A 72089-nucleotide genomic window follows, 5' to 3' on the forward strand; every position below is an offset into this window, starting at 1 on the left:
AGCGATTTACGCGTCCCCACTTATAATCGTGACGTAGCCCGACAGAAATCCGCTGTCTAGACATCACCTATGACAGCTGGATAAAGTTTCTTATAAACAAATCACACTTCTTCTATACGAAGTTTTGAATAATTTTACATCTTTCAATTGCATGTACTGATTTTGCTGTCAAAACATTTCGAAAGTTTTCGCTTTTGTACTGTTACTAAATGTACAAGGACTATGTAATAAAAATATAAAAATGAAAAACAGATGGCTCTATTTAAAACTAAAGTTGGAAAAAACTCAAAGTTTCACGATAAATTTATAATGTTATTTTTTAGAATTTACATAAAATGTTGCACATTTTATGTAAATTCTCTATTGCATCATCTCTTTACTCGCGCTAATTTTAAAGTAATTTGAAAGTTCAGTTGTATTGGAACACCTGTACTCATATAATGAAGTATTCTCATATATAGTACGTGGTATGCATCATATTTACCAGGGTTTTATACGGAGGTTGATTTAACACATAAATTAATTTAACATGAATGCTATGAGTCACTGAGGTCATGAGAATAATGTGCACCAGCAGCAAAATATATGATTCAAATTAAATAATTTCAACAACGCTCCACAATAATTAATTAGGACGGCAACACTAAGACAATTCCCTTTTGCGTCATGTATTAAACCATGAACTCTAATTTGTAAATTTTGGAAATGTGGAAGATATAAAACAGAAAAAATAAGTTGCGTGTACAAACTTACAACGAACCTGGGAAAATAAAAGACGCCAAATAATAGATCCCAAAATATTGACCTCAAATTTTTTGTGAAACATAATTCATTAGTTGATAGTAGGAAATCCATGTTTATACATATCTCTTTAAAATAGTTTGGCATAGTAATACAGAACGATTCTATCAAAATATATATACAAGACAAGGTTTTATCAAACAAAAAAAAAAAAAAATAGAGCTAACGTTGTCAATAGTCACCATTAAATCAATATAAAAATAAAATATTACTTTGTGTTATATAATAAGTATACCAATCCGTATTTAATTCATGTTCCTATCGATTTTTTGGCAAGGGTTAATATGGTGAAGTTGATGATTCTGAACAAGTTGAATCTTGTCTGTGACTTAGAGAGTGTTGCAACGCCATTGGCATCAACCATTCTTTTGGCAAACAACGTTCCAGAAATGGTACCCAACTACTAAAGTACGCTAATCGATTTACCCATGGTGGAATATCTTGACCACATAGGATCTAAAATATATTACTGTTCATCTTAACATCAATTGAAAATACGCTAACCTTGGTAAAAGCTCCAGAAAAATGATTACAATTGTTATTCATAAGGTGATAACGATCGCCACGAAATTCTTTTCCAAGTTCATTTTTTAGTCTTTTGATTTCGTCTTCTGTAAAATCGGTATAGCCTATGTGGATGGTTTGCCTAAAAAAAAATATCTTTATGACTATGAAATTGTTTACTAAATTATTATATTATACATGGCAGCTTAGTAAAAATTGAGAACGACTTTTCTGAAAATATACCGTTGATTAAGATAATTAGTTACGCAATAAACAATAAAAGTTAATTTTTTTTTTAATATGTAATTTACTTGTACATGCTTTATATTACCATTTAAATTTTACATTTAACATGTAAATTTGGTTTATGATTGAATTCTAATGTTCCATTATTATCATATTACCTACGTAAAGCTGCATTTGAAAAACCAACTGAATCCTAGATGAAGGTGATATACAGGGTGTTATGGAATTGATTGCAAAAAATTTAACTGGTTTAGAGTTCATCATTACCATACATTTTTCTATATAACATTTTCTTCAAAACTCTATTATTCAAGAATTAAAACTGAAAATACAGGGACTATGAAAATGGATATTCGCCTGTGTTATTAATTACCGTTTTCGATGCAACAAAAACGCACGCTTACATGAGGTGATAAGGTCGTCGCCCACATATGTTTATGAAGGAAGCAATAAATAATAAATACAAGAAAACCCAATTTATTCCCCAAAGGGCTTATTTATTAACAACAAAATAAATACATGTTGATGACTGTAGTAAAAAATTGCTTAAAATGTCGCACTTCTCTGCTACTGAATTCTTCAATTCACCGGGCCATTGAACTCTGTACTGTATCCTCTACTCAGCCGGATTTTGACGAATTGTTCCAGCCACAGCATTCACACGTGCAGTTAGTTCTTCCACATAATACACGGGTTCGCGTACACTAACTCCTTCATATGTCCCCACAAAAAAAATACAGGGAGTTAAGTCCGAGGAATGAGGAGGTCACAGCACTGGTATATGTCAAGTAATCCACTTGCTTTCGAAATGACATTTAACCACTGGGTAACATAAATTTTTAGCGCTTGCAGACGTTGAAGGTGGTATGGGTGCAATCCTTGAAATACCCATACAAAGTGTCAGTCGACAAAGGCTGAAATGGGGTTCTTCGGCAACAACATCCAAAATTTTGGGTTTCAGCCCCAGAACCCGATTTGTGCGCTGATGCCCCCGATTGTGATCGGGGGTTTGAAATTTTCTGAAATCACGTAGGTGTTAAACTGTTGCAGTAAACATGTGTCCAGCGTCGGTTTGGGAAGCGGACACTGTACAGACGTCTCGCCTTCTGGGCGTTGTTGTTGTCGTCGAAAGCCTCATCGAACCAAAGTATCATATCCTTGTTTTCTACGTTGATATAAACCATTATACCACCTTTTACCCTGGAAAAACTATCCTAACACTGCAAGAATTCACTGCCAATTGCACGTTGTAATCAAGTTACAACGCACTCGGTCGTTTTTGCGGCAAAAATTTGCGCAAAAACCTCTCTGTCAACGAAAATGAGTTTGTTTTGATACATTGACCGGCTCGTTAAAACGAAGGGGGAAAAAGGCCTAAAACAATGAGTTTTCGAAAAAATGTTACATAACCAAGTTACATATATTGATGAGTTCTACCGCCAGATATTTCTTTTGCATTCAATTCCGTAACAGATTGTATTAAAACTTTTTATTAATTAATGTAGTTTATCTATGTATGTAAGATTGTTATAAAAGTGTACATCACAAAAAAAGTAACTATGAGCTGATTTTGTACAATTTATCAAGTGTTGTAAACATCGTGAGTGAAACGTCTACTGTTGAGTTTAAAATATATGAATTTGTAAAAAATGTAACATATGAGTTCATACGCTTAACGAAGGGTGACGAAGGTATTGCTCACTGAAACACATACATGCAGCATTGTTGGACCAAATAAAGTATTTATTATTCGAATTCTAAAAATACAAAGAAGTAGATTGAAGTGCACATAAAATAGTACATATATTATTAACCAAGGTTGTGAAGACAATCATTCCAGAACGAGCGCAAATTAGGGCGCGAGACGTGCAGCGTCGAGGGCTCTAAGCACAAGATCTAGAACTGGCTTCACAAACGTCGTTAATATACTATTTTTTCCTTAGTAGAAACCAAAAGACAATTAAAGAATCTTCAATTTTTTTGGCGCAAAATGATTTTGCTTTGAGTTTTAATCAAACCTAACCTAAATCTTCAAGATAAAGAAAACCGTCTACACTAAACTTGTCGCTGAATTAATTTTATCTTCCACAGTCTACCAACTACAATGCTAGTTGTATACATTTATTCATTGTAGTATACAGGGTGTCCCAGAATTCGCGCCATTCCCGTGAATGACATGTTCCCTGTCCCGAACTGTGCCGTAATTCGCAAAAAGAATTGTCCAGGCTTTAACCGTGTGAGAACTGGAAGGCGATTAAGTTGACCAATAGAGAGGCTGCTTTTATATCCGAACGTTTCTATGTTCAAAGTTACCTATGCCAAGAACAAAAAATCGGGTAATACTAAAGTTGAATTAATTTTTTCCGAATCCCCCTCCGTCAACAAAAGGAAACAGAAGTGTGGTTATAAATTTAATCATTTTGACAATTGTTTGTCATAAACTGTCACGAAGTTCATCACTGACCTGAAGAGATGCTTCTGCGCCAAAGATGACTGATTAATGTACACAGAGACGTCAAGGTTTACTTTAAGGCAAGTAGCATGGGACAGAAGTTATTTCTGCTGCCATTCTAGTTAAATTGTGTTTAACTGGGCTGTACATGTCATAAGAGAAGCTGTTTCATTTCATCGTAGGCAAATAATACATTTATTACTATTCTACATAGTGTAGATACCGAAGAGCAGGTATTAGAAGTGATTTTCTTAGAGCCCCGTGAATAATGTGTTGTTCTTTTTAACGAAAATTAGTACATTTTCAGAATGCATCATATGCCTGATAGTAAGTTTATCGTTATTTCTAAAAAAGAGTACCACATGTCCATTCAAAGAACGTTATTAAGTGTACTAAAACATAAATATCGCTTTTGATTAATCGGTGCTTATGATTTTCAATAAACAGTATCAACTTTTACTGAACAGCTTTGTTGCTGATACCTAATCTAAGCAACAAAAAAAAAGACGAGACTACACTTCTCTGGTGTATTAAGATCATAGGTATCTGCTGTGGTGTCAATCATATGGGGGAGATACTGAAAACTGAGACTTATTCAAGAATAATATTGATGTTGCACATGATGATTTAAAACAGTTTCTTTAAAGTTGTGAGTACTTTCTAGAGATTGAAAAGATACGAATAAAAATTATAACAAAAATCGTTTAGTTGCAATTTTTTTTAAGAACAATACAAACTATAAACAAATCAGTACCAATACCACTAAGTTATTGATGTCTTATTCATACTAGTATAAAGAATATTTGAAAATGATGTTAATTTATGGAGAATGTACACGCTATGCAGCCACTGCTGTGCGTGCATAGCAGTGCAGGTCTTTTCCTCAATCATCGGCTCCTTGACCAGCATGTGTTTCGTCGTTTGTTGCATCTAGCAAAAGAAGATGAATCTTTTCAGCCTATTCGGAAAGGCGTGCTGAGGCTCCACGGATTATACGCATAGACGGTGAAGAACAAGTGGCACAAATGATTGGATGCTCAAGATCGATCATGCATCGTATCCTTACAGAGAAAAATCTGCATCCTTACTATTGACGAAAGTGCAGCATCTGCGACGAGCCGACTGCGCGACGAGTGCATGTTGCTAAATGGTTACTGCGACAAAATGAACTAAATCCTGATTTTTCACGGCACATTCTTTTCGCCGACGAATGTTGATTTTCCCGAAAAGGAATATTTAATGCGCACAATTGGCACTTCTTGGCAAACGAAAATCCACATTTCGCTAACGTGAGAGCATATCAAGAGCAATACTATTAATCTATGGGCTGGAATCGTTGTACTGTACCGTTATTAAACAATGTGCTCAAAATTACCACCATTAACTTCAATGCAAGTTCTAGCTCGTCGAATTATGTTGTGTTGTGTATTATTTAACATCTCAGGAGTAACTGTAGCGTAGGCTTCGTGCAGTCTCTCTTCCAGTTCTTCTAACAGTAACCATTGAGCAAAATGTACTCGTCGCGGGTAGTCGGTTGGTCGCAGATGCTGCACTCTCGTGTAATGGTAAGGATGCAGTCTTCTCTCTTGAAGGATACGATGAGTGGTCGATCTTGAGCATCCACTCATTTGCGCTACGTAGAGGACATTTCTCCTAGGATCCGCTTCCATGTTTTCTAACACTTGCTCTTCAGCACCTACACGTACATTCCGTGGAGCCCCAGCACCGCCTTTCCGACTAGGTTGAAAAGATCCATCTTCTCTTGCTCGATGTAACAATCGGTGAAACACATGTTGGTCTGGGTGCCGACGATTATTCACGGGGCTCTGAGAAAATGACTTCTAATACCTGCTCTTCGGTAGCTACTCTATGTAGAATAGTAATAAATGTATTATTTGCTTACGATGAAATGAAACAGCTTCTCTTATGACATGTACAGCCCAGTTAAACACAATTTAACTAGAATGGCAGCAGAAATAACTTCTGTCCCATGCTACTTGCCTTAAAGTAAACCTTGATGTCTCTGTGTACATTAATCAGTCATCTTTGGCGCAGAAGCGTCTCTTCAGGTCAGTGATAAACTTCGTGACAGTTTATGACAAACAATTGTCAAAATGATTAAATTTATAACCACACTTCTGTTTCCTTTTGTTGACGGAGGGGGATTCGGAAAAAATTAATTCAACTTTAGTATTACCCGATTTTTTGTTCTTGGCATAGGTAACTTTGAACATAGAAACGTTCGGATATAAAAGCAGCCTCTCTATTGGTCAACTTAATCGCCTTCCAGTTCTCACACGGTTAAAGCCTGGACAATTCTTTTTGCGAATTACGGCACAGTTCGGGACAGGGAACATGTCATTCACGGGAATGGCGCGAATTCTGGGACACCCTGTATAAGAAATAATTACGTCAAGTATTTCATACATAACCTATATCTTTTTTTCTAACTTTGATATTAAAGTTTAACTTCATTACCTCGAAACAAGTCGACAATTGCATGGCCACTAGTGAAAAAAAAATGTTTAGCACGTAGTAAATTTACAGTCACAAACATTACAAAACAAAAAAAGAGGTAAACTCTGAAAATAAAGATGATGGCATCTACTGCAGCAAATTCAACATGGGAATAAAGTAAACTCTACGTTTCAGGGACAAAGAAATTTTTAAGAAATATATAGAGTCATCAAAATTGATTGAGAGAGTTAGTAAACCTGAATTTGAATAATTTGGTTTATTAAGTTGTATAAAAATATTAGGTGTCAGATTTGAAGTTTCAAGTTTCAAATTTCAAAACTCAGTGGCTCTTTTTTCGATTTTTTTTTTGTAAAAAATATTGGTTGTCAGATTTGAAGTTTCGAATTTTAGATTCGTTCATTTCTGGAATTTGTTCGTAAAGATGCGAGTAGCAATAAGGTGTAGGGTGCACATCGACCAAGGCGATTCGTACAAACGTCAAATCGTCAAAACCGTTCGCAACTTTGCAAAAAGGTAACTTTCGTATTCACGACTGATTCAGGTGAGTTCGACAATCAACCCCCAGTTCTCTTGTCACGCCACTGAATTCATTGCCATATAACCTTAAACAAATCTGTCATAAGGCTGACAAACCTCACGGCAAAAACAGGGGGTACCAACTCTCTCAATCAATTTTGATGACTCTGTATATATCTTGAGAAGGAGTAGAAATACTGAAATGCTGTAAAAGCCATTGTTTTTAAATTGAAAGAGGAAACTTATTTTTGGTACATTGGCAAACCAACATTTTTTTAAATTGCAACGTATATATCGTTTAACGGATTTTGATAAATCATGAGATTGCATTATAGCCCGTAGAAAAGACATAGTATCGTCAGAGAACATAGAGAAGCATCATAGTCAAATGACGGTCAGGACTTCTCAATTTATGTTGGTATCAGTGTTTGTTTCAAACTAGGAATAAAAGTAACTAGAAGAAATGTCATAATATTTTTAACGACGCGTTTTAGTTTCGACAAATTGACACTAGATTTACCTGAATATTACAAGTGCTTACTGTTTCCTTCACTTTCATTCAGGTCACACGACTTGCAATTATATTGAAGCAAGGTCTTTATTGGCATCGACTATTTAAATTTGGCGCTTGCCTTGGGCGGTTGAGGACTCCAATGTCAATAAGGGTTGTTTTGCAAAATCAGCCTCTATGTCGCTTCTCTATGTTCTCTGGTATCGTCACAGTGGAGTAAACCTGACGTAAACTTAACAAAAACAAAAATTACTGACACCATTTGACAGACCGCGAAATTTAAAATGTGTTTTTGTTGGGTTTAAAGTTTGAAGATTATACACAAAATTCGGATTTTTAATTTAAATAAAATTCAAAAAATATGTTGATTAGATAAATATTAATAAAATGTAAAATTTAATCAATAAAATGTTATTTAATAATTATGAATTATATTAAATAATAATTTTAAATCTAACACATTTTTTTTTATACTGTGGTGACCAATTTGAATTAAAATTTAGCGCTGAAAAAAAATCAATCAAGAAAATCATTAAACATAGGCAACCATGTGCACGGTTAGTTCTTTTTCTGGTAGTGGGTAGTTCTGCTAGGGAATTTTATTCAGAGGGTTGGTAGTGAGAGGGGTGCTTGCTTTGTAGAGGGTGGGAAGAGGGTCACTTTTGATGTGTTTGTTGTGAGTGTAATCACGTGGTGAGTTAGCTAGGTTAAGTTTCGTTGGTTTGGTAGTTAATAAAAAGAGGGAAGCCTTTGTTTAACGATAAGTAATCGTAACGACGACGACGGCAGTTTCCCCAACACGCGTAGCTAATTCTTGCGGTTTTTCCAAGCGGAAGTAAGTGAATTTTCAACCGACGCCCATGCGGGGTGTAAATTTGTTTTATTGTTTGTAAATTCACAGTTCATGTTAAGAGTTTAATCGTTAACTAGTTCTAACGCAATCTAGCAATCAGGAATTTGTTTACATATACATACATGCTAGGAGATTTCATGAAATTCAGGACTCGTTCCTTGTTTATCAAATTATGAATAAGTTTCGGGATGCTTAAGTGTTACTCTGGGAAAAGACCGTGAAAAGTGCGATAGAATTCATATCGTGAACGAGGTATGGGGGAATTAAACATTTCTCCCCTTCAGCAGTTATTATCATCAGATCATCATCACATCACCGAGATATTTTCTCGCAACGAGGAAAGCTACATCACCGAGACATATTTTCTCGCAACGTGGAAAATCACATCACCGAGGAGTTTTTCTCGCAATGCCTGATGCATTTTGTGTTTATTTATCATGTGTTTTGTTTGGGATAAGCTGGGGAGAGTTCACGATATAAACTCTCAAAGCTAATTGTTTCAAGTAACCAGTCACTTGGATCAAGGCATCATTTAACATAATGTAAATTCTTTGTTTGAATCGTTGATAAAGTGTGGCATAATTTAACATCAGGTAAATTCTTTGTTCTGGCATTGGCCATGTTGAAAGAGTATCCTCAAACCGAGCACACAGAATAGGTAACAATCAGAATGGCAACTCGATCGTTCTTAACAGTTCGCGCATTTTTCAGCGCAGCATTGGCGGCCATGTTCACTGGTTAATTTTCGAATGGTGATGTTGTTATGTTGGTGTTAGCTGTTCGTGGTTAGTGCAGGCTGTACGTATTGACACATTGACTTAAGTATTTGAATTGCGGTGACACGTGTGAAGTGAAATTGAACAATTATGAACCAAAACGCCAAGGGTGGGCATATCTGTGCTGCAAAAGGTTGCAGAAACAATAGTATTAAATGTAAAATCAATTCTTTTCCTCTCCAAAAGACCCTGAAAGGTAATCTCCGTATTTAATTAATATAACCTAAGTGATTGCAATTATTTCTAGAGCTCAACAATGGCCTATGTTATGTGGCAGAGAGGATTTGCTAAAGAAAACTTCTGTTGCGGGACTTCACAGGCGTTACAGACTATGCGCTGCTCATTTTCAGAGTCGGGTGTTAGCAAATGACTTACGCAATCGACTTCATTCAAACGCTCTACCAAGCATATTTCCAGAACTGGAGGATTCTGCCATATATTTGGAACACAACTATAGTTGTGATTTTGTCCCATTACCTAGTCTGTCTCAAGAGGGAGAAATTTTTGATGGACGACACCATCATAATTTGCATCATGTTGAAGGTACTCAGGACGTAGCATCAGGTACATTACTAATTATAAAATAATATATTGATATAGTGATGAGGGCTATAGTAAAACGGCTTAATTATCAGAATACACTAATTTAATTTTAAAATGAATTTAACTTGAAATAAGGAATTTTTCTATTTAGGTGGAGAAATGGCTGTTGGGAAAGATGAGAGTGCAAGCTTTTTACACAAATCTAATTCAGATCTAGAAGCTCCAAGAACTCCCTCAAGATCATGTTCCCGCTCTAGGTTTCCAACAATTAGTTCGGTGACCCAAACACAACAATCTTTAACAGCAAATACCCCACGAAAGGACAGGCTTCGGCGAATATTGAAAACAGCTAGGAATGAAAATGCACGATTGAAGCAAAGAGTCCAGACTTTATGTTAAATTTCAGGAATATCAATAATTAACTTATAAATTTTTGCTTTCAAATGAACTGACAAATTTTGTAAATATGCAAGTTTCTCTGAAGAAACCTAGAGGACGCAGATTTACAGAAGAGTTTAAAGTAAAGTGCTTGACAATGTATTTTATGAGTCCCAAGCTGTATAAGAATTATCTGGTGAAGACGTTTTGTTTTCCAGGGCCACCAACTCTGCGTTCTTATCGCAGTAATACAAAACTGTTACCTGGTTTTAACGAAAATGTATTTCAGAGCTTGCAACTGAAAACACAGAATTTCAAAACTGACGATAAAATGGCATTGTGCATTGATGAAATGAGTATAAAGACAAGTTTGTCTTATCACTTTGGACAGCACAGTGTTATTGGATTCGAAGACTTTGGTGATGAAAAAAGTTTTACACCTGCTTTAAATGCAACTGTAATTATGGTCAAAGGGTTATTTAATAATTGGAAACAAGCTTTGACATATTATTTTGTCAATTTTACTTGTCCAGCCAGGAAGTTGAAATATTTACTAGAGCAGTTGATTTGTGCCTTGCAACATATAGGATTAAATGTTTGTGCAGTGACAAGTGATATGGGTTCGAACAATGTAGAATTAACAAATTAGGGGTTAGTTCTGACACGCCATATTTATTTATTGGGGAACAAAAAATTATTTATTTACTTGATGTACCTCATTTCTTTAAAGCCATAAGGAATAATATAATAAAACACAAACTTTTCCACGCGGGAAATCTCGTGGATGCATCTGAAAACTTTTTATAACCACGATAAAAGTTATATGAATAGAGCGGCACCCAAATTGACGGACTCTCATCTCATGCCAAGTGGTTTCGAGAAAATGTGAGTCAAACATGCCTCCCAAATTTTTAGTGCCTCAGTTGCCATGGGTATGACTTTATACCTGCGATTTGGTCAGCTTCCAAGTGCTGCAACAACCATTGAATTTGTGGGGAGAATGGACAAATTATTTGATTTACTAATTCGTCAGTTACAGCAAGTACCAAAAAAATCAATAGGGCATAATAAGGGTCTACCTTATCAAATTGACCTCGGGATTGCTTAAGTTTTTTTAAAAATGTGAAGGTTGTCAATAGTAAAAACCAAGACATAACAAGAAGGATTAAGTGTATTAAGGGTGGAAATTGACCGTGAATGGCATTTTTCATTTGTGGGATATTTTAAAGGAAGCTGGATTTGAATATCTATGTATATAGATTGATACCTATGCAATTTGAAAGGTTGTTCCGCAAACTTTTCTGCACAAATATGACTGTGGCACAGAAAATTGTGAGAATGATACTGGCAAAATATTGCTACAAATGAATGATATTACGAATTGTGAAAAAAATCCATTATTATTCACACAAGAGCGAAATGAAGAACACAAGGAGTTGGTCACTGACATAGATAACTGTGATGTTTTACAACAAAACTTTATACGCTACTTCTGTGGATATTTGATTAATAAATGTTTACATGTTCAACATTTGCGACGAATATGCAAAGGCGCACGAAGAACTCGATGACACATCTCTTTTGTGTTACTTTAGGGCATATGAAATGGCTTCATGTGAACTGTTCGGCAAGTTAAAAATACCTCATGACAATTTTGTCTATTATGTAGCTAGTATGGAAGTACTTTCAAAATAATTTTGAAAGCTTAGTGATAAGAAATAATGTCATTGACGAATTTGTAATTTTGTATAGTCAATTAATGTTTAAGCACCCGTGCAGTAGTTTTCCATATGAATTTTGAAAAACATTGTACAGTAGAGATAGAAATTTTAAACAGAAAACTAATTATATGGAAACATCAATAAAATATATACATGTTATACATATTATAGTATGATCAGTATTTGATTTTTTGTTGTATTTTATTTTTTTTACCGCTTAAATGATTTTAATTCTTGAATGCATTAACTTTTTTTAATTAAAAAAAATATACATTTTTTTAAATTTAAACCATTTATTTTTTCCTTAATTTTATTTTAAATGTTTTTTATCCAATTGTGTTTTATTTGATCTGCTTTAAAATAGACACCAAACATTCTATTGAACATAAACTTTATTACAATACTCCAAACAATTTATAGTAATTTTTTTTGTGTAATCCATGCATGTATAATTGAATAATTTCAAATACGAGACTTTTTTTATTAGAGCTTCTAGAGGCTAATGCATATTGAATTACTTTGGCACCCAAAGGCGGCATATCAAACGTGTGTGAATGTTTTGTTTACATGTCAGGAGGGGAAAAACATATTTTTGAAGCATTTTTTTAACGCATTCGTCCGACGCGATTTTGAACCTCCCGATTGCCTGCTATGTTTTTTTTTGTGTTTGGGGGAATGTAAACCGATGGCCCACAATGCAGCTGAATAACTTCACTTTTAAAAATTAACCAATGACTGAAATGGACATAAAATATTAAACCCATGTAATTTTGTTAGCTTTGCAATTATTCACCTCATACAATTTTCTCTATGTCACAATTTTAGCGCCAGTAATTTTCTGTATAATTTAAATGAACGTAAATTTTCATGCTCTACAATTTCTCCTCACGTTTTTTTTTGTCTGCACAAGTTTTACTTCACACCAGATCTTTTTTTTATATTTATATAAATCTTTGCTAGTTTTTTGTTTTGTAAATATTTTGTTGATTAATGCTGCCATCATAAAATTGTCTGCTGTCCAATTTTAATCTCGGATAAGAATTCTTTGTTGTTTCAAATTTCACAACAGTGTTTGACGAATTTAAATGTTGTTTATTGCTCTTTTTGAAACTTTAACACTTGTTCAGTTGTAGTTAGATGTCGGAGTTATAGAAATTGAACATTTAAATGGAATTGAGATTAAATAACGTAGAAACACGTACCGGAAGCGGAGTACGCGGTTCCTTGTCGAGCTGCCGGCCGCGTCATCTGCACAAAAGATGCAGGTCTTGAATAGAAGTCAGGGATGGTCGGGATGACATGACGCTGTCAACTTATTTATAGCCGTGATTTCCAACCACGAATTTGTGACCGTAACGGCCTGGGTAGCAGGGCACGTTTCTTCATTCGATAGAGAGGTGCTGGGCGGCACTGCTTGCCGATAGAATAGAATCACCGTCGCAGTGGAAGAACAGCCACAACCGGGAGCCTCATACTCCGCTCTACAACGCCCCCTGTGGGTAATTCGGCTGTGCTCTAGAAGGAAATTGAAATAGTTCGATCGCCACACTCTTACAGCGCTCTGGTGCCGCTGCCGCTGCATAGTTTTTAATTAAAATTTTGTTCTCTTGTTGACTGCCATAATTTTAAATTTGACGCCACACGTTACTTTATTTAAGATTTTTCTTAATTTGTATTAAATTTGTGATATTCAAATATTTGCATTGATTCAGAACGTTTAGTTTGATTTCATTAAAAGTTAGTCAAGTTTTTTTTTAGCTGAGCATTAAGAGTTGTCTTCAACCGGCACAACTTGTCAGTCGCAGCTTTTTTCTTTCTTTCTTTTTTGTCAGTGGAGGAATAAATGATTTTGTGTCCTCCATATATTTTGTGTTTTATTTAACGGTACTCTTCCAACCTTGCGGTCCACCATTTGCATCTGAACGCATTCGCGGGGCTTTATTTTTTTTCTCACATGTCAATTTAAGGCGAGATGTTTGGGTTATCATAATACATTTTTTACTTCCTGAGCGCAAGCAAAAATCTTAAATGTGCAAAATATGATGAGTGTATACTAGTGATTTCTCACTGCATTAATATTTTTTAGATTTGCTTATACAGGGTGTTTCAAAAAGATTAATGACCGAGTATGGTAAATTGTTAATTAAAATATATCTGATTAACATTGATGACGTCATCTCAAAATTTTGCCGAATAAATTCTACCCAAAATGTACAAAATATGATGAGTTCTTACTTGTGATTTATCACTGCATTCATATTTTTTAGATTGGTTTAAACAAATGGCTCAAACAAATTAATGAATGTGTCATTTTCTTTTATTGATTAAAGCAGGAACGGCTCACTCCATTTGCTCAGAAAATTTTGGGAATAAAATACTGTTATTTTTAAGTTGATATACGGGTCCTTATTTTTTCTTGCACTGGTTATACGCTGTGACTACTTTTCTTTTGTGTCGTGATTAGTAGTATCCATGTTGATCACGTTATCACAAATTTTTTGTTGGTCAAATTAAGAACGAGTTCCCCCATTTTCTCGAAAATGTGAAGAATACGCACGTCTTTATATAATAATGATAAAATAAGAATTATAATATTCAGAAAATTTTGTTCGATTGTGATTTAATTAATAATTTTAGTCCTGTGTTTTGAGAAGACAAACTCATTCAAATGAAACTAACTTCTACGTGACATTCTTGCCATGTATAAACATAAATAAACACTTGAGCGTCAGACTGCTATTATCTAGTGTTGAAGGACGCCTCTGAGGGTGCGCCCATTCGAAAATGCTGGATATGTTTCATTGTATTTCAGGAGCCAGGGAAGTTCATCCGAAACAACTTTCAAACAATTTTTTTACTCACTGAATAACTACGACATATATTTTTTGTAAACTTTTGCACCACTCGCGTTGATAGCAAAAAAACATTCTGGTACGTAAATACTTGTTTACAATGTTTTTCAAAATTCCGCTACACTGACATCTAGTTGTTCCAAGACCTAATCCTAATATTAAATTAAACCACTGTTGAACCACTAATACAAGGACTATAAACAAGCATAACGAGCACGCCACGACCACGTGCTGTCAACTCTACCAACAAAATTTGGTTCCAAACCAGGGGAATTTGTTGCGTTACCAACTGCATTTGCTCCATTCGTACAACAATGGATGATGATACTATGCATTTTTAGGGGCTATAGATTGCATTTTAAAAGTACATCGATGAGGAATGTTTGGAATGCGCGCAGACACGTTTATAAGATAAGGCGGAACTTCCAACCAGATTCAAATGTCAAGTGGCGTAATACCAGCCAGCTACTAAGAAAAATCAATTACTACAAATTAAATTAATAAACATTATCTCATGTATAACCACAATATTAATTTAAAAAAAATAAAAACATTCGACACATATTTTGGACGATCACTGGCTCTTCGCATACATAAATGAAAATGACGTTTCTGAAAATTAATACCAAGAAGTGGTTTCTGAAATCATTGCAACCCTTACCGAGTAGTGATTCCGACTAAATTTTGATATACTTAGATATTTTGTATTGTCTGTTCATGCAATAATTAAAAAATATATATTCAAAATAAAATGTAGACAATGTTGAAATATTGTAATAAAATATAATTTTGCGGAACATTCCGTTGTTTTAACAACCTCATTATGTTCGATAAAATAAAACACTTTAATTTTGTTAGCATTCATGATTTCTATTACTGTACCTTCTAACGACATAGCTACTTAATTAAGGAATACTTGAAAACGGTTTGAAAATAAATCGGTCGCTATGTTTTTATTGTCATGAATATGAATATTGTCATTACCCCACTTTAACGAAAATTTTAGCACGCCACTGCTTACATACGACTACCCATCAGCCGTTTCTGATGCGCATTACCCACCCCACTCTCGTCGTACTTTTGACGTGCAAAACACATACCTTTTGCATTAATTTAACTATAAATAATAGAAAGTTATTTACAAGAAACTCCTGGCCTAAAAGTTCAAAACGCAACCAGTAATACAATTACACATAGATAGTTCAAGATCTCCGGTAAGGCGATCGGTGGCAACACTGTTCTAGAAACATAGACCATCTTCTAAGAAAGCTGGGGTGTTGAAGTTTCAATATAAAATACTTTACCTGAGAAGGGTTGTTTGTACTGTGGTGCCCGAATTTGAATCAAAATCTCGCGCTGAAAAAAATTAACAGCGGCGCGAAATCACATTTGAATAATTTGAATTTGAAAAAAAAAATCAAGAAAATCGTTAAACATAGGCAACCATGTGCACGTTAGCCCTTTTGGGTAGTGGGCAGTGGTGGCTTGTCCATAAGGTCGTTGGGACAGTGCTCCCCCCCAAATCTTTTTACAAATAAAAAATATTAGGAGTATTTTTTTATTACATATTACTAGACAGCGGATTTCTGTCGGGCTACGTCACGATTATAGGTGGGGACGCGCTGGATCGCCGGGACTCAGTAGCGGGTGATAGATAATCACTAAATTTAATCGTCACTTATTCCATAAATACAATTAACAATTTATTAATCAAACGGCTACGTAAATGAGAACGGGAATTAACAGCAGAGTGCAACGAAGCAGCGTTATTCTAATCTCAAATAAACGAAGTGCAGCCTGTAACTGCAATGAATTCCCATCCCGTACGAGCCGTACCGAGTTTGGCCTTGCCTAGCCCGACAGAAATCCGCTCTCTACATATTACTCCATTTATTATTTGATAATTTATATTTGATGATTTTTACCCTGTGGATCCCGTCCACGTCGCGATATGTTAACTCCGAAAAGAGACCGAGGTTCCTGTGCAGTCGGATTTCACATTCGACTCTGCAGTCGCTTATGGAAGCTTATAGGCGGCGAGGGAATTTTTAAATAAGCGCCCCTTGCGAATGACAGCGAAACCATCGGCATAACAACAAGGTCAAACTTGTCATTTCACCTATGTATTTCTGCAGATACGAGCCGTAATTATTCTTTTACAATAGGTTTTAACGTGATTTGAGTTATTTTGTGTGTTGTGATGGAAATTGAACTGAATTTTGGGTTTGAATCGATTCATTTTAACCACAGAACTAGTGTAAGTGAACAAAAAGGTGAAGCATTAGTGCTTGGCGGGTACGTTTGAATGTCAAAGAACGAAAATTAGTAGACTTTTCCATCATAAAGGCAAACGTAATGCGGCAAACCAACGTTAATTCACCCCCCTATTCTGTGGAAATAGAAGTCTGGTTCGCGTTTCTTATAAGCTGTTGTTCAAATCGTTTAGATTTACTTTCACTATTAATGTTTTTTTTATACATCTGCAAACATGCACAAGATTATTTTACTAAATAAATTTTAATTTGCAAACACGAACCTCTGGTATATATTGTAGGGATAAATGCTGGATTATGTGGGTGGTTTAATTTCTTATTTCCATTATACTGACTGCAAATTCTAGAACATGGTTTTGGTTCCCAACTCTTTTTGCTATCAGACTTATAAGTAGTATTATCGGTATCAATTAACGGGTGTTTATAGCCATATTATTTGTATAATTTTTGCTATCCAGTTTTGTGACATTCGGACGGTCTACCTCAATTCTGGACAAACATTTTTGCGGAGACGGTTTATTTTGCTGTTTTATATGTGTATTCGTATGATGTTTGACATCTTGAATTTTATTAAACACATTTTAGTGGAATTGAATTTTGCCCTCCATTCGAAAAGACATTTCTATTTTTGAGGTTAACGCGCATAAGTCACAGAAATCGACTTGACTTTGGGATAGTTTACGTACTTTTGTCTCTTAACAGCATTTATCCATTGTGTACGTCGTTGTTTCTCGTGTGATAATGAAGGAAATCTACAAAAGCTGACACTTTTATCCGTATTCGTGTAATTGTTGTGACAACCGACGACGCAACAATTAGTGCAACTAACGCGAAAACTGGTGTTTAATTTTGCTGGTTCCATTTCGACTCAAACTACGCTAATAAAATTATCTTTTATCAACTTCTTCTGACACTAGTAACTAATAAATCCGTAAAAACACTGATTATAAACTATAAACACATATACAATCCTATACGCAACATTTAGCCGTCATTATGTCTGTGATTATGTCATTCGTTGAGCAATCGGCCGCGTGAGGGCGCTACCGTCATTTTTTCGCGCTTCCTAGAGGATAAGTAGAAACTGCATTTACGCAAGACAGAAATAGGCTTTAGCGCGATTCAACATATCGGACATGATACAGAATATGCTCGGCATACCTACAATAGTGTCGACGGCTCAAGACTGTCGTACGCTTCCGATTTCGTACCAACACCACTAACCGATTAATTACGAACTGGCAAAACAGCGTTTCCAGAAATGATCACATGCATTGTTTTTGTTTTTTGTTGTGCTGCAGTAGCAGTCTGTAGTTGAAACATTTTATAAGCAGTGCAGTGATTATTATTAGCAACGCCTGTTTTTGTGCAGTATATTTTAAATTTAAAATTCAACAATGGACTTAATTTTGATCCCTTACACCGAATTGCAAAGGCAATTAAAGACAGGTTTAACTTTACAGACCATCTAATAGTCGCACAACTGTTTTATCCAGAGAAATTTACTATTTATAGCAAAACATTTTCAGACTCACTTTTAAAATAAATTTTAAAGTTTGAATTACCCATGGATAAATACATTCAAGTTAAAAATCGAATTAGAGATTGTGTACCAACGAGACGAATTTAATGAAGCAGCTGGTGCTATTCCAATTCTTCAGTTATTTGTAAACATGAACCTTGTCGAAACATTTTCAAAAAGTGTAAAATTACTGAAAATTGTATGCACTTTACCCACGACGACGGTTGAGAGTGAAAGAACATTCTCAACTTGAAAAGATTTAAGACATTTTTACGTAGCACAATGGGGGAATCGAGGTTAAGTTCCCTAGCAATGTTGACTCTTAAAAAATCTTTTATTAGAGGCATTCTTAATTTTAATGAACAAGTGATTAACCAGTTTGCAAAAAAAAACAGACGAATTGAACTTAAATATAAGCAAATTTAATTAAATAAAATGTTTTATACTTATATAAAAATATTTTCTGGAAAAATAAAAACATCCGTAAAATAAACTTAGCATGAACTTTTTTAAATCTTATTTGATCACCCAATCTCTAGAATCACGAGCCATCACTGGTAGTGGGTACTTTTCTGCTTGGAATTTTAGTTAGAGGGTTGTTAGAAGAGGGCGGTTTGGTAGCGAGAAGTTGGTTTTGCTTGGTAGAGGGAGGGTGTCGCGACCCGGGCACTATTGTTGGTTTGGTAATTAATAAAAGGGAGGAAGCTTTTGTTGTTGAACGACAATTAATCGTAACGACAACGCCGCCACAATTTTCCCTAACACGCGCAGCTAATTCTTGTGGCTTTCTAATCGGCAAAAAGTGAATTTTTGACCGACGCTAACACGTGCAAATTTGATTAATTGTTTGTAAATTCACAGTTCATGTTAGGAGTTTGATCGTTAACTAGTTCTAACACAATTTAACCATCGGGAATTTGGTTAGATAAATATTTCTAGTAGATTTCATGAAATTCACTTAGTCAGGACTCGTTCGATTTTGTTTGGCTAATTATGAATGAGGTTTCTGGATGCTAATACTTAAGTGTTACATTATAACACTTCTTAATTTTTCATACAAGATTGCTAATAGTTCATTTACGGCAGTTAAATTAACTTAACGTTGCCCCACTGTGGAAAAAACCGTAGAAAAGTGCAGCAGAATTCATAATATAATATCGTGCACTGACGAGGGATTAAGATTTCTCTCCTTATGCAGTTATCATCGTTATTGTCATCGTATCATCATCACATCACCGAAACATTTATCTCGCAACGTGCACAGCTATATCACCGAGACATAATTTCTCACAACGCTAAAAATTACATCACCAAGGAGCTTTCCTCGTAACGCCTGACACATTTTGTGTTTTGTTTGGTATAAACAGTGCACGATATAAACCCTCAAAACAAATTGTTTTAAGTAACCAATCACTTGGATCATGGCATACTGTAACATCATATAAATTCTTTCTTTGAATCGTTGATAAAGTGTGTAATAATGTAAACTCTTTGTCTGAATCGTTGATAAAGTGATTAATCTCATATAAATTTGTTAGCTTTCAAATTTTCAACTCATACAATTACATTTTTCTATCTCACAATTTTAACTTCAGTAATTTTCTTTGTTGTATAATTTAAATTGAACGTAAACTTTCATGCTTTGCAGTTTCTAACCTCACGTAATATTTTATCTTCACAAGTTTATTTCACGCCAGATCTTTTGTTTTTATAAATCTTTGCTAGTTTTTTTTTGTTATGTAAATATTTTGATGATGGATGCTTCCATCATAAAATTATCTGTAGTCCAATCTTAATCTCAGATAAGAATTCTTTGCTGTTTCATATTTCACGAGAGTGTATGGCGAATTTAAATGTTGTTTATTGACACTTGTTCAGTTGTAGTTAATGTCAGAGTTATAGAAATTGAACACTTAAATGGAATTAAGGTTAAATAACACAGAAACACGTAGCGGAAGCGGAGTGCATGGTTCCTGGCGGCCGCACAAAAGATGCAGGTCTTGAAAGAAGTCAGGGATGGTCGGGATGACGTAACGCTGTCGGCTTCTCTCCATAGCCGGGACCCAACCACGAGTTTGCGACTGTAACGGTCTGCTCGTATGGCATGTCCGTAATAGAGAAGTGCTTTGCGGCAGCGCTTGCGATAGATAGAATCACCGTCGTGGGTAGGAGAACAGCCACGACCAGGAGCCCCAAACTCCGCTCGAGCCACAACGCCCCCTATGCGTATTTTTGTTGTGTTCTAGAATGAAATTGTCATAGTTCGATCGCCACACTCTTATGACGATCTGGTGCCGCTGCATAGTTTTTTATAAAAATTTTGTGCTCTTGTTGACTGCCATAATTTAAATTTGCCGCCACATCTCCGTAATAACTTGTGTATTTGCATCCAGTTACTTTACTTCAGATTTTTGCTTTGTTTTATTAAATTTGTGATATTCAAATATTTGCATTGATTCAGTACGTTTAATTTGATTTCATTTAAAATTCATTCCAACTTTTTTTTTGGAGTTGAGCATTAAAGGGTGCCCTCACTCGACACAACTTAGTCGCAGCTTTTTTTTTCTTTTGTCAGTGGAGGAATAAATAATATTGTGTCCTCCATAAATTTTGTGTTTTATTTTGCGGTACTTTTCTAAACTTGGGGTCCACACATTTGCATCTGAATTCATCCCGCCATTTTTCAAAATACAATGTAGGGTTCCATTTTGTTAGAAGATCACAGCCAAGGCCAAATTTTTGAATTTTTCACCGGCTTGCATTTTTTTTTTCACATGTCAATTTAAGCGGGATGTTTGGGTTATCACAGTACATAAAATATAAAGGGAGGGTGTTTCAGAGGCAGGATAAAAATGAAATTTTCATCAATTTTTTTTTATAAAACGTGTATTGCATGAAACATTTTCTCATAAAATGTGACACTGGCCGATACACCTCATTGGTTGATAATGGATGCTACATCCCGCCTACCCCTCGCTTGAGAGCGGCAGAGGGTAGACTGTTACAATGCTGGTCGGCGGTAAAGTATGAAATCAATTAAATTAATCACGTTTTTTATTTTCAGAATTTTAAATAGGAATTTGTTTTTAAAAATAAACATGAATTATTTTGTGATATTTATACGCGGATATTTTCAGGATATTTTGTAACGAATCTTCCTCTAGAAAGTTTATAATATTAGCAGTGCCATTAATAATACCTTTTATAACATGGAATAATTGTTAATACACATGGAATGGTCATAATAATGTTACTATAACTCAAAATATTTCCTAAAATGGCATAATTTAGATATGCCACAACGTCAACGTTTCGCCAAAAATTATACATAGATACATATTGCTAGGAAATAAACCCATACGCCACCTCGGTACAACGCCTGTGGGCCGTCGAGACCTTTCTAGTATGTATGGTAGTGATGGATGACTCATCGTCGGTGACGGCGGCGGAACGGTGTTCGCTAAAGAAAAACCAAGAAGCGGAAGTCGCGATGGGTATTCCAGAAAGACCTCGATTACGAAGCCTCTACAAGGAGAGTATGGGTTTAAATAGAGCCCTGCTTCGGAAACGATTATTATTATTCAACCAGTTCAATAAAGACGGGGTCCGGTCAAGTTGCGCCGGAATTATTTTGTATATAATCGCTGTACAGTTAGTCGGTAAATTTGAGTTAGTACGAAAAAAATCGTTGAGTTTTACCTACGCCAATTTTAAATACCTGATAATCGTACCTACAGTGCCTTTTTTTAACGCTGGCCGTCGAAATTTACGTACTAAAACTTTGGTCGTGTTATTGAGTTTTCTAGCAGAGATTTTCAAGTGAAATTTGGTAGAATATTAGATTAATATTTTTTAAATCAATTTCAGTTCGGTTTATCGCAGATAATAGAATACGAAACTACAACAATAGTTATTTAGATAAAAGTCAGAAAAATGGATGAATGGGAGGAACCCTATTGAAATACGAGGCACTTTGTACCGAGTCTTTTAAAGCTCCAAATCAAGTACGGAAATTTTACTGACGAGTCATGCATTACATTTTTTCTGAAACCGTTAATTACAATAATAATTAATATTAAATTTAATATTTAAATCTGTTTGTCGAAAAATATCTAGTGGTATATTTTGTTGGTTTCTAAGGCCACAGAAAAAAAAAATAGTAAATAAGCAAAAACCGTCATTTTTGTAGTTTTTGGGTTAAAGTTTTTTGCAATGGAAATATTTGGGACGAGGTTCCTTTAGGCATCTAAGAAGCGAGAACAAGGGCCGTGACGAACCTGCTACTAAAAAATCAAAAATGAGGTACAATAGGGTTTAAGAAGAATTTAGTGAACATAAAAAAATGGTTGAATGTTACAGAAAGTGAATTTCCCTCGCCTTTGAAGTACAATAAAAAAGTCCTGTTTCTTAACCAAATTATAAAAGTTTATTTATCTGCATTTTAATTTTTGTTTTTTATGATGACATCTATAGAATTTTGAAAACAATAGATAAAATTATTTTTGATTTAATAAATAAAAATAATCAATTTAGTCATTATTTTTTTAAATATACTGTTTTTTTGAAAACATTTATTCACAAATTTTAAATATAACGTTATTAACTTTCTAGAGGGAATGAATAAATCAGTTTTAATCCTTATTCTATAATCATCAAATTAACGTTAGTGTCCTGTCAAAGTTCCAAGAAAAAAATCGTCTCAGACATGCTAAAATTAGCATTTACAAATTTTATTCTTTTACGTTAACTCATATACGTGTTATTAAAAATGAGGCTAGAATGTTAAATCACATGTAAAATAACATTTCAAACAAAAATATGTAAAACTTATAATCCCGTTGCGTGGTTTTAGAGTTGCAAAACAATTTAAATAAAGTTTATCCGAACGCAATAATAAATAACGTAATGACCAGTAACATAAAAGATTGTAAATTATAAATGGCTCATTATTATATTTTTAATTCGTTTTAAACATAAAAGGACGTCATAAATATTTTATAAAAGTTATAAAATAATTTCCATCTTGGCCAATAAAAACTGCAATAAAAGAACATCTTTTTTGAAAACTATAAAAATAAGTATTTTTTTAATCTTTGAGTTATCGTTAGTAATACAAGTTCTACAAGTTTCTCAGTCGTCAGGATCATTAAATTAAATAATTCAGGTGTGATTTGCCGCATTAATTTTGTGATGGGGACACTATTTACCCAAAGCATAAATTGCAGTGTTCATAGTATTTTTTTAATACTTTGTTGAATTTTTTTGTACATCTATTTAGCTTAAACACTCAAAAGAAATGTATCGTGTCTTGCAGTATAGAAAATGGACTGAATTTATTTGTTTTTTGTTTGGTAATTATGTCAAATTCACACGAGTCTTTATAAATATCTGCCATGTGGTTAACTCATAATGTGACTTTTATTATTTCATTATTTCTAATAAGCGAAAATTTCCACGAAAGGTAGTACATATTGTGACAATACACAAGCACTATGGTTGCCTTTCGATATTTTGATGACATTATCAGGGGGGGGGGGGGCTTTATGGGGGCCAATTAGTTATCTTATGACATGAAAGCATGTAATAGGTATAGTGGTCCAACTCTGACTTCGTTTTTATGACACTGCAATCTCAATTACCGCAAGTATTAGGAACTCTATTGAAAATGTAATTAACCGTGTCATAAATCATCTTAAAGGTTTACGGGCGCATACGGCCCTGTGTAGTGTAGACACTTGGTCCCTTGATAATTTATGACCGCTAGATTACTTGCGGCAGAGGCGTATTGTGGAACACTTAACTCCTTCACAATAGAATACAGTCATAAAACCGAACCAGCAGTTGCAGCACTATACTTACGCAATTCATACAGGTTGCCTACTTATCCAATGCAGATTTCTTAAGTAGCCGTATGTGCATATTAACATACTACTCTACGACCTCTACAATTTGATACCAACTAGATACTTTCATGTCTTGAGTTAAGTGGACATAACGAATTTGCTCTGCCGCCTTACCAAGATAGAGACCGTGCGTTTACAGATAAGCACAGTGAGTCATCATCATCTGACAAGTAGAATTCCACCAGTGGCGGAACTTAGTTTCAAACGTTAAACTATAAACATAGTAGTTGTGAAAAGAACTGTTTTCTAAATCGCAACTTATAGCAGAAGAACACAACACAAAAATATAAACACAACTGAACACTACTTAAAACATTTAACGAATGACGTGTTGACAATGATTTATTTACTGAAGCTGATGCACGCCAATGGGGGATGCGACCACCCCTTAAATTTAAAAATAGACTTGGGCCGACTCATTTTCGTTTGCTGCGCAAATTTGTAGGTATGCTTATCTGAAAACGCATAGACTCTACTCAATGACAACCTTAGTGCGTATGTGTTGTTGCAATATTTACTACCTTTCTTAAAAATTTCAGCTTATCAGACATGAGCATCGTAATTTTCCTATCGCCGCTTGGACTATAACCCTGTATAAATTATCTAAATTAAGAGGTATAACTAGTTGCCCTTGTCACGGAAACAGGTGTGCGAAGATAATAATTTTACTGCTACTGTTAAATTTTAATGTCAGAAATCTTGGATTAGTACAATATTTCTTTGCTATCTGTCGAAAATGAACCAATTTTTTAATCCTGAAAAACATAATTCTGAAAATTAGGTCGGCAATTGAGGCCCAACTCGAGGACCAATTCGCAGCCCAGATTTAACGCCTTCAGATTTATGTTTGTGGCGATACATAAAAAAATTGGCGTATTTGCGACCCTTACGTAATTTAGAAGATTAAAAAAAAATGAATTAGGAATGTTTGTGCGTTTAAACATGTGATACTTTATTTACCGTCCCAAATAGCGAACTATAAATAAATACATATAATAACTATAATAAGAATAAGTTTTGGGTTCAGTTCGAACATATGCCTAAATAACTGCTTTTGAAACATATCGTGCTAATTGTTCGTAAAATAAAGTACTAGTACTTTATTTCATTCAACTACATTTTTTTTTCCTATTGAAAATGAAATAAACACAAGTATTTCATATCATCGTAATTGAAATTGAATGATCTATTAAAATCTGTTAAAAATATATACGCTGCAACTAAGCGAGAATGGTTTAGGTATCGGTTAGATGAGAGGTTGAAAGAAACAAAAATTATGCAGAGGGGAAAAAGGAGGGAAAATTAAGAATATAAAAAATTTTGGTTTATGTGTGGTACAAAATTATGTTTACGTTTCTTATTATTATTATAAATTATTTTAAGCCCGTGGGTAAAAATAAACGGTATCTATCTGCAATTTAAAAAAATATAGGTTTGTGTCGCGGCACCGACGCCATATTTGCAATATACTAAATTAAGCCCCCCTTCAAACTAAAAACAACGCAGTTTACTGAATTTCAATACCTGTACACCTTTTCAAGACAAGGCCGCGGAATTTTATCTGGGATATCTGTATACACGGTGAGTCATTAAGTGAGCGGTTTTCAATACCTCATTAATTATTAGTAGAAATACAAAAAAAAAGTCGGAGACCAGTTGTACAAATTTTTGAGTAGCGTACATTAAAACTCGATTATACAAAATGTTTGTTTTTGTGGCACAGCATAAAATTTAGAGCCGTTTTACTCACAGAGTGAAAATTAGTACCAAAATTAATATTAGAAATTTTGCAAAATAAATTTTAATGTGCATCGATATTTCAATTTTTTTTTTTTTCAAATAGAACGTCCCGTAGTTTACTTCAACAGCAATATATTGCCAACATTCCAAAAAAGTTCTTTTAACAGATTTCAAAATTTTATTTCTTTTGCAATAATCCGTATCCGTTGGGTTACCAATAGAGGTAGTAGGTACATACATACTTCGATTCATTCAGGTAAATTCTATTTATAATATATAGTGCATCATTTTTAAAAGTGGCCATAGAGATTCCCATGTTAAATTTTAGACCCCATGTTAACTTTTGTTAGGGTGAAAACTCAGAGATGATTTTTGAAGTGAAAATAGCTTTAGGGTTCTACCTTAATTACCACTACCACTTTTTGCAGTAAATTGTTAATTTGTGCTTTAAAAAATAAAAATTATGTTCATGAAAAAATTTTGGTACATCATAGGTTTCGACTTATCATTTTAATTTGTCATTTTTGACAACATTATTTTAATTTGATCATTAAATACCTTCATTGCAGTTTTTAGAAAAGAAACAGAATGATGGAATTCAAACACAAATAAAGAAAATAAATGATAATTTGACTAAAATTGCGTTTTTAATGTCCACGATCGAGAAAACTTGTGTTTATAAATTTGCCATAAAATTCTTAAATTATCCTCTTGCCACCTAAGGGACGATGTGGGAATGGCAGCAAAATTTTGCGTAATTTCTCTGTTGTCGATAAGCCTTTAATGTATTCATTAGTGACAATTTCTACTTTTTCTTTAATTCTGTACTGTGGCAAGTTGACGGTCACGAAAAACCGGTAATCGAACGAGTATCAAATTTTAGAAAAGTCAGGTAAATGTCTGTTTTTACATGGCTGGCTACAATGTTACCGACAAAAACATCCAAATATTTTAATTTTTTTAAAGAAATATCCTTTAATTCAAAGCATAACCACAGTATAGATATCAATCAGTAGAGACGGCTCGCCGTTTTTCGTGACCCGTTTTCGTGGGTGGTCGTTCGCATTATGACCGAATGAGGGCGCCCAACTGACGTCTAAAATATTTGAAATTTGGCAGTTTTGTTACAATATTTTTGCCGGTTTTGCTTGTTTAAGACTGCTTTTCCGGTAGAATTGTACAAATAGTATAAAAAATTTTCACACTAAAAGGTAAAATCTTTGTCCGATGAATTTTCATACAGGATCCCTGTTGTGCGCCGTATTCTCTCCTTCGTGTTTGGAATTCTTGGAAAAGATAGTAAACATAACACACTTTTTGTTTAAAAAGTCGTCGCAAACGGACAACGGTGGTTATGAAATAAAAAATAAAAATTTATTATACAGGGTTAGTCACGAGAGAATTACTTCTGAAAATTATTTTTACGCAACCCAAAATACTAATACCCTGTACCACTTGATATTATCTACATTTAAAATGAAATGCCTAATCCATGATTGCTTTGACTTTGGCGGTGTCACTTTGACGTTAAATAATTTTTAACATTTTTTTTCATTGTTGACTCGCCTCTAGAGCCCCATTGGATCGACGACATACAGTCAGATCAATCTGGGCTATACTGAAGCCGTAAGTGCTCTACCAATGTTGTTCGCCGCTAATGTGCATGTGTTAATTCGCCATCTCTCCGTCACCTAGAGCCTCTTCGAAGTGCAAATCTGCAACCTCTGGACTTCTTCGGCCATCCATTTACAAAAAAGCCGTAGCATCGTAAAAGGAATTTTTAGAAATAATTTTCTCGTGATTAATCGGTTGCAAAAGATCAAGAGGCACACTGACAAATTTATTAGCGGCGCCGGAGGAGATTTCCGAATGGCTGCGGTACCACCATGGACACTCGCGTAACCTCCTTTTCCACAATTGTCAAAATGAGATTGCCAAACTCAAAGCAATCATGGATTAAGCATTTCATTTTAAATTCAGTTAGTATCAAGTGGTACATGGTATTCGTATTTTGGGTTGCGTAAAAATAATTTTCAGAAGTAATTCTCTCGTGACTAACCCTGTATATGATTCCGTTGTTGTGGTGAAATTAAATATAAAAATAATAAGAAACAAACTACACGTAACAAAAAATTATATAAGCAGACCTTCTGTCAATAAACAATTTTTTTATTCATCATGTATATATATATATATTTTTTGACCTACAAAATTTTGAGTTTTATTTTGAGACGTTGCTTAACCCATAAGCAGTCGCGCGTGGGTAAAAATGACCCAAGCCGTACATTTTGTCAAATATCCTTTTTCGCTTAATCCCTATGGACTTCCGGTTTCATGAATTCCTTAATTATTCTTACCTGCGTCGACCCATACCAATTACCTGCACTTTATGTGAGCCGACAAATATGCCCTTTTTTTGTAATATTTTTTTTTAAATAAAAATTTTACTTTATATGATATTACGCTTACGGGTTAAGTTGTTAGGTAAAATGGGTTTGACTATACAGCCTGTTATTGAAAGGTACGTACAAAATAAAATCGGCAATTGGTCTCGAAGTATGGATGCTAAAACTCAAAAAAAGTTCAGGTAAAAGTCTTGTCCTTTTAGAGATAAACATTACTAAAATTTATGCCCAAGTTCGTTGTACGCCTCTGATAAAAAGATCATCTTTCGTTTCTATAGCAACATTTAGTCTTGACAAAAGTTTTATTGTTACAGTTGCTAGGATTTACTAAAATAAATTAATTTTACCTATTTATCCTTCAGTAACGTCTAAAAAGGTTGGATAAGGGTTAATTTTCCCCTTGAAATTTTGATAACACAAAATAAGTATATCAGACTTCTTAGACTTCGCGAAGAACTGTCCATTTTGTTGTACGTACCTTTCAATAACACCCTGTATATTAATAAGACGCCTTTGCCAAGACAGACGCACTAGAAAACTGTTTTGGATGGATTAGGAAACAAAATGGAAATTCTATTAACCCCACATCTAATCAATTTCAAATGGCTTTTAGAAAATTAATCATACAAGATTATTTTGATGAAACGAACACAGGTAATCAAAACTGCGAGCCTGATATGGAAGAAATTTTAAAGTTAAATGTAGGTCGTCGTTTTAATGAAAAAGAATCAGTCACCACGATGCAGAAGACCACCTTAAAAGATTGTGATTATCACTTTCACACAGCTGAACAAAACGCAATTAGATATATCTGTGGCTACCTAATTCGGAATGTTTATTAGTACACAATTGTAGTGAATGTGAAAAATATGCAAATGAACATAAAAGTTTAGACAACACAAGCATATATTCACATTTCAGAGCCTACCAAACGAAGAATTGCGAGTTATTTGGTAAATTATATATGCCAAACGATAGTCTCTTTTTTTTTACATTTGTGAATTAGAGCAAATTTTTAGTGAAAATTTTGAAAATATAATTTTACAAACAACTACTTTGTTGAAATTTTTAAATTTATATAAGCAAGCTACATTTGTTCATTCATGCCAAAACTTTCCATACGATTATTTGCTTGCTTTGTATGCTAGGATGAGATTATTTTATGCACTAAAATTTGTAAATGCTAGCTTTAAATTTACAAATGCCAAAGGTGAAAAAATTAATAGAAAGAAAATAATTTGGCAGCATTAACTTTTTTCCTTTTTGTAATTTAATTTTTATTTTATTTATTTTTTCTTAAATAAACCTCTTTCTTTTTAGATGAATTTATTACATTATTTTTACAATGATAATTAAACCTCAAGTATTCGGGGAAAGAATGTGCAAATTGTCAAATTGTGTAAGTAATAAAATAAAAACTGTAACAAATCATCGTGTTTATAAATTAAATATCGACTTTTCTTTTTTCTTATTGCGATTCACGATTATACGATTTGAGCAAACTACACAGTTTGCAATAAATTGCGTACACGAATCAATTTTTGAAATTGTAAATGAAGTAATACTTTTTAAATTGGGTGGCGACATCTAGGAATAGTTTAGGCAACGACCACCCATGACGGCTTAAAATTCGGGTCAGAAAGAACAAAGGCGCCGACACGAGCTGTCTCTACTGATTGTTATCTCTACTGTGGCATAACCTTTAACAAAAACGATAGAAGACGACCCAAATTACATCCAGTAAAAATTTCAACTTTGAATTTTTACTCAAACATAAGTTAACATGGGGTATAAAATTTAACATGGGAATCCCTATGGCCACTTTTAAAAAAGATGCACTGTATATAATGTACACTTAACATTTCACAACAATCCGTCGCGTAGTTGCAGACTATTTAATAAAATTACAATAGATAGACGACAGACAAGAGCGGGAGATAGACGTCGACAAAACTTGAAGTAACACATTCATCAACATGGCCCTATTGCAATACTTCCCTAGCTTACACTCAGAAAATAACATAGTAAACTGCCGTTTGTTCACATATCAACCACTTTTATACACCATGCTTCAAGTTGCATCTTGCATCTTGTGTTTCATTTTTTATGTATTCGTGAGGCATAGATGCGTTTTCTCAAATGTCCCAATGATCTAATAAATATGATCAATTAATCAATGTAAATAGTCGTACTACGCACGTGATGCATTTGTGTTTTGTAGGAAATTTGCATGTACAACGATTTGGTGGGATACCTTTCCATAAAATGCATTTAGCATGTGGTTAATTTAAACAAGTTACCATGACTTAACTACATTCCAGTAGAACTGCTGCCAAGTTCTAAGACTTTGACCACAACTGCAACTTTGGAATGAAATGACTCTGAATGCAAAGACTACAAATCGAATTCAGCCAAAATAATATAGAAGCTGGTCACTTTCACATAAAAAAAGTAATTATATCCAGTAACAATATGCAATGCTGAGTAAAATTTAACAATCATTGCAGTTACAAAAAAGTTAGTGTGTGTGTTTCATGTTATGTGACAAATAACCAGAGCAACAGTATTTATTAAATACGTTAGACAATAATTTTAATCTCATTCCAAAATAATAGTACATTACGTGCCAAGTATAGAAAAGTGAAGTTTTACCAAACGAGTATGGTTCGTTTGAGTACGAGTGAGCGAAGCGAACTTAAAGACCATACGAGTTGTGAAAACACTTTTCTATCGAGGCGCGTATACTATTTTTTCACATTTCATAACCAGATATTATTTGCGTTAATAATTTTAAATATTATGTAAAAGTCAAGTACGAATAAAAAATAATAGTAGGTAACGCTTTTCAATAACGTAGCAACCAAGCAGAACTTGTTTTTCGCATACAACAACAGTCAAACAATTTTAAACTAAATCAGAAATGGATTCACGGAATATTCCCGTTAAGTGAGGATATTTTGAATGCTGCCCGCGAAGCTTGCACGAGTCTGCTCCCTGCGAAATCAAAGGAAAAATACGAGAAGACGTATGGAGTATTTTGCCAGTGGCGGGAAGCGAAAAAAGTGATAGTTGCTATGCAGTAATGGTTGGCTATTCAGTAAAATGAGTTTTTACTGTACGATTTGAAGTGCATAAATCTAATGTATTACTGAATGAAATGCGAAAAAAAAAATTAAATGTATAGCATCATAAGCACTGCAGAATATCCAGTCTCCTATTTTTTTCTATATTCTGTAGTAAAACATATCTTCTAAGTTTATATGGCAGCAGTAAAATTGGCTCTTTTGTGTAAGACCCAGCAAATTATTCCACTAAAAAGAAACCGCGGTGGCTGCAAATACTGCGCTTGCCGCTCACTACCTACCATGCGACGCAGGGACCAACTTGTAAATTTTAGTATAAAAAGAAAGAATACACGCAATTAATTGGACTTTTCTATACAAACCGGGTGTAGATCCAACTGTTTGAGTTTCAACGAATTGATTACAATAAAGAAAAATATTTACCTTGTAGTGTGCATTGTATTGTCAAAAGTATCAGGTAAAAACATTTGCACAAACCTGAAGCCAGATTTGTTAGCCTTCAATCTTTGAACGTGTGCAAATGATTTATAGAAGTAAGGGACGCCTCCCTAAAGTACCCCATTATTAGTTGTCAAGAACTGTATTGCTGCCATATAATATAATCTTACAAGATATGTTTTGCTACATATACTTGTATTTACTTTTAATAATTTAAACTGACCTCTTATTTAAATTTAACATGCACACAAACAATACAAGGTAGTGACATTATTACTGAAAAAAAAAAATACCTAAAACGAAACTGCTCTCCCAAATCTTTTTCATCTCTTGGATTAATGTCAAAAATACCAGTAAACGGATACTGGTGTCCACCATATGCATATTCTGTTCCATATACTTCAACCCCTACAAATGTTAAATAACACCAAGTTAAAAGAAAATTGTCGTTTACCTGAGTGAAATACACCTAACCCAATATTAGATGTATACTCATTAATTTTATACATATCATAGACATTTAACAGTACAGGTTCACGAGCCATTTTATTAGGAAGTAGTTCATCGGAGCCTGAATCTCTTGTAACACTCATGCAACTGAACGGAAGATTACATGTCAGGCCATTAGAAAACATTTCTGAAACTGAATAAATTAAGCGTCTATGAACAATTAATTATATTTGGACGTATTTACCCTGAGTGCAATATTGTGTATACTAACTGGCGAAAGTTGCAGATGAGTACAATTTTGCTTAAATTATTAATTCATATCGATGGAAAACAACATCGACTAAATTATCACAAATATTTTTAAGACAACTGAAAACTTATGCAAAACCTATAAAAATCAAACAATCTAGATAGCAGGTTATATTTTGACAACTTTGACATTTAATATTTAGCACCAAAGATATTGAATAAGTATAGATAAATGATGCCGTATACATTCCATGTGACCAATATCTTGGTGGTGAGAGGAGTGAGGCGCGAGAGGTTTATTCCCCCCGAGTACAGTGGCAGGAGAGTTTCAGTTTAATACAATATTAAGAAAAACAAAAAATACTAGTTTTTAAACAAAAGATGTGGTTAGTACTCTTCTCACACGTTCGAGTATCTGCTCATTCTAAAATCTGGAACAATGGCAAATGTAACTCGCTGATTTTAAAACTAATGCACAGCAATAAAATCTAGTTACGCTACTGACTCGGTCCGTCCATTCCAGTGATATGTTATACTCCTATTATATACCTATAGGGCGCCATATTGGAGTCGCAAAACGCAAACCACAATACACCTAGAACCGGGGGTAGTTTGTAGTCTAAAACTAATGAGGTGTATTTAATTTTTCAAGTTTACATTGAATCTTATAGTAACTGCTTAATCGCGTCGTTATAATCGTCAGTGGAATTGTTGTTTACTATAAATTGTAATTCAACAATATTTACCACTCAAAACAACATGTGTTTACCGTGTTTTTATTGTCACCCAAGATTACCGGAATATTGTACCACAGTATAGACATCAATCAGTAGGGACAACTCGTGTCGGCGCCTTTGATCTTTCTGACCCCAATTTTAAGCCGTCATGGGTGGTCGTTGCCCAAAATATTTCTAGATGTCGCCACCCAATTTAAAAAGAATCACAAACGCTTCATTTTAAAATTGATTCGTGTACACAATGTACTACACTTTGTGCAAATGAATTTTTGGAAAAGAATAAAAATAGTGTAATAACAATAACATTTTGTAACTAAAGTCGCGATCTTTTCTATAGAACCACTCCCTAGTGTAAATTTTCAAAATTTGTTTGGTGTAAGTGACCTTGACGGGTTTCTGGGGCAAAACATGTGTCAAAAATTTGACAGGTTAGATGGCCCCATTGTCAATGTAGATATTTTATTTTAATAAATAGATCAACAGAACATACAGTCTGCACGGGATACAGTGCGGCATAGCTGAGGGCAACCGCAACATTCGTGTTGTGCTAGTTTCGATTGCCATATCAACTACCGCTACCAACCGCGTTCGGCGAAATTACTAGATGACAGGGCTACCAACTTGACTTTTTATGGAGTGGTTCCGTAGAAATGACCGCTACTGTAGTTGATCTTAGAAACCACACAGTTCATTATAGTAAATAATTAATTAAGCGCCCTATAACAGAAATGTCGTGTTGAAATTTAGATGTGGCCCCGCTTCTCTGATTACGATTTTACATTTCACTAATTTCTTTTTTATGATGGTTGTAAATGGTTGTAAAATTCAACGTTATTAGAAAACGCTAATATATGTACATTTATTTTTTTTTACAAAAAAAAAAAAAAAATAAACAGTAAACAATGGTCCTATGAAAACGTGCATAAAGTGGGATTTATAAACTTGCTGTTGACGTTGAAGTTGCCGCTGCAGTTGCTGTTCCCGCTGACGTTGCTGCTAGAGCTGAAAATTGTCATTTATAAACTCCGTTAGCAGTTGCCGTTCGCACAGGCCGCAGCTGTCAAATCCAATTGTGAGGTTACGTTTTCACGTCAACATTGCGTACTTTCGAACGAGTTAATTGTTTTAAGTGAAATGAAGTCAACCAAAATGCGACAAAAGTACTTATTAGGTTCTCTCGGCTATCTTTTGTGTGTTTACGCAGCCTCATTATTTGATTTTGAAATTTGATTTTCGTGGAATTAGTGCTGTCAACCAGAAAAAGGTCCCGCCTACTTCAGGGAATCTTCTTTCAAGTTGGCAGCACTGCACACCACCTCAATTTGATTGATTGAAAACCCAACGTCAACGGCAACGTAACGGCGAAAGATAAAAGTTGGTCATCTCGAACGTCATCCCAACGGCGTGCCAACTTCCAACGGCAACGTCAACGGATGATATAAACAACGCATACCTTTGCTGTATATTTATCTTCCAACGGCAACGTCAACGGCGAACAGCAACGTCAGCGTCAAGTTTATAAATCGACCTTAACGCTTTTTAAAATGTCTCTGTGAAAATTACACTTAACTACAATAATTACACCGGAAGATCAGCCTTAAATCATCAAAATCAATGCAACTAAACTGCCAAATTTCAAATATTTCAGATTAAAGTCACTACATAACCAAAGTTCAATGTCCCAACGTGTAAGAAAGAGAAGTACCTAGTGTCCCTAGATTTAGAGAGTACCGCAAACTGTCGCCATTTTTACTCCAATAAGCGGCGACAAATTTGAATTTGCACATCCCAGGCGGAATTTATGAGTTCATTTTCGAGTTTACTTAAGGCGGTCGAATCACCTTTTGAATATTTTTTCATTATGCAGCAAATTTAGTGATCTGAACTGAATTGATATTTTTGTTGTGCGATGTAAGCTTACAAAGTCGTTTGTCTTTTATAAATAAAAAGTAAATCAGAATTAATGTTGTTATTACTTTAAATCACCACAAGTACATTGACATACTTTTAGAAAAACTTTCAGCCTGTTGCTTTCAACAGTTTCAATTGACGCGATTAACCTAACCAAAACCCGCAGCTAAAATCTTCGTATAATATAACTGATGTTTGATATTTGACAGTGACAGAACGTCAACCGCCATTTTCACTCCATTTATACGGCCTTACCAATTGCGGTACTGTGTAAGAAAGTGAAGTACCTTGCGTTGCGCGTCCTCATACGGTCACAAGACAAACGACCGCCCATGAAAACGGGTCAGTAAAAATAGCGAGTTGTCCCTACTGATTGATATCTATACTGTGATTCTACTACCACTACTTGATTCTTTAGCAACACAGTTAAAAATGAACAATCTAAGTATGAATTAACGTTTGCTTTATTGCCAACGCGCGGAATTGTATCTCATACGCTAGAATCAGTGCTGTCTCGGCGATAGTTTGATTACAAATATATTTTTCTTTTGGATTATTTCAACATAATATAACATTTCAAGGTCACAAATCTGTGGTCCTGTGGTTGAAAAATTAAAAAGGGCATCGAGTATTATTATTATTTGAAGTAATATAGTAATATAATAAGCATTCACGTTCGGTAGAAGTAACTGACAGAATTTTTTCTGTGGTTAAGTTGCAATCTTAAGATCACTAGAAATTAAAGGTTGGCATCAACTGTCTAATTTTTTAATTCAAATGTCAAATCTGAATTGTCTGGAAAAAACGAAGTTTTTCTAATTTTAACACGCTTCGTTTGAAGAAAATCCTTAAATACAGCGTGGCAACAATTTCCACAAAAGTAGTCATAAGAAAGCCCATTTTAAAGGAAAAGAAACAAGAAATATTTCGTGGTTTTGAAAAAATTACTGGGAGAAATAGACAATGCGTGGGTAAAACGGAAACAGTTAAACTGGTGGCAGAAATATTTTCCGTAAAGTTCGCTAGTGTTCTCGAGTGTTTTTCGAATTTTAAAATAATACCGATACAACGGCGTCGGTGCCGTTAATATTATACTCAGAATCAGAAAGACGACTGCCCAGATTTATATACCTACATGCTTTGTTGGGTCCGCTCTACAATTGGTTTTTAAGTTTATATAATCGTTATTGTTTTGTAAAAGGGAACATACTCGGCTTGGAGAATAATTGTACGTACTACACGTATAAATTTAGGTTTCCGAAGGCGAAGTTTTTCACATTAAATCGCTACCAGAATCAAATTTCTAAAGCGGTATCTCTAATTGCGTGATAGTGGTGAAGATTTACTTTTCATTTTCTTGGATGAGACATGGATGCACCAACACGGATCCATGGTAAAATTGTGGATCCATGATGATGACATCAAAGCTTGTCCTCCTAAAATAACTAGTGAAGAGAAAAGATTCACATTTTTACATGCGGGTTGCTCTTTGGGCTTTTAGAGCGATGCAATTTTCTCCTGGATTCAAAAATAGATTCACCAGATCACCAGAAAACCATCACATTTTCGATATTTGACATTTACTTACTTACATGTCACATTTTCGATACCTAATTTCTGACATTCTAGTTATACATTATACACTAGAACAATTATGTCCGCAGTTACACAGCTTAAAAAAAAAGTTACCAAATCTAGTTACATCTACCGAACGTGAATTCCTTATAGAAGTAGTTTTTTTACTAGCTGTAAACACTCCTAGCGACGCACTGGCTACGTACGACCTTGTGGACCAGATCAAGGCGTCCCCGCTACTCGCCGTAAAACACACCTTACTTCAACTGGGGGATTGCAGCGGTGAAACAAATTCCCGCGTACTGTTTATTGCATAAGTAAACCTTTGTACAAGTGACGGTATGCTTAATAAATCACAACATACTAAGTTTTGTCTGGAAAGTTGAATTATCTGGATTCTAGATTTCATTGAGTAGCAACTAGGACATCGAGCCTTCATGAAAATAAGGAGTTATGCATGAAAAGTGCTAGAGATATAAAATTAAGCTGAAACAAATGTTGGACACTAGTATCCATTTTGAAAACACTTTAGTTGGAGGCATTTGTTCAACAATTGTCTACAGAAAAAACTTATTTATATGTTTGATTCTTATTTATTGAAAATAAATAAGTGGACTGTATTTTTACTTTGTTTTATTTTAACTTCCTTCGATGGTTACATTGCAACGATCCGACTTACACTAATAATAATGTCCACACAAAAATGACATGATGGGGGGGAAATAGCCCGTCCAAACCCCGCCGCCAGAGGTGGTGCGAGCCGCACTTCAGACGGCGGCCGCCACAGGGCGGCCGCCACAGGGCGGCCGCCTTACAAGGTTGAGGGTCCGCACACGTGCAACTGCCTTACAAAGACACCGCCAACACGTGGAGGCCGCACCGACAAAATATAAAAAATGTCCTAAACATAATTTAACAAATTATACACGTAATTGTCTATGTATTTGACACTTAATACAGTTTATACAGGGTGATTTTTTTAACCTAAACTTTCAGATATCTCGAAAAATAAGGACTCTACAAAAAATGTCCAAATTCAAAATTTCATCATTTCGTGGGGGAAATACTTTGGTGCAGAAAACTAGCCCCCCTCGCCCCTCCTTGTAGGTGTGGCGGAGGATAACTTTGAAATCTTAAATAGGAACCCCAATTTTTTATTACAGATTCGGATTCTACGGCTAAAAGTACGTAAGGTTTGTTTAAAACATTTTTTTATTTTCATAACATATGACGCTGTAATAAACGAAATTAAATTCGTTTCGATTTCGCCATGGTATTTCGCCTACTGTACTACATGCATACAATTCTGCAGTAAAAAATATATTTTCATTGTAAATAATCAAAAATGAGTCGTCATATTACAGAAGGCAGCTTGAATGGTGAAATGTACCGAGACATTTTGGAAAATGAACTCCCAGCATTACTAAAAAACTCACACTTACACTAGTCGATGGTAGCACGTGAAGTAGAAGTAATTTCACCACGAAAGGGTACAGGAGCGGGGCTTAAGTTGCGCGACTTGTAGTCGGGCTAGCAGTGGCGTAACATCGATGTATTGAGAAGGGAGGCTCGGCTGCCGCTGAGTTATATTTCTTTCAAAAACAATTAAAAATAGAGCAATTTTATTTGTTTGGTAAATAATAGGCTTACGTAACAATAAATTATTATAATGTATCACAAAAAATTTGGTATTTTTAATTCCTATTAAACGAGTTTATAATGTAAGGGATTATAGCATGAATAAAAAATTTCACGAACCCCGCATTATAAACCAGTAACATACGCTATTTTATAGTCGACTAGTCTTAAATCAACAGTTAAATCTTTAGATAAAAGCGGGGATAAAACCCTGAGAATTAGCAACCCATGACTATAGTTACATGCTTTTTAATTTTCTGGCACAATTTGTCAATACTATACAGGGTTAGTCACGAGAGAATTACTTCTGAAAATTATTTTTAAGCAATCCAAAATACGAATACCATGTACCATTTGATACTAACTGAATTTAACATGAAATGCTTAATCCATGATTGCTTTGAGTTTGGCAATCTCATTTTGACAATTGTGGAAAAGGAGGTTACGCGAGTGTCCATGGTGGTACCGCAGCCAGTTGGAGATCTCCGCTGGTGCCGCTAATAAGTTTGTCAGGGCATGGCCGACTAGTATAAAGATTATGGCCTGTCCAAGAGGTACCATATGTGTTGCCATCTATTAATAATTACACTTAATAATTTAGCATAATTTTAATTTGATTTGACATTATGAGACTTCAAAACGTGTAATGGTCGTTTGTTTCGGTATGAATGCCTTTGTGCCTTTCAAAAAGTGTTAATAATCCTTTTGTCGTTTTTGAATTAGTAATAGATGGCAGCACATATGGTACCTTTGGACAGGCCATAATCTTTATACTAGTCGGCCATGGTCAGTGCTTGCTTCGAGTGCCTCTTGATCTTTTGCAACCGATTAATCAAGAGAAAATTATTTCTAAAAATTCCTTTTACGGCATTTTATTCAAAGGTTACAACACAAACTCAAACAAGTAAGTAAATAATTTAAATACTAATCTGTTGAAAATGTTGGGCATTTTGGGGGGATGCTACGGCTTTTTTGTAAATGGATGGCCGAAGAAGTCCAGAGGTTGCGGATTTGCACTTCGAAGAGGCTCTAGGTGACGCAGAGATGGCGAGTTAACACATGCACATTAGCGGCGAACAACATTGGTAGAGCACTTACGGCTTCAGTATAGCCCAGATTGATCTGACTGTATGTCGTCGATCCAATGGGGCTCTAGAGGCGAGTCAACGATGAAAAAAAATGTTAAAAATTAATTAACGTCAAAGTGACACTGTCAAAGTCAAAGCAATCATGGATTAGGCATTTCATTTTAAATTTAGATAATATCAAGCGGTACAGGGTATTAGTATTTTGGGTTGCGTAAAAATAATTTTCAGAAGTAATTCTCTCGTGACTAACCCTGTATATAAAGTCGGATTACAATAAGGCTTAACGTTTTCTGTATTCAACCTTGTGATAACCCAAACTTCCCGCCTTAAAATTGACCTTGAAAAAGTTTGAAAGGCCCGCGAAAAATTCAAAAATTCAAAGTTTGGCCTTGGCTGTGATCGTCTAACAAATGAGAACCTACGTTGTGTGTTTTTTTTTTTTGGTTTTGAAAAATGGCGGGAAGACGTTCTTTCATACAAGTGCATACACGGCCGAGAGCGCAAGAAATAATAGACAAAATTAGGTTGGTCAAAGCCTTCCTAAGGAGGAAAAAGAAACGAAGAACGACAGACGCTCGAATTGCCCTTCTGGCGAGTCCGCAGGGCCAAGGTGCCATCGGTCTTCATTCCCAAAAACCCCCTGGGGTTTTATTCACCGACATATTACATGTCAAACACCTTAAGATATATGAACGAAGAACACTCGCGAATTGACAGACCTACACATATGAAAACCGAACAAACACAAGACCTACACATATGTAAATTGGATGGCAGGACCCGAATCATTATGAGAGTGTGGCGATCGAACAAAATATAAAACAAAATATATCAATTTCATTTATGAGCACAGCAAAATACCCAGAGGGGCGTTGTAGCGCAAGTAGAGGTTGGGACTCCTGATCGTCACTGTTCTCCCCCACGACGATGATTCTATCTACACCAAAGCCTGCTCACACGCACATCTCCATTACGAACGTGCCCTGCGAAACGAGGCGGTTACGATCGCAGATCCGTAGTTGGGTCCCGGCTATCACGAAACCGGCAGCGTTAAAAACCCGCGATCGCCCCCTGAAGCTATACAAAACCCGCGGACTTGTGCAGGTGACGCGATTAATCCCGTCAGTTTGAGAAGGAGTCGCGCGCCCCACGTACACTACGAGTTATGTGTTATTTACCTTTAATTTCATTTAAATGTTCAATTTCTATGACTCTAATTTTAAATGACAACCGAACAAGTGTTAAAGTTTCAACAAAGAGCAATAAACCACATTTAAATTCGCCACACACTCTTACGAAAATTCAACAACAAATAATTCTTAATTGAGATTAAATTTGGACATCAGATAATTTATATGAGAGAAACATTCATCAACAAAACATTTACATGATCAAAACTTAGCAAAGATTTATAAAAACAAGATCTGGTGTGAAATAAGCTTGTACAAATTAAATATCATGTTAGGTCAAAACTGCAGAGCATGGAAATTTACGTTCAATTCAAATTATACAGCAAAGAAAATTACTGAAGCTAAAATTGTGAGACAAAGACAAATTGCATGAGGTGAAAGATTGTAAAGTTAACAGATTTACATGTGATTAATATTAATTCGTGTCCAGTCAAGTTATTGGTTAAAATTCAAACGTGAAATTATTTAGCTGCATTGTGGGCCATTATTACACATACATTTCCCCAAACAAAACACATAAACAAACGTGGCAGACAATCTGCAGTTGCAAAATGGCGTTGGACGAATTCGTCATTCCAAATAATAGGCGTCGAAAATATGCGATGCAAAAATACGATGAATCCTGTGGCGTTGTATAAACGATGTGCTAAATCCAAAGAATAAAGGCACGTCCCCCCATGACCCACAATGTTGTTATTTTGTTCAATAGATTCAGTTAAACCATGTGCTCGATTAAAAGAAACAAATGGACGCTTCAAAATGGCCGCTGCCTGAACAAAGAACGGTGAGAATAACAACTCGTTTGCCGCCATCCAAAATACAGATTTCACAAATATAGCTAAATAAAGCATGGCCCGAACTAGAAATCACTTCCTGTAAAGCCCTACTGCGATGGATTTTAAATGAAAGATAAAAAAACGAGATTAGTGGAAAAAAGCGCACGCGTCGCTGTGTCACGAGGTCAGAAGTAACGTCGAGACTTGAAACTCGCCGCGAAACAGGACCCAGTCCAAAACAGGTGTTCAAAACATACCTCTCCAAAGATGCGAAGATTTCGATACGGCTTACCGCCAAAAGGAACACAAAAACCTCGTCGTAAGAACTATGAGAAATCAGGAACACCCAATGGCTCAACGGGGGCTGCTAGGTTTTTCCAATGGAACGGATCAACACTGGAAAATAAAAAGACAACAGCAAAGGCACAGAATAACTCACAGTTAAAAATACGACCTGTTGCTCCAAGCGGTTGAAAGGAAGTGGTGTGTCTTCTCGAAGCGGTCACAAGGAAGTCGACCGTTTGTTCGAAGCGGTTAGAGGGAAGTGGTTGATCTTACACGAGACAAAAACACCCTAACATTTGCGCATGCCTCTTTCTTGGTGTGGTTGATTGCCAACCTCTTCTTCTTACCAACCGTTTCTTGTGCGCGCGAAATTCATTTGAAATTTAAAAATTCGAATTGGATCCTTACAACCTCGAAATAATAATCACAGTTTATATTTTAGCATAATTGTCGTTTATATAGCTTTGACTGTACACTGTACCGTAATTTATCAGTTGTTATTGCTCACTAAAAGTTACCTTTTTACTTCTTTTACTTAGTTTTTTATTCAATTAATACGTCATAATACAGCATTAACAGACCTTTAAATTCATTTTCTATAATGTCAACGCTAATAAAATAGAAAACTGATATTTTTATTAACACCAATAATATTTTGATATTTCAAAGTCGAAATATTCATCGCCGCTGTCACTGCTCTCACGATATTTGTAAGGCCAAACCAAAACAATGTTCTGCGCACTCCCACCAGCTGTACCCTTTCGTGATGAAACCTGCTCTACTTGATCATGATTTCAATTGACCACTCAAGTAACGTTAGAATTTAGAATGTGCGGTAGTTGATAATTAAAAAATTTTACTATGGGTTTCTTATGGGAGCTTGATTTTACAGACAAAATACTAGTATAATAGATATTTATTTTATTAGGAGTTTAAGTGATACTTCATGCGTCGAGTATGGACGATTAAACGCCGAGCGATAGCGAGGCGAATTAAGTCCATACGAGTCACATGAAGTCACTTAAACTCTGAATGAAATACAATATTTTATTTTCAAACGATTAATCTTCTTTTGAAATGATTATTTCCTATCTTCTTGCTTCATTAAGGAATTGCCTTGATTTCACTTACCATGGTTACTATGGTTGACAACCACTATGATTTTCACATATTTATACTCCGGCGGAGTATAAATGTTTTATTTATACGCCGGCGGAGTATAAGTAGTACTTATACGCCGCTCAAACACGCTGTCATAGAAATGACACTTAAACCCCGGTAAGAGCGTCATATAAGTGTCAGTTATATGACGTTTGAAAATAAAAAAAGTTTTAGGTTTTATATGTAGAAATTGTCGTGATTTCACTGACATTCGGTCACTGAAATCTTTATACTTTATGCTGGTTCGTTTTAAACTTGAATATGGTGCCTTAGTCTGGTTTCCATATTACAACTACCAAATTTCACGCATTGAAAGCATCCAACGACAATTCCTTAAATATTTATTTCATAAAGAGGAGAAGTACTGGCCACAAAGAAATTTCCCGCAACAGATATTATTGGATCGATATAATTTAAGTTCTTTGCATTGTAGGCGGATAACAAATGCTGTCATCTTTATGTTCAAACTATTCAACAACCAGATAAATTGTACTGAATTATTAAACGGTTTGAAACTTTATGTTCCTAGATTCAACTCCAGGTTCTCAGTCACTTTTTACTGTATTACTCCGCGTTCTAATATAGGTAGAAAAGCACCACTGTATGTAATGGCCAATTATTTAAGCCGAATTGAGAGTGACGGTCGAATTGATTTTTTAAATTGTAATTTAGCAGTGATTAGGAAAGTAATTAAGGAACGCTTCGATGTGTAATAGTTATGTAGTTATGTAATTTTTTAATTAATTAATGTGAATCCTTTATTTTCTTTATTTTGGATATTTTATTAATATATTTATAAGTCTAATTTTATCTTGTATAATTTAGCTCGATTAAACTAGTTTGTGTACTACATTTATAACTTAATATTGTCCTATAATTGGAATCTTTTGTCTTCTGTTGGACAATAAATTTATTTATTTATTTATTTACTTATTTACTTATTTACTTATTTACTTATTTACTTATTTACTTATTTACTTATTTATTTATTTACTTATTTACTTATTTACTTATTTATTTATTTACTTATTTACTTATTTACTTATTTACTTATTTACTTATTTACTTATTTACTTATTTACTTATTTACTTATTTACTTATTTATTTATTTATTTATTTATGTCTACACAGCAATGTTTAACAACTTTCACTAAGTCGGCAGAATATAAAGAGAAGAGAAGAGATATCGATCTTTGGGGAACCCCAGAACTTAAAGCCATTATATTTGGTTTCTAACCATTACAGTCAACTAACTGAGCACAATTAAATAAATAACTCTCAAACCAAGGTGGCTCCATACACTCCATAATACTTAAGTTTGGTAACCAACAGAGATATATTGAGGCTATCAAATGCCTTGGACATGTCAAGCAGAGTTAGTGAAGTGACTTTACCATTGGAGATTCCACTAAAAATGTCATCAACCAAGGAAATGAGAACTGTAGATGTACTGAAGTTTTCTCGAAATTCAGACTGTTGCGACGGAAGAATGTTTTTCTTCATTAGAAAGGTTTTAAATTGAGCACATAGTGCAAACTCAGCCACTTTTAGCGTGTTACAAATCAGACTTATTGGCCTAAAATCATTTAAAGACACAGATGTTTTTTTCTTAGGAATCGGCTTCACCAAAGAGAAGTTCCACAGTTTAGGGACTTATCCCTGTTCAAAAGCAAGGTTGATAATATGAGTGAGTGGTTCACTAAACCAAACAGAAGCTAACTGAAGCATTTTACCTGTAATGCAATCCACACCTGCACAGTTAGGTTTCAAGTTTGAAACAAAGGTCTCAATTGTTCCAACATCTACTGGTTTGAATAAAAATTGATCGGATGAAAAGGATTACATAGTAAAAGATGAAAGATATTGCTGCTCACTACAGCTGGAAAACTTTGGGTACGAATTAAATAGTTGTAAAGGAATGCTCCCAAATCCAATTTTATGTAATTTATCTAGTAATATGAAATGATCAACTTGGTCGAACGCCTTCTGAAAGTCGGTGTATATCACATCCACTTGCATGTTGTTATCTAGCGCTTCAGACACATCCTGAGTAAAACATGACAAGTTCGTTACTGTGGATCTTTTCTCCATGAATCCATGTTGGAATGTAGACAATGACGGATTTATAGCGGAGTAAATACGCTTGTAGAGTATTGATTCTAGGATCTTTGCAAAATTGCATAGTAGAGAAATTGGTCTAGAATTACTAATATTTGATGGGCCGTCTTTTTTAAGAATCGGACATATAATGGATTTTTTCCATAAAGTCGGAAAACTAGATGTTCTAAGTATAAGATTAAAGAGGTAAAATAAAGGTTCAACTAGAACTGAAGCGCAATCCTTGATTATAAAACTTGGGATTCCATCAACTCCCGACGTGAGTGAATCTTTGGCTCTCTTTGTTTCACTGATAATCTCCTCTTTTGTAATATGCGTAATGGTCACATTAACTTTGGTTGATTCTAACAAATTGCCATCCCTGTTAGTTCTCGTCGACTGGATATACACACTGCTAAAATAGTCATTGAAGGCGTTAATTATATCTTCAGGTTTAGTGATTTCAGTGCTGTTGCTACGCATTACGCTAGGAATCCTAGTACTTCCTCGTCTGTAGCTTATAAATCCCCAAAATTTTTTTGGATCATTAATCAGCGCGTTTTCAACATTTCGTAAATAAATTGAGTATTTTCTTTTTATTAATGCTTTCGTCTGTTTGCGGTAATTGCAGAATAAGTTAAAATAATATGTTGTCCTCCTTCGTTTATAAATCCTATAATAATGTTCCTTATTCCTAATACATCTAATAACGTCATCAGTGAACCACGGTGGATAATGACGTTTTTGGTGTTTTATCTTTAATTTCGATATGTGTACATCAAACAGTTGGTAGATGCGTTTATAGAACGCTTTGCAGGCATTCTCGCTGTTAGTTATACTTTGCATCAATGTCCAATCCATGTCACACAATGATTTATATAAAGCCGGAAAGTTAGTCTTTTTAAAGTTGTATGTCTTAGAGGTACCTGTCATTGAAAACTGCTTTTGCGCCTTCACCCTTAGGGGTTAAATTTTAGAAAATGCTTAAACACGGGTTTCATTATTTGTGTTTAAGAACACTGAATATCACAAATTTAATAAAAACAAAGCAAAATCCGACTTAAGTAACTGGAGGCAAAGACACAAGTTGTTACGGGCGTGTGGAGGCAGATTTTTAAAGTTCCGGCAGTTAATAGGAGCACAACAAAAGTACCCCTGAGACATGCTAGCATAAGCGGAGTTTGGGGCTACCGGTCTGGAGCTGTTCTTCCCCCACGACGGTGTTTCTATCTGTCGCAAAGCCTACCCGCACGCATATCTCCATTACGAAAGTGCTCTGCGAAACTAGGCCGCTACGATCGCAGATCCGTAGTTGGGTCTCGGCTATGGACAGAAGCCGACAGCGTTACAACACCGGCGATCGCCCCCCGACTCTATACAAACCCGCGGACTTGTGCAGGTGACGCGATCAATCTCGCCAGCTCGACTAGGAACCGAACTTCGCTTCTGCTACGTTTTCTGTGTTATTTAACCTTAATTCCATTTTTAAATATTCAATCTCTGATATTAACAACAACTAAACAAGCGATAAGTTTCCACGAGCAATAAACAACATTTAAATTCGCCATACAATCTTGTGAAATTTTGAACAACAAATAATTCTTATGTGAGATTAAAATTAGACATCAAATAATTTGTATGATAGAAACATTCATCTACAAAGTATTTACAAAACAGAACTTAGCAAAGATTTATCAAACAAAAGATCTGGTGTGTAATAAACTTGTACAAATAAAAATATTATGTGAGGTTAAAACTGTAGAACATGAAATTAACGTTCGATTAAAATTATACAACAAAGGAAAATTACTGAGGTTAAAATTGTGCGATTAAAGAAATATTGTATATATAAGGTGAAAATTTGTAGAGTTAACGAAGTTTACATGAGATTAATAATTGCCACACTTTATCAACGAATCAAACAAAGAGTTTACATTATGTCAAATTATATCATGATTTAAGTGATTGGTTACTTCAAAAAAACAATTTACTTTGGGAGTTTAAAATACCGCGAACTGGTTACCCCAACAAAACACATAATAAACTAACACAAAAATATCCAATCACCGCTCCGAATGAAAAAGCGTCTCGGTGACATCACCGTCACGCATCATCGTTATTATCATCGTTATCATGATTACATAATCATGATAACGATGATAATAACGATGATAGACACCTAAGGGAAGAAATTATTTTAAAACACCCCCGCCAGTTCGCAGTATAATGAACTTGTTTAACTGCCGTAAATGAACTATTAGCAATCTTGTGTGAAGAATTAAGAAGTGTAACACTTACGTATATCCATCCAGAAACCTATTCGTAATTAAACAACAAGGTGTTTTCCTGACTAAGTGAATTTCATGAAATCTTCTAGCAAGTGGTTTATTTAAATAATCCTGATTGTTGAACTGTGTTTGCACTAGCTGATGATTAAGAAAAACTAACTTGATTGGTGAATTTACAAACAATGAAACAAATTTATACCACGTGTTTCGCGTTGAACGGAAGTCCGCAAATTTTCGATTAAAAGGCCGCAAGGATTAACCGCGCGGGTTGGGGATACCTGAGTGACGTTGGCTACGATTGATTGCCGTTGAACAAAGGCTTCCTCCCATTTTATTAACTACCAAACCAACTAATTTAAACGTAGCTCTTACCACGTGTTTACACTAACACAACCACATTCAGACTGACGCTACGCCATGCCACCCTTTGTCTAACCCTCTAACCAAAAAACCCCTAGCGCTAAATCGTCCGACTACCAGACAAGCATTTCCGTGCACCAGGTTACCTATGTTTAACGATTAACTTTTTTGTGATTGATTTTTTTTCTCTTTCAAATTCAAATTATTCAAATGTGATTTCGCGCCGCTGTTAATTAGTTTCAGCGTGAAAATTTTGATTTAAATTCGGTCACCACAACGTTATTTGTGTCGAAGAGCATTAATACCACGTTTCACCTAAAAATTTAAATATACAATAGAAATATTTTGCCAAACAAACTTAATCTCCACATTTCACCCCCTTAGGGGTTGAATTTTAGAAAATCCTTAAAAGCGAGTTTCATTATTTTTGTTGAAGAACATTAATACCAAGTTTCACGTAAAAAGGACAATTTATAGCAAAAATATTGTTCCTATACAAACTTAGTCGCCCAAACTTAGATACCACTTTTTACCCCCTTAGCGGTCGAATCTCCGAAAATGCTTAAATACGTGTTTCGTTATTTGTATTGAAGAGAATTAAAAAGTACCAGGTTTCACGTAACGATATAAATTTACAGTAGATATATTGCTCCTATATAAATTTTATCACCCCTTTTTAACCCCCTCAGGGGATGAATTTCGAGAAATTCCTTCTTAAACGATGGCCCCAGTATAAAATGCACATTCTCTCCAAATTTCAACTTTCTAGCATTAGCGGTTTGGGCTGGGCGTTGATAGGTTAGTCGGGACATTGCCTTTTATATATAAAGACTAGCTTTTTGCCTGCGGCTTCGCTCGCGTAGACGATTCGCTGTGTTGAAGAGCATTATTATCAACTTTCAAGTAAAAAATGTGATGAAGGACATTAATACAATTTCCAGTAAAAATCGACATAAAAAATGTTTTCTCATAAAAACTTTGTCACCCCCTTTCATCTTCTTAGGGGTGAAATCTCGAAACAATCTGAAATACTTGTTTCATTATTTGTCTTGAAGAGTATTAATACCAAGTTTCCCGTAAAAATTTAAATTTACACTAGAAATAGTTTTCCCATACAAACTTCGCCACCACTTTTCACCCCCTTTAGGGTTGAATTTCGGAAAATGCTTAAATCCGTGTTTCATTATTTGTGTTGGAGACAATTAATGCGAAAAGTTTCACATAAAAATTTATATTTACAATAAAAATATTCCCACACAAATCTAGCCACCATATTTCACCTCCTTAAGGGTTGAATCTGGAAAAATGCTTTATGTTTTATTATTTGTGCTGAAGAGCATTCATACCGAGTTTTAAGTGAACATGACTATAAAAGTATTTTTCTCATACAAACTTAGCCACACCCTTTTTTACACCCTTAGGGGTTGAATCTCAGAAAATATTTAAATACGTGTTTCATTATTTGAGTTAAAGAGCATTAATTTAATATTAAGTTTCACGCAAAAATTTAAATTTACAACAGAAATAATTTTCCTATACAAACTTAACCAGTAATTTTCACCCCCTTAGGGGTTGAATCTTGGAAAATGCTTAATTACGTGTTCCACTATGCATTAATACTAAATTCCATGTCAAAAATTTCCAATAGAAATAATTTCTTAAAATTTACAATAGAAATATTTTTCACATACAAAATTAACCACCACTTTTCACCCCCTTAGGGGTTGAATCTCGGAAAATGCTTAAATACGTGTTTCATTATTTGTGTTTAAAAGCACCAATAGCAAGTTTCACGTGAAAATTTAATTTTACAATGGAAATATTTTTCCCGCACAAAGTTAGGCACCATATTTCACCCCCTTAGGGGTTGAATCTCGGAAAATGTTTAAATACGTGTTTCATTATTTGTGTCGAAGAGCATTAATACCAAGTTTAACCTAAAAATTTAAATATACAATAGAAATATTTTCCCATACAAACTTAGCCTCTACATTTCACCCTCTTAGGGGCTGAATTTTAGAAAATGCTTAAAGACGGGTTTCATTATTTGTGTTGAAGAACATTAATACCAAGTTTCACGTAAAAATTTCAATTTATAGTAGAAATATTGTTCCTATACAATGTTACGGGACCGGGTCGTCGCGACCTCGCGGTTCCAGCGGGGAAGCGTCCGGTCTTTACCCGCGTCGGTACGCCGACTTTGTTCCAGGGTGTCGGAGTGCCCTTGGGTGATGGGGTTCTGAAAAGAACCGGTGTGGGTGCTTTGTTTGCTACGGCAAAAAACTGAGCACGGGGTTTTCCGTGAATAAAAGCCTCGATGAAAGAAGAAGGTACGGTTTATTGGGGTTGTCTGGCCGTTTAGCCGCCGGGGCGAGCACTGACGACAACAGGCTTCCTTGAAACCCACGACTCAACTGACTATTGCTCTAATTTTACGTATTTTTATATGCTCCGATTAGCGGACCGCGGTGCCGCGGATCTCGGACATGCTTAAATATTATTTGAATAAAACAACTTATCTAAATCCTTAACCTAATTATCGCACTAATCAGGCCTCCAAATGTTGGCCCGGTAACAACAAACTCGGCCGCCAAACTTAGACACCACTTTTCACTCCCTTAGGGATCGAATCTCCGAAAATGCTTAAATACGTATTTCCTTATTTGTACTGAAGAGAATTAAAATGTACCAGGTTTCACGTAACGATGTAAATTTACAGTAGACATATTGGTCCTATGCAAATTTTATCACCCCTTTTTAACCTCCTCAGGGGATGAATTTCGAGAAACAGGGTTGTTGCTGTCGGCGTTGGAACGGTGTGACTCGAGGTATTCTCCGGGGAGACGGAGAGACTGGACGTATAACATCTCGGTGACTGTACCCTGGAGGTCTTCTCGTCAGGCGGAACGGATACCCAATAATACGGTGGAGAGGGCTTCCGTCCAGCGCACATTTTGTTGACACATGATCGCTGCTTTTAGTTGGCGGTGTAAACGCTCGACCATGCCGTTGGCGGTGGGATGATATGCCGTTGTCTTCAAGTGGGTTGTGCCTAGCATCCGGTTTAGGTGGTTGAAAAGATGCGACTCGAACTGTCTGCCTCGGTCTGTGGTAATCCGCAGAGGTGTGCCAAATCGCGAAATCCAATTGTCATACAGGGCGCGTGCTACGGTGGAGGATTCCTGATCTGGCATTGGGACTGCTTCCAGCCACCGACTAAAACGATCCACCATGGTGAGGCAGTACCTGTACCCCTCCGATGGCGGCATTACAACGATGTCGATGTGGATGTGTTCGAATCTGGGGGAAGGCGGTGCCAAGGAGCCGATGGTCGCAGAAACGTGGCGCCAGATTTTTGACTTCTGGCATTGCAGACAATTGCGGACCCACAGCCTACAATCGGACTTGATCGACGGCCATACGTAACGCTGGGTTACGAGTTTGGCTGTCGCGTTTGCTCCGGGGTGTGAAAGTCGATGCACGGTATTGAAAGCTGCTTGTCGGAATGGCTTGGTTAAGAATGGGCGTGCTGTCCTCGTGCTGACATCACAAAAAACTGTAACGTTGGTATCGGGAATGTGAATTAATCGAAGTTGCAGTGCGGAGTTGTTTTCTCGATAACTCTGCAATTCTTCGTCATCTTGTTGTGAGGCTGCGAAGGCTTCGTAGTTGAGGGTGGATTCAAGTTCGTCAATTCGGGAAAGAGCGTCAGCGACAATGTTGTCTTCTCCGGATATGTGACGGATGTCAGTGGTAAATTGGCTTATGAAATCTAAGTGCCGGAATTGTCGAGGCGAGCACTGTTCGTTCTTCTTCCTGAAGGCGAAGGTGATGGGTTTATGGTCGGTGTAGACTGTGAACGAACGACCGTCCACCATGTGTCGGAAGTGCTTAATTGGCAGGTATATCGCGAGTAGTTCGCGGTCGTACGCTACATACTTGGATTCGGCCGGGCTTAATTTCTTTGAAAAGAAATCGAGTGACTGTCAGGCACCGTTGACGAATTGCTTGAGGGCGGCTCCGACGGCGTGGTCGGAAGCGTCGCTAAAAATGGCTAGCGTGGCGCCGGGGTTGGGGTGAGCAAGCAAGGTCGCCTCAGCGAGACTTTCCTTGCACGTCTCGAATGCTTGGATGGCTGCAGGTGTCCACTCGACCGGTGTTTTTCCTCTTGCGGTGCTTGATTTTCGGCAGGCTTGGGCAGGAATCTCTTGAAGAAATTCACCATTCCCAAGAACTGGCGCAGTTGCTTCACAGTGTTCGGGCGTGGGTACGTGCGGATGGCTTCCACTTTGTCGGGTAACGGGCGCGTACCACCAGAGGAGATTAGGTAGCCGAGAAATTTGACCTCAGTTTTTCCAAAAGTACATTTGGCAGGATTGAGGACAACTCCATATTGCTGCAGTCGCTGAAAAAGTGTTTGTAGGTGTTGGAGATATTCTTCCAGGGACGTCAAATAGCCCGAAGGGTGTCGTGATGGCTGTTTTCGGAATATCTTCTTCGTCGACCGGTATCTGATTAAATGCGCGCACCAAGTCGATGGTACAAAAAATTGATTTTCCAGACAGCGACTGAGAAAAATCCTGGATGTGTTTTACCGGGTAGCTATCTGGGATTGTTCTGGCGTTGAGTGCGCGGTAGTCTCCGCACGGCCTCCACTCGTCGCCATGTTTTGGGACCATATGTAGGGGTGACGACCATGGACTCTGCGATATGCGGGCGATACCCATGTGCACCATGAGTTCGAATTCTTTCTTGGTGGCGCAAAGCTTGTCGGGTGCGAGTCGTCGCGGTTTTTGCGCGACCGGCGGTCCAGGAGTGATTGCGATGTGATGTTTTGTAGCATGGTTAGCGACTTGAGGCGTACCGTTTGGTCGCGTTATTTCTGGGAATCGTTGCAGAAGCTGGTGGTATGGTGATGATCCGGCGATAGTTTTGATTCTGTGGGACTCACACTCGACCACCTCTCCACCGGAGGTGAGATGAGTGATTTGGTCCATGTTCGGGTTTCGGTTTTACCTACCAACCGCAACCCTTGTCAACAAGCGTCCCCAACTTTCTATTCTACCTGCAATGTATCGCTTCCGATTTTAACAACTTTGTACATAGACTCCGAACTGTCAACAACAAGTAAATACAGTGTTACACAGCACATGTTTGTGTTTCATTTATATCAATCTTTTTCGGTACGTATGTATGAATAACAATCATACATCCAACATTGGTCCTTCGAGCCGGATCTCTCCACATGTGTGATCCAGTGCTGTTAATTCAACAATAAAACGCGGTGGTGCCATTTTTTCGACGCCTGTATCGGGAGACGTGATCTACCGGCCATCGGAGTTCCCTACCGGACAGGAGAGCAGCGAATCCAGCCCATCCAGTCGTTTCATCCAAGGTTCCAAGTGACCTTATCACGTTTTTGGTAATTTTCGACGCCTGTATCGGGAGACGTGACCTACCGGCCATCGGAGTTCCCTACCGAGCAGGAGAGCAGCGAATTCAGCCCATCCAGTCAATTCACCCAGGCTCCAGGTGATCTTATTACGGTTTTGGCAATTTTCGACGCCTGCATCGGGAGACGGGATCCAGCCATTGGAAATTCCCAACCGGACAGGAGAGCAGCGAATCAGTCTAGCCGTCCCAGGTGCCAGAGGGCCTTATTGCGGTGAGTGGGTTCCAACTATTCCTTTTCTTTATCTATTTCCGGTCAAGCACGCATTCGACCGTAATTGCACGTCATTTTATTTAAATTTCATTGGCAAGTACCATTTACCTTGCCCGAACTGTACCAGTTTTACGTATTTCAACTAAGCGGTTTTTCAAATGGTTATGACGCGTTCGCAAACTTTCGATACTCCACACATGGCAGGCGCGGAAGGTGACGACAATACCGAAACATTTTCGGACTCAAATCCTACACCAGAGGATGCAGGAAATTTACAAATTTTACTCTTAAAAAGAGATCGCATTCACGACGAAATATCGCGTTTCAAGTTGTGGTTTGAAACAAACAATTACAGTACATCCGCTTCTCGACTGAGAGTAAGATTGCGCGATTTTGTACGTATTAAGACTCAGTTTGACAAAATCCATTCTCAGATTGAAGCTCTTGATGACGCTACCCTCGATTTAGAACACTCTAGAACAAAACTTTATTTCGAAAACGCGTATTACGATTTATGTGCAGATGTCGAAGATGCTATTGAACAAAAACGCGTTAACACATCTTCACCTGCACCGCAAGGTAACGCACCTACGAGCACACCGTCACCATCGGTGCAGTTGCTCCCGATTGTTATTAAACCGTTTAGCGGAATTTATACTGAATGGCTACCTTTTTATAATACATTTAAAACGTTGGTTCATGACGACACACGTCTGACCAAAATTCAGAAATTCCATCATTTAAAAAATTCTTTGTGTGGCGACGCAGTAAACGCCATAAATCCGTTAACAATTTCTGAGGCAAATTATGATGTAGCGTGGAAATTGCTCAAGGACAGATTTGAAAACAAACGGTTAATCGTCCAGCACCACGTGACCAATTTGTTTAATCTACCTCAAGTAATTAAAGATTCTGCTAGTTCAATGCGACAGTTATTGGACATTTTTAACACAAATCTTGAAGCGTTGAAGTCTTTTGATGTCGAAATAAATCCATCAGACGTCTTACTCATTTATTTATTAACATCGAAATTAGACTTTGTCAGCCGCAGGGGTTGGGAAGAATCTTTGACTACGAACGAACTACCAACTAAAAAACAGTTAATTGATTACTTGACACAACGGTGTCATTTGATGGAATCGATGGAGTTAAATAAATCGCAATTTAAAACTAATAATACGTATAATAATCAAAAAACAGAACCGAAATCATTTTCAAAGCCCCCACAAAAGGTGTCTACATTTACAGCGGCAGTAAATCGCAATAGCACACAATCCACTTGTAATTTTTGTAAAAAATCTCATTTAATTTACAACTGTGTTACCTTTTTAAAACTCAGTGTTTCGGAAAGAAGGTCTCAGGTAGCTGGGTTGAAATTATGTCAAAATTGTCTCAAACCATCGCATACGTCCGATAGCTGTAAATCTATGTCATGTAAATTATGCCAATTGAAACATAATACACTTTTACATAGTGACCAACCCTCCCATTCAAACGAAAATCAGCCCAGTACCAGTGGAGTTTATTGCTCATCCGCCCTTTTTCCACAAGCCGTTTTGTCTACAGCAATAATTCTAATAAAGGATTGTAAAAACAAATTTCAAAAATTCCGGGCTTTGTTAGACGTGGGTTCAGAATCGCATTTTATTACTGAAGCCGCCACTAACAAATTGGGTTTAAGTACAGAAAATGCAAATGTGGTCGTAGCAGGTATTCAATGTTCAAATACAACCGCTAGACAAAAGGTTCAGGTACAGATCGAGTCGTTGCATTACTCATTTACAACAGCTTTAAATTGTCTGGTAATCCCAAAAATTTCGAAGAACATACCTGTCCGTACCTTTTCTAAAGATGAGCTGGACATACCTGAAGCGGTAAAACTTGCCGATCCTAATTTCAATTTGTCACAGCCAATCGATCTGTTAATCGGAACTGGATTATTTTGGCAACTGTTATGTGTAGGTCAAATTCAAACGATAGGACATGGCTTAATATTACAAAAAACTTTATTAGGTTGGATTGCAGGAGGGCCATTGCATGGATGCCCCACCAGTAACACTCGTCAAAATCTACATTGCGCGGTCAATAATGTCAATTTAGAAAACCAGGTTGAAAAGTTCTGGAAACTTGAAAGTTATTCAAACGATGATAAGCCGCTCACAGCTCTTGAAATACAACATGAGAACTATTTTATTAACAATGCCACTCGATTGTCCAACGGACGATTTCAAGTCAGATTAACCATTAGCAAGAGTTTCCCAATTTTGAGGAATTCGAAAGAAATCGCGCTTCAACGATTGTACTCATCGGAACTTAAGTTCGCAAAAAATATTATGTTAGAAATCAACTATCATAATTTTATAAAAGAAAACATTAATTTAAATCACATGCTTTTACTAGGTTCATTGACAGAGCAAAAAATCGAAAGTGAACCCCGTCATTTTTTGCCTCACCATGCGGTTTCCAAAAATGACGCGGTCACTGAAAAGATTTGCGTAGTGTTTGACGGGTCAGTCAAACCATTAGTCGGAAAAAGCATAAATGCTTGTCTGAGTACAGGGCTAAAAATACAAAACGACATTTCCGATTCAATAATTCGATCTAGGACGCATGAGGTCGCTTTTACTGCGGACATTTGTAACATGTATCATCAAATTTTATTTCAACCCGAAGACAGACGATACGAAAAAACTTTGTGGTGGGATGATCCCGTGCTTTACCAAGCACGTGTCACTTTAGCCAAACGGGCTTCGAATACAAATTTGCTGAATGATTTGACAACTAACCACATCAATTTTCATTTCATTCCGCCTTCCGCGCCACATATGGGGACTATCGGGGAAGCAATGGTCAAATCTGCGAAAAGTCAGTTGAAGCGCGTTACTGGTATATTTTTATTTAATTTGCAAGAAATGCAGACGTTGCAAATACAAGTCGAAACTTGTTTGAATTCGTACCCGTTAACCGCCATGTCCAAAGATCCAAATGACCTGACTCCTTTAATTCCCGATCACTTCCTCGTTGGAACCCCTCTAACTGTTATTTCAGAGGATAACGTCACCACGGTCTCAACGAACCGGCTCTCCAGGTGGCAACAATTCAGCCGCACTCAGCAGCAATTTTGGAAACGGTGGACAGCAGAACATATGGGCCAACTTCATCATCGCCCAAAATGGACCAAGGCCAGCCACAACAGCATAAGGTGGACGATTTGGTGGTCGTTAAGGAAGACCACACACTCCCGCTTATATGGACCACTGGGACGCGTTATTACTGTTCATCCCGGTCTACATGGCCCCATTCGCGTAGTGACAGTGAGAACCGCGCATGATGTGATTAACCTGCAAGTGACTAAGCTGTGTGTGCTTCCGACATAAACAAATGTGCAGTGTCTAAATTTACCCCTTTTTTTCTATGTGTTCTGTACTCTATTTCATTGTCAATGTATGCACCTGTCATGTAGACACATATTATGTATGTCATATTTGCAATTGTTATATTTTGCCATGTTGAAAGTTAGTTCTTTCAAGGCGCCGGACCATGTTCGGGTTTCGGTTTTACCTACCAACCGCAACCCTTGTCAACAAGCGTCCCCAACTTTCTATTCTACCTGCAATGTATCGCTTCCGATTTTAACAACTTTGTACATAGACTCCGAACTGTCAACAACAAGTAAATACAGTGTTACACAGCACATGTTTGTGTTTCATTTATATCAATCTTTTTCGGTACGTATGTATGAATAACAATCATACATCCAACAGTCCAAAAGCCGGTGATTTTTGATGTCCACTAGGAGTCCGTAATGGGCGAGGAAGTCGGCACCAATAATGGGCTAGGAAACATCCGCTACGATGAATCTCCAGGTGAATTGTCTTCGTAGCCCCAAGTCCAGCGAAAGCGTAATCGTCACGTATGTAGCGATGGTTGTGCCATTTGCCGCGCAAAATTCGTAGTTGCCCTTTCGAATTCACGAAGACATTTATTTCGCTGATTATCTCCAAAACGGCTCAATCTTTAAAATTTAAATCTTAAATACTGCCAATTACTATGTTATAATTCCAAATGGGAATCTATTTAATTTTAAATAATAATATAAGAATAATCATCCCTCCCCTGAGACATTTTACAGTTTATTAGAATATTATAAAATATTGCACCCAAACATTTCTGGTATAATATTGATGTTTTTTTCTTGTTGTTGTCATACAAAAAAATTAAATGTATAATTTCTAGAGATTTGGAGAAATTAAATAACAATTTTATCGCTTTCAACAAGTCCGAGCGCGGTCTGGGAAATCCAGCAGCTGTGCAGTGAGCAGTCAACGTCAAACTTTACATACATATGGGGGTAAGGATGGTGTCCCTTTAATCTACTGTCAATTTGCCCTTTGGTTAAATTCTATAAATAATATGAAATGTACAAATCTCAAACACATGTGACTTCAACACAGTGGCCTCACACTACCACTGCTTGAATGAATCTGAATCTACAGTGGATGCGAAAGCTTCCCACTGCTCCTCAAGAAAAAAGGCCAAGTTACATCATAAAAAACGTAGTTCTTTTTGACGCTAAATTTAGCTTGAACCGGGACACTACAGTATAGTCCAAAAACCAGAAAAAATATTCTCAGTTTTTCAATAATAAAAGAGCAGTTTCCTCCTGAAAAAAAATGCAAATTCGTGCAAGTGGATTCAGTTTCCACAAACGAAGTGAGTAACCTACAATACCACTGCAACGTTAAAAAAAAATCGGTTAAAAGAGTAAAATTCAAGGTGTTTGGGGGGTATGAATAAAACTGAATAGATACTCATATTCGAAGTACGAAGTACCTACTTCATTATTACTCTTATATACCTGAGCATCTACTCTATATACTGAGTACCTACTTGGAAACATTGTATCTCCCCGGACACAAATTGAACATCTACCTACGCGTTTTGTGAGCATTTAATCTAAAATTGAGCATCGGCGTGGCAAATGACTGAGCTGTCTGTAAAGCAGCTTCGAAAACGAGCAGGATCGGTGGAAGAGTGAATTTTGACTAAACATGGATGCTTTCATGAACGTAGATCGTCGTCAAAAGGTGCATGCAGTTTGAAAAACACATTAGGAACGGGAATATCGAAAACTTTTCAGGAAATTAACTTTTATTTATGCATAAATTGTGCAGTGAGTTTTTTCTAACACTGGCCATAGAGATTCCCATCTCAAGGTGTCTACCCCATACTAACTTATATTTTGGTGACTCGATTTTTGCCTTGATGGTTGAACACTGTCACTGTTTTCCGTTTTTGTTGTATCGAGATGCTACTTGAGCATCAACTGTTACCTATTGAAGTATTCGCATCATCTAGAAAAACTAGAAATATTTTGATTTGATATTCGAGTAGATACTTCGTATTTCGAGTATGAGTATCTACTGAGTTTTATTTATATCAACCATTGTCAAAAAATTGATCGAACGTTGTTTCGACAGAACTTCCTTCGCACCAAAAGTGTAATGAAACATATTCAGCATTTTCGAGTTGAGTCTTTTCTTCACACAATTTTGTGATGACCTAATCAACATTTACGATCAACACGTATACCACCTTGGATTGGTGCAGTGTAATACTAAAAATAACTGTATTGTATTCCCAAAATTATCTGCGAAAATCGAGTGAGCCGTTCCATCAATTTTTTGGGGGTAATAAATAAATATTCTTAACAATTTACCATGCTTACAATACCTTTAAAACGTCTGCAATTTCTCAAAATATTCATTTCTGCAACTCTTTGAGTTATTCACTGAAATAAATTGACTGATCCATATATTTTTTTGAGTCACTGTAAAAGCAAATCTAAAAAATATGAATACAATGATAAATTACGAAAATATACTGATGATATTTTGCACATTTTAGATAGGATTTATTCGGCAAAATCTTGAGATGACGTCATCAAGTTTTTGGGCTTGATAAACAGATATATTTTGATTAAAAACGTACCATGTCAAACAGTAACTTCCAAACGTCTGCAATATTTCAAAATTCAGTCTTGCAATTCTTGATTCAATCAATAAAATAAATTGACTCAGTGATTAATTTTTTTGAGACACTCCCTATAAGCAAAACTATAAAATATGTATGGAATGATAAATCACAAGTATAGTCTCATCATATTTTGGACATTTTAGATAGGATTCATTTGGCAAAATTTTGGGCTGACATCATCAATATTTTGGAGGGGATAAGTAAATATATTTTGAATAAAAATTTATTATGCTTATCATATGTTTAAAACATTTGCAAGATTTCAAAGCATTCGGTTTTGCAGATTCAAAATTAAATTGTAGGTGAAACGAAGTTCACAGGGTCAGCTAGTTGTAAATAAAAATAAATAGAAATAAAAATTCACTTCACTCATTTTATAATTATAATAGCAGGCGTTGCATGTCAAAGTTGACATTATAATTTGTCAAATTTTTTGTTAAATTATTATTTGAGGCAAACACGCTAAATAAAATGTTTTCAGATAGTGTTTGTAATGTTATGGAGTGCACTCCACCAGAATTAAGAGCGGCTGCTGCAAAATTATCAATTGATTTGTTGCCTGCAAAAAGCAAGCCCCGATATGAGAAAACATACATCACTTACAAGAATTGGTGCGCTAAAAAAGGGGCAAAAAATATTGCATCTGCATCATTGTACTAGCTTACTTCAGCGAACTTGGTGAGAATAAAAAATCATCGACATTATGGGCTTTGTACTCTATCCGGAAAAGTACTCTGAACATGAACCACAAAGTTGATATTTATAAATTTACGGAATTGGTAGCTTACCTAAAAACGAAAAATGTGGGTTATATCCCAAAAATATCACGTGTTTTTACAAAAGAAAATATCGATGATTTTTTAAAAAATGCACCAATTAACTTCCTGGTCCAGAAGTCAGTTGATGCCTAAGTAAAGATGTAAATCTTGCATGTTTATATAACGTTTCAGGTTGCATTAATCATTGACGTTTCTGGTGCCTGTAAAAGGGACGAATTGTTCAAAATGAAAGTATCCGATATTGGCATTTTTGATAAGATCACTCTTCTCATACCTGACACTAAAACATATAGGTAAACCTCGAACATTTGTAATCAGTGATTACTGATTACATGCTCACGGATGATAACTGGATCGGGATTGTTAAACAGTACATGAATTTAAGAAAGAGCATGAATAATGAAAGGTTTTTCTCTCAAATAACATATGGCAAAGTAGTCAATCAGCCTTATGGACACAAATCAATTGCCAAATTCCCTCAAGTTATTGCCAGGTATCTGCAATTAGAGGCTATTGGATCAAAATTTCGGGTCGGCCAAATATTTTGAGTCTACACCTATGTGTTATATATTTTCGTAATGTTACTACTCACATTTTACGTGCCAGGATGTGCAAAAACACCTCGAATGTTTCGACTTCGACTTGTTGAAATAATGTTTTTTATAGGAAATTGACTATGTCACTTTGATTCCAAACACTATTAATCCTTAGTTCTACCTGTTCTGCCATTATCATTAATTGAAAACCACCGAAAAAATTATTTTTACTCACCAATAAGTCTACAACCACTTCGTAAAAAAAATCTGAATGAACTGAATTTAAATTAATGATTTCATCAATTTTTTTCCGATTGCATACAGTGTTATCACAGTCGGAAAACAGTACTAGAGAGGCACGCTGATTGCAGCCGTAAATACTAATTTCCACCAAAAGAATTATAACGGTATTAAATACTAAGAAGCATCAGATTTCATTTCACATTATTACTTACCGCGTTTGCGGCATAAGGAAGAATTTGGACAATATAGGAATCTGTAAGCAAGTCTTACGTGAACGAAGATATTGGGAGAGACTGCTAGAAATTATTGTATGCGGTTCGGGTTCCGCGTCGACTGGCGGGTACGCCTTGCCGACCCCGGACATTCTACAATTAAATAATAATAATTAAATAATAACATGCAGTTAATAGCTATTAAACATACCTAGGAAGTAAAGAGTGCCTTAACCGATGCAGCCCGCCGTTTGAAATCCGACGGCTAAGACGGTTAAGGCACCATTTACATCCGTGGTGTCTTCACGATTTTATCGGGTTCTGCTCATTTTCATCCAATAATCCAAAAATGAATTAAAAAATAAATAAATTGGTTGATCACGTCTGCATGATATAATTCGGTGTCATAGTTATATTTCGTTATTTACTCAAAAAATATTGTGAACATAATTAGAAAAATGATGGATTTAGGTGACGTATTGCCCGAAAATGTTAAAAATGTAGCCAGTCAAGCATTAAACAGTTTAAATAAAACCGGTAAAGTTACTTACATCATTGCTTTTCACCTTCATTACTTTTCAATTCCTTCACAAATATTGACAACTCACAAATCGGTATTACCCTACCGATTTTACCGACAGGATACAGTTATGGCTTTCCTACCAGCCAACTTTTATTAATGTAAACAGGCATTTAACAGACAGAAACAGGTAAAAAATATATAAAAAATAATAATAATAAAAGTACCGACTGTTAACTATTTTCAACAATATTATATGGCAAATTGTCAAATAAATTAATTGAATAATTATCGAATTAAAATTAAAATGATTTAAAATATGAAATTTATTTATGAAATATCTGAAAACGCTTAGATGCTAAAAATCTAGAAAGAACGCATTTATGTTTTAGCAAAGTTATGTACGAACAATAAAATTTTAGATAATTTAATGTCATTTTTTTTCTTTTATTACTCATACACAGGAATAGTTATTTTTATAACAAGTGCCGAAAAAGAACCATTACGCAAAAGCAGTGGCGGCTCATGACTTGAAAAGTTGATGAGGCAAAGCACAAAACGCTCCAAAATATAAATAAATCAAGATTACTTAAGTATTTTCTACTTAGTCAAATAAACAAATTTGTAAACTCATTTAACTGTCCACCAAGAACCAACGTGAAGGTGTGAGGAACTCTTGTAAGGAAAGGATGGAAATGACAGGACAAAAGGAAAGGGAAACATGGTCAGAAAAAACTAATATAACTTCTAACAAAAAATAAAATTAAAATAAACTTTAAAGAAAACATATCGAAAAAAATCAAATACAACATAAAATAAATCTAATTTGATTTATAACAAAAAACAAAACGAAAAAAATATAAAACATAAATACTCTGGATTTATTTTAAATTTTTTTATAGATCAGTTATCGATTTACTCAAATCAGGAAACGGCTGTTTTAATTTCTTCACTACATACAATTTATCATCACACGTGAGACTAAAAAAAAACAGAACTGCCATTGTCATTTAACGTTAATAGAGAAAAATTCCGATTTACTCGTAATCTTAAATAACGATTACCGAAATCAAATTATGACAAGCACAAAGCACTAACGCGACACACGCAAACGTAGGCACTTTTAAGATAAAATTCTGTTACCGAAATTTTGAATCAATTTATACACACACAGATTTGTGGCAAAACAATCAACGGCCTAATTTTGAATACTTCTGCAAATGCAGACTGCATTGTAATCGCACGTTCTCCGCGCGCAAATATTGTTGTCCATCTCTTTTGCAAGCACGGAAATGAGGCTAGCCTCAATTTTGTCTTTTTTCAACTCATACCGCTTATGAGTGTATTGCAGGTTGCTTGCCTATTAACGATATGATTTCTATATATGCTGTAGAGGAAAGCTTCGAGTCTGCCTCATTCGCGTCACAAAATACATACATGTTGTGTCGAGTGTTTAAGCGCGCTGTTTAATTAAGGGAGCAACGAGTACCTACCGAGATAAAAATAAGAATATAATTTTCCATATTTACTTTTAAAATTTTAGAAAAAAAAAACAAATTATTAGCCGAAATGTGTCGAGAAAAAATAATAAAAATCTTAATAAGGTGTAAAATTCATTGGTGAGGCACTGCCTCACCTGCCTCATAGGACAAGCCGCCCCTGGGCAAAAGTGCAGAATTGTGCGGAAATCTGCATGCGTGAACGTAATCTTTTTCGGCATATGTTATAAACAACGTTTTTCCTACCACTGGAAGGATTTCTTTAAAATAATCTAGAATTAAAATTTCACTAAATTGATACATTCCATCAAGTTAGTGCCATTTATGCGTTGCCAAGGTATTTTATTTATAATTTTACTTCCTCTTGTCTTGTTAAAAGCTCATCTATACTGTCGTCTGAACTAACTTGGTAAATTAGTCTTTACACGCACCCTGCCTGTAAAACGTTATCATGACAGCTTTATAAGCACCGGAATCAAACACACATTCGCTGCGTCGACCTTTTTGTTAATCTCACTAATACTAACGTTAAATCCCTTTCGCTCACTGCATGGGCGCCGGCAGGGGGGTGCAAGGGGGTGCATTTGCACCCCCCCTGGCTTAGTATAAAATACACACTTTAATTTAAATCCAAAATGCAGTTCTTATAGGAAGTGGATAATAGTTTTTGAAATGGCTTCCGCATTCAGTTCTTGCAGCGGCACATATCCTAAAAATTCTTCGCAAATTATTGGATTTTTATTGTCTTGATCACAACGCAAATACCGAACTCCAATCGATAATTGTTCTGTGCGGTCTAGGACAATTCGGCGCGGTCGACTTGGCGCGAGACATTTTGGCGCAAAGCCAACCTGGCGCAGGGACACTTTGGCGCGGGCCATCCTGGCGCGAATGAACTCGCACCAAGAAAAATAGATATAATTATACAAAAATTGCACCCGTTGTTAGCATAACCTAATTTGTATAGTCTCCAACACGTGGAGGGGTAATGTCGACTTTTTAATTGACACACGGGCGCTTCGCGCCCGGCACCCCATTATAAACATACTCCTAAACGTGGAACTTCTTGCTCCGTGGATCATTTAGTTATTGGAACTTGTGCGAATGAAACTGTAGATTTGGTTGCCTACACTTAGCATAAATAACAGGGTGCCAACCACAGTACGAAAAATAAATACTTTTTATATTATATACCGACTTACTCGCGCCAAGATGGCTCGCGCCAAGTTGGCTTTGCGCCAGAATGGCTGGCGCCAAGTCGGCTTTGCGCCAAAATGGCTGGCGCCAAGTCAGCCGTGCCAAGTTGGCCGCGCTAAGTCGGCCGCGCCAAATGGTACTATTTCGTTGTTCTGTGCCACTAATATTAGCAGCCTCATCAGCCAACACTTAAAAAACGGATGCCTGATTCACATCCTCAATTATTTTGCCCTTCAGAACATCAGAACAAATTTCAATCAATTCATTTTGAATTTGATGCGATATATACAAAGAGTTTCTTGCTCCTGACCCTAAATAATTTTTTAAAATTTCACTGTGTACACTGTGGTGTTTACAAGTTTAATTTTTAATTTGTTCCTCACTTGTAAACATCAGTTTACCAAGTCACTGTATTCAACATGAAAATGTCACTTAATTGACTAAAGCCTGTAAAAATTTTACTAGCCAGCCAGTAAAATTTTTACAGCCCTGCTCGTGCTCATACAGCCATGTATTTTAAACATTTTAAACTATTTTAAGTTGAAATAACAGCCAAAATTGATTCAGGCAAAGGTATTTTCACTCACAATTGCTGCTTCCTTTGTAATATAGCTTGCGCTACACTCATTTCAATACATCGAAAACGATAAATCGAAAAATCTAACTGACAGAACTAGACAACACAATAAGTGCTATGATAAGTACCATGCTGACGTGCGTTTCCAAGGCAATACGTCTAAAGCTCATACGATGTTTCTTCAAATATTGGACCTTCTAGTATAAGGAATTTCTCTCGTAAAGGGACTATAAGTCATATATGGAAGCAATTCGATCAGCACTGGATGCAATTCTAAATAAACAATGATGTCATGGTACTCCACTGTGGATATGGTCCATGAGAGGAGCATTCGAGTCTCAGCTATCGTCAAGTATAGTGTTGTCCGAGTTAATTTGAATAAAGTTTTTGTTTTTGAAAGTGTCGAGTCTTATAGTGCAGCGGTGGCATCGGAACTTGTGGGTCCAGACCGCTCCCCCTCCCAAAGTGTGTGTGCATTTGAACCATAAAAATGCAACGAAATAGCCGATCTCGTATTCGGGTTTCCCCGGACGAGGATGCTGAACGCCAGCACCGGCGAAGCCGCCTTCGAGAACGCCTCGGAACGCGACCGCATGTATCAACTTCGTATCATGAGCCGCGCCGAACGTGGACGCCTTCTCCAAGCAGAGCACGACGTCAGTCCCGAAACGAACGTGCCCGTAATCCGTCGCCTGAAGCTGATCGACCTTCAAATGAAAGAACTCGCAACGTAAGCACTTCTCATTCTAATTATAACTCGTTGAAAGACGATCGAATTGAACGATTAAAGCGTTTGGTGGAGACGTTAATTACCGACAAGATTACGCACGGTCGTGATTCGTATGTTATGAAGTCGGATTGTATTCAGCAATTTTCACCTGGCCATTTGACGATGCCAGCACAACTTTGGGTTGATAAGATAGACCAATTAGCGACAATCAACCAATGGACCGAAAAGACTACGATTTACCACATGCAGAGCCGTTTAGCCGGACTAGCAAAGACGTGGTATTATCACCTAACCTATTATAATTATTCGTGGGAACAGTGGAAAGCTTTGATTACACTAGTTTACAAATTTAAACTTTTTTTCGTATCCAAAAATAAAAAAAATATTTTTTACTTCTAAATTACTTACTGATAACAAATCCAAAAACGGATAATCCTTATCACGTCAGGTTTTTTCATAAATCCAAAATAATGAACTTTGCTTTACCATCACGTTTGTGTTAGACTGATTCATGTTAATGCACTATTGTCGCTTAAAAAATGTCTTCGAGATTGTGCAAAAGTACGTGCAAATCAGTTTTGTTACATTTGTGGTAAAATTATAGTACCTAAAGCGGGAAGACCTGTTCAAATATGCTTAAAATGAAGGTATAAAGGTTTTTGGGACGAAAATGTGTTGGTCTATTATAAGGGAAACTGACAGTACTGCCAATAAAAGAACGCCAGTGTTAACCATTTTTAATTTTCAGTCATAATGTTTATAATATATACTGGGTGTTGCTTTTATTTGATACAACCCCTGTAACTTCTTTATTCTTAAAGATAAACCTGTATTTCTTTGAGCTAATTTGTATCATTTTAAAAGATCTTTGTGAGGTCAACCTCACATTTTTATTATCACTTCCCGTAGAAAAGTCAAAAGCAACCAATTATTCTAAAATCAATACTTGAAAAATTTTAAATAAAACATCTAGTAGCTTGAAAAATTGACACTCATGTTATTTATTTACCTAAATGGTCTTTTAAAATGATACAAATTTGCTTAAAGAACTATATGTTCATATATGTATATTTAAAAATAAAAAAGTTATAAGAGTTGTATAAAAGAAAAAAAATCCGGGGTATGTTTATATAAATATCTCAAAAACCTGACGTGATGGATTTTTTCTGCTTTTAGATTTGAATTTCCCGAACCCAAATCCTTTAGATTCAACTATTTTTGTCTTTGGATATAAAACCTTGTAAACTAGTGTTATTAAAACGTTTCCGAATCAACGCGATTTTGCATTAAAACTTCGGGCGTTGGTAAACCGAACAAAACTGAAAGATGAGACATGGACACAATATTATTTCTCAAACTTGGGCTTAGGAAGGGCGTGTGATATTAATAATATTAATTCTGTGTCGTGTTTAATTGATGGTATCGAGGATCCTACTCTCCAGACGGCCGCAAGAGCTGGACGATATGAAACGTCGGAGAGCCTAGACGCCAATTATCTCTCTACCTTGACAGAACGGAGGGACGTGGCAACGTTCAAAAGAGCGGGAGTACCTAAAGTTAAAAGTCATTACTACCCTAAAAGGGATAAGGAATCCGACAGGGATCACACTAAAGGCAAACACCGCGATTTTAAATGTTTCCATTGCGGGCACAAGACGCATATAGCAGTGAACTGTCCTAAACCACGTCTTGAGTGTTCGATATGCCACCGTTTGGGGCATGAAAGCACTAATTGTAAACGACCCCTGCCTTCAACAAAGGCAATGCAGTGTGACACTGAAAAAATGATACACAAAAGTGTTACTTTACGGATTGTTTGATAAATGTGAAACAATTTCGGGGCTCTATAGATACTGGATGCAGCATTGTTGCCTTGACAGAGAGTGTTGCAAAAAGTTTGCAACTCAATTTGACAACATGTCAAGTGATGATTGTGGGCTACGGGGGTGGTCGCACCCAAGTTTTAGGTGAAACCATAATCCAACTCGAAGTCGATCTTGCTAAGGCCGAAGTGCAAGCCTACGTTGTCGTTGATCGACACCAAGAGACCCATGTAATGATTGGGCAAAGTTTCCTTAACAAAGCAAACGTTGCTCTTGTTGTAAAAACGGCAAAGTCAGATTATTCGATCCGGAGATGGTACAACTACCCCAAGTGGATGTCTTGCCACAGAAAAAGATCACTTTACAAGTAAAAGATGACGTCAACATTCCCGAAAACCATATCGGTTATGTTAAGATAGTGGAACGTCCACTAGGGCCTGTCTACTTTGCAGACCACAGTTTATCTTGCAGACTGGGGGTTAAAAATGCTGCAATCAAGTCGAAACTCGACATTTGCTTATTTCCCAATACGAAGATTGTTGGTACAAAATTTTAACCCGTTCGGAGAAACCCTTAAAAACCACCCCCAAAACAACCTTGCAGACTGGGGCTTAAAAATACTCCAATCAAGTCAAAATTTGATATTAGCTAGTTTCTCAATACGAGGATTATCGATACAAAATTTCAGCCTATTCGAAAAAACCCTCAAAAATCACCCCCAAAACAACCTTGCAGACTGGGGATTAAAAATGCTTCAATCGAGTCAAAACTCGACAGTCGCTTATTTCTCAATACAAAGATTGCTGATACAAAATTTCAAGCCGTTCGGAGAAACCCTTAAACATCACCCCCAAAACAACCTTGCAGACTGGGGGTTAAAAATGCTCCAATCAAGTCAAAACTCGATATTTCCTAATTTCTCAATACGAAGATTGTTGATACAAAATTTCAACCCGTTCGGAGAAATCGTTGAAAACTACCCCCAAAACAACCTTGCAGACTGGGGCTTAAAAATACTCCAATCAAGTCAAAATTTTATATTCGCTAGTTTATCAATATGGGTATTATCGGTACGAAATCTCAGCCTATTTGAAGAAACCCTCAAAAATCACCCCCAAAACAACCTTGCAGACTGGGGATTAAAAATGCTCCAATTAAGTCAAAACTCGACATGTGCTTATTTCTCAATACGAAGATTGTTGATGCAAAATTTCAACCCGTTTGGAGAAACTGTTAAAAGCTACCCCCAAAACAACCTTGAAGACTGGCCGTTAAAAATATTATTACCAAATCGAAGCTTGGTGTTCAGCTTTTATCTATACGAGAAGTGATATGCAAAAAAAATAACCTTTTGTTACCTTTTACAACTGTATTTTAATGCATATGTATACACTGACCGGCAAAAAACCTGCCACGCTGTAAAATTTCGCAAAACCAAACTTTAAAAACTGTTAATTTAACTACTGATCGTTATTTTATTAAAGAACCATTCACTGTTGACTAGGGATGTACCGACTAGTGGCCGACCGATCGGATAAGCCGACTATTCGGCCGTTTTTCATCGTCGACTGCATTCGGCGACTGGTCGGCTAAACAGCCGATCGGTCGGCTTTTTTTATTAAAATTAAAATAGTAGGTACCTATATAAAACAATTATAAATTGTGTTATTCTTTATTTTTGTACTGAGTTACTAAAAAAATTAAATGTTAAAATTATCAAAACAAATTTAACACATTTTTTGGGAAACAAAGGAACTTTAGTTATTCATTTTATTAAATAAAACAATTTTTTAAGGTAGTCGGAGAAATAGAGAAAAAAAACACACTGTCTGTCGTATTTATAAACCGGTTTTAGCAAAGCCGAACAGTCGGCCGACTAGTCGGTTTTTACTGGCCGAACAATCGGCTGGTCGGTTAGTCGGCCAGATCTACAGTCGGTACATCTCTACTATTGACACATGATGTATAAATTAGCAACAAAAAAGAAGACAAATAAACGCAGAATTAAATTTAATTTAACAAAATAACAGAAACAGAGCGACAATTTGGGAGACGTCTGTAAGAGTTAACGGCATTATTTTCGCGTGAAAACGTTTATTAACTGCCAAACATATAATCAAATGATGAAAAACACTGTTTACAACAACCTTTATTATTTTAATTAAGAAAATATCCTAATTGGTCTGTTTCTGTTATTTTATTAAATTAAATTAAATTTTGCGTTTATTTGTCTTCTTTTTTTTGTTAATTTGTACATCATGTGTCAACAGTTTATAAATAAGGTATGTAGTGCCATTGGAAAGATTAAAATCATGTATGTTGTCAAATTCTATATTTTTTTTCTTGAATTTTCACATCTATATCGTTATTTCCATCTAAGAATTTAATTTATCAATACAACTAAAATTTCCCTAAATACATGCACTCAACTAGATTAGTCTTAACTGTAGTCGTCTTTACTTTTACTAAGATTTTCCAATTCTATGTCACTTTCACCGCTAGTACGTAAAAGAGTTTTGAGAAAAATTTACATATACTCCTATCTTTTTTTTAACTTAAAATGCAATCGAATCAAGTTACATTTGCAACAGCGTAACCAAAGAACCTTTCTTATTTCCCATTTTATACAATTTATGTCATAGATTTATGTCAATTAACGCTTAAACAATGTCATACAAAATAGAGTTGCAAAGAGCCATATACCAGTTAGTTACCCAAGTATCTAAAAGTGAAATTGTAAATATATTTTGGACCAAATATATTACACGCACAACTATATACAGAACAATTAAAGATTGCGAGGTAGCAATACCACAATAAGTTTAGAAAGTTTAAGAAGAAAGACAAGAGCCTGGAACATCAACAAGAAGATTGGCTCGATTGTTTAGAGTTCCTATATAACAGTTTCTAGAGAAATAGGCAAAAACAACTTAAAATACAGCAAAAGAGCTAAATATTCAAAACATACAGCATCGCAGTTAGAGAGAATTCTTAGATGTTGCCGGCTATTAAGAATTCATCACTTTCGGGACAATCGTGTGGTTGTGCTGGGCGATGAAAAATATTTTACGTTTTCCCATTTAGAGATGGAAAGTAACGATGGATTTTATACAAACAATATAGAAGAAATTACAAGTAAAATTTAAGTCGAAGGCAAAGTTTGAAGATAAAATTTTGGTTTGATGGGCTATATCTCCGGCCGGCGTTTCAGCACAATTCATTGGCCGTACTAGAGGTGACGCGGTCAATACATAACAATATCTGGGAACACCATAATATAATATAATGATATGTAATATTTTGGCCAAATTTAGCAAGTTGCCATTATACTAGAATGTCCAGGGAACCAGGGATTGGTTAGAAAGCAATAATATAAGTTTTGTACCTAAGAAAAGGTAATCCCCCCATAGTGGCCCCAGTGCGAACAATCGAAAACAAAATTTGGGGAATACTAAGTAGGAAGGTTTACAACAACGGCAGGGACGCCAATTTAGAAGAACAATTTACCAGACAATTAGAGAAATGGACGTGGACACCATCCAAAGGCTTGTAAGACCTACATATGAAGACAATTTTGCGTCGTATTGAATATAACGAATCTTTATCTGTTTTCCCATTAATAATAATTAATTAAGAAATTAGCACATTTCTGGGTTCTTTTTGAAATTCAAATAAAATTAAGTTTGAGCTTCCTATTATTAATTTAAACTTTCTCTCAAAACGTTTTTTTTACGTTAGGTTTCTCGGAAATTAAAAATGTCTCTAATTTTCTTTAAAATATCTTTAAGATTTTGTTTCCTCTGAATTTTAAATTTTCTCTTCTGGACACCACTAACTTTGTATTTTTTGACTGATATGAAAGTTTAATTATATCTCAAAGAACTCAAAACCAGCATATAGTATGTACTGAATGAACCAAGTTAACAGCAAAAATGACGTGTAAAAACGCACAAAAAATGAGAGATTGGACGAAAAAATGCCGAACTTATGCATTCTTACATAGTAGCAACAATTATCTAACAGCGATAAACATGAACTCAAATTATCACAATTCACGTATCGGTAACAAATACTCCTATATCCGTAATTTATGTATTTTTTAAATTTAAATATTAATAAATAAATTAATAATCTATATTAATAAAAATGAATCGCCGAAATGTATGTACGCCCATAACTTCAGAACGACCGCACCGAATTGGACGATTCTTTTTTTTACGTGTTCCTCATTGTCAGGACAAGGTTTATATGTAAGAAAATTTATAAAAAATAAGACGGCTAAAAGATAAAAATTTTTTTAAAATTTTGCATGGGAATCGCCACTTCGAATGAATTTGAATAGTTGGCGTTCCTGACGGACCTGTCGCCTAACTGACGTGTCATACAAAACTATTTCTTCCGTGCGATTGTGAAAAGTATAATTGCATTTCAAGTCGTTGTTTGTTTTTTCGTAACAAAAAACGTCGTTTAT

General features: G+C 35.9%; 1 protein-coding gene across 2 annotated transcripts; it reads right to left on the reverse strand.

Moving 5' to 3' along the window:
• Window positions 1-964: 964 nt before the first annotated feature.
• Window positions 965-32868, reverse strand: LOC135143137 (deubiquitinase DESI2). Of its 2 annotated transcripts, none has more exons than XM_064075004.1 (5): window positions 32690-32868; window positions 32450-32632; window positions 32289-32403; window positions 1306-1447; window positions 965-1257 (listed from the first exon to the last, which is right to left on the reverse strand). In XM_064075004.1, the coding sequence occupies exons 2-5, from the start codon at window positions 32628-32630 to the stop codon at window positions 1081-1083; spliced, it is 615 nt and encodes a 204-aa protein (XP_063931074.1). In that variant the 5' UTR covers window positions 32631-32632; window positions 32690-32868; the 3' UTR covers window positions 965-1080. The 2 variants fall into 2 exon arrangements, with proteins under 2 accessions (XP_063931074.1, XP_063931075.1); XM_064075005.1 differs by having other exon boundaries at window positions 32450-32638.
• Window positions 32869-72089: the final 39221 nt, after the last annotated feature.

This window comes from Zophobas morio, unplaced genomic scaffold (genome assembly GCF_036711695.1).
Source record: "Zophobas morio isolate AGI-343-1 ecotype UQ-CSIRO unplaced genomic scaffold, CSIRO_AGI_Zmor_V1 ptg000058l, whole genome shotgun sequence".
NCBI lineage: Eukaryota > Metazoa > Arthropoda > Insecta > Coleoptera > Tenebrionidae > Zophobas > Zophobas morio.

What these genes read in the sequence shown, in the direction of transcription:
- LOC135143137 (XM_064075004.1), bottom strand. Translation starts at nt 32,630, where the DNA reads ATGTTTTCTAATGGCCTGACATGTAATCTTCCGTTCAGTTGCATGAGT. An exon ending in GGAGAGCAGTTTCGTTTTAG is followed by an intron (nt 1,448 to 32,288) that starts GTATTTTTTTTT and finishes ATTTTTTTTTAG; the next exon opens with GCAAACCATCCACATAGGCT. An exon ending in TTTCTGGAGCTTTTACCAAG is followed by an intron (nt 1,258 to 1,305) that starts GTTAGCGTATTT and finishes AATATATTTTAG; the next exon opens with ATCCTATGTGGTCAAGATAT.